Below are 72,089 nucleotides of genomic sequence, written 5' to 3'. Positions count from 1 at the left end.
TGTGTCAGACTAATGACCTCCAGAATTGTAGCACAATACATTTGTGTTTGTTTTTAAAATTATTTTATTGGGGGTTCAAACAACTCTTATCACAATCCACACATCCATCCGTTGTGTCAAGCACATTTGTACATTTGTTGCCATCATTATTTTCAAAATATTTTCTTTCTACTTGAGCCCTTGGTATCAGCTTCTCATTTTTACCTGACCCCCCCCCCTTCCTCCCTCATGAACCCATGCTAATTTATACATTTATTTTTCATGTCTTACACTGACTTATATCTCCCCTCATCCACTTTGCTTGTGTTTTTTAAGCTATTACATTTGTGGCAATATATTATAAGAGCAATAGAAAAATAATACAGTGACAAACTAACGAAAACTGTAAATATTTTATATTTTTGGGTCTATGTTTTCTTTCTTTTTTTTTCATTTTCGTTGTTTTTTTTTCACTGTGTGCCAAGTGCCCTTTTAATTTACTGTCTTTCCCCCAAGACTGTTAGGGTCTCGTCCAGCGAGACCCTCACACGGTGACTCGGAGGGGCAACGAACCTGGATGGGAAAAAGAAACAGAGACATGGGGCAAGACAAGTGCTGATCAAGCCCGTTTATTTTGCCAAAACTCTGGATATATATTCACAATAGAGAAGGAAGTGGGAGGCACATAATCCAATGAAGCACACTGTGTAACAACCGCACACTGTACAACAACCAATCAGCCACATGTTCCCAATAAGGTACAAAGGGTGCGCAATAGTACTCAAAGAAGTCGTGGTGACGTACGGGTGAACTTATCACTATGTTCCTAATATGGTATATCTGCATTTCAATGGGTGCTCAGTACTTTGACTAATGGCAACAAGGTCAGTTATCGCAACTGCCCATGCTACAGTAGCTTTGAATGTGGGGGCGAAGTTGGGCAGGAAACAAAGCCTTGCTGTTACAAAGCGGCCAAGTTTTTGCTACGTGTCTGAGACCAGGGTCTTAATGGCTATCGGCTCCCAACACCCGACCAGGAGCTCAGTACAGGCCAAGGAGGGGCCTGTTCCTTCCTGAGCCCTTGCTTCACACCTGGAGTATGGGAGCACTTGGAAAACACTTACTCTACCATGCGACCAGAACTATATGGTGCTCAGTCGCCATACAGAAAAATTCTGGTCAACATGGAGGGATCTATGTTTTCTTATGTGTATATAATTAAGCTGGTCTTGTATGTTTATGCTTAGATCCCAGACAATATATTACATAAATACCATTAATAAGGACATTGCTCTCCAAAGGCATTAAGTCAGTCATATATATGTATATTTCATAATGACAATGATATTCTCTTTTATAGAAATAATCAGTTATGGCATGAAATTATTCTAGATTCACAGACAAGGTTAGCTCACAGTAGTTTCTAAATTCACTTAAGTACCTATTAGCTATTATAATAATATAATAAGGGGTTATGGTATAAATGGATTTCTTATGTAAGAAGCTATTATTTCTACCTGATTACCAAACAAATTTGTAATCATCACTGCTTCGTCATCAAGATTTAGTGCAATGCCATGATTATATTATTTTAAAAGGTAGTAAAAATATTTTGGACTTTAGTGTCAAAAACCTAAATAAATCATATAATCCTTAATTAGAAATATTTTGTCTGTTCTTTATGAAGGCTTTCTCTTTTGAATATTTTATAATTTAAAGGTTAGTGAAATAAACGAGTTTTCCTGAAATTTCTGTCTAGTCAAGTATGAGAGAATAAAAATTTTAAATTTTCATTGTTTCTCACGTTCTCTTTTTAACCTTTCTTATGATTCACTTTCAAAAAATAAATTTAGAAGAAGAAATTATTGCTCAATGGGTGAGTTTATTTTTAGCTGCTAAGATCCAATTAATGCGTAAGACTTTGATAAATGCTTTGTTGATTATTAAGTCAAAGTATATGCTTAGGCCTTTTGTCATTTTGGTTGATGAAGAATTCCACCTGTGGTGTCAAGTTGATAAGATGAAAACTAATTGATTTAAAATATGATACATGCTTTGAGTTTCCCATGTTCAGAAATGAGTGGCTCATATAGTTTATACATTATTATTTATATCGGGTATATAATTATGGTGACATTATCACTGGAAGGAATTTTATAAATCATGTATTTCATAAGCTTCATTGTAAATGAGGATTTGGCAGTATCAAAGTGGTTCAAAAATTTGAATACAAAAGTTTGGCATTTCTTCAAAGCCTATAATGGGTTCTGAAGGATTGGACTAGAGGTGACCCTAAGGCCACAATGGTTCAGGGATCTAATGGTTTTTGGTAGCTGGAAGGGCCTATTATAAATTGTAGAGTCTACGAGTGCAAACTGGAGAAACTCTTGGATGAGCACTAGGTTGTAGGGACTGCCAAAAAATCTCATGTTATTTGATAGTAGGATTTATAAGAAGTAATGTTGGCACACACTGGGACAACAGAAGTAATTTCTCTTTCCCCCACTCCGTAATTGTAGCAAGGTGATATTAAGACCATGTATCAGTCAAGAAAAAATATAAATTTCTATTTCCAGCCCTGGAAATAGGAGTAATCTTGAAAAGTTCACTTGGCAGCCTTGACATAATATACCAGTGAGAGTTTTTCCCCCTTACAATAAATCATATGTATTTTCAACACTAAAAAAATCATAACTTCTCAGCTAGCTGGCTGCTTGTTTTCTTCAAGCCTTTAAGACTCCAGACGCCATCTCTTTTGATAGCTGGGCACCAGTAGCATTCTTCACCACATTTACTTATGCTCCCATTTTGTATTCAGAGATTGTGTCAGGGAAGGTGGACATCACAGTGTGCCATGTTAGTAGAACAATTGTTCTTGCATTAAAGGAGTACTTGAGTTGAGGACAAATGTTAATCTGCTGCCATAATATTTTATAAAAGTATATATGTACATAGATCTATTCCACTATCATTATATATGAATGCATTTACATATATGCATGCCTATATTTAGCCCTCTATAAATGTCCTTTGCCTCCCAGTTCTTTCCTCTATTTCCTTTTACTTTCCTCCTGTCCCATTATCATGTCTGGCCTTCATTCAGGTTTTGATAATTCCTCTTGGATACATTGCCCTTGATTGAACCCCTCCACCCCCACCCCTTCACCGGCCCAAGCATCCTATGCCCTCCTCGCCATAAATTTTACATCACTTATTCTTCCCTTGTCCCTGGGTTTGTAGGCACCCCTGTCATTCCCCCCCTCTTGTGTCCCCCTCGAGCTGTTGGTCCCATTGTTCTCTCCTCCATATTGTTCATACCACCTATCTTGTCCAGATAGACATGCATAGACAATAATATGTGCAAAAAACAAAGCAAAAACATGACAAAAATAAATCAACAGCAGCTAATACAACAAAAGGGGAGCAGCAATACTAGGAGAGTAAGGGAAGAGGGGGAATAAGGGGGAACCGATCACAATAATCCATGTATGCCCCCCCCTCAGGGGGATGGACAGTAGAAAGTGAGTGAAAGGAGACAGCAGTTTGTGTGAGGCATGAAAGAAAAAAAAGTAAAATTTATAAATTATCAAGGGGACATGGGGGAGGGAGGGAAAAATGAGGAGCTGATACCCAGGGCTGAAGCAGAAAGAAAATGTTTTGAAAAAAGTGATGACTACATATGTACAGATGTGTATGACACAATGGATATATACATGGATTGTGATAAGAGCTGTAAGAGCTCCCCCCACAAAAAAATCATGCCCAGGGAAGCATATAAGGAGCCCACTCAAAAGCAATTTCAGAATTCCACTTTCTTTTAATTTTGTGTAACAGCTGTGATAACCTCTCAAAATGTGAAGTATTACTAAGAAGCTAGATAATGGCAATGACTTATGTTCATTCCACAGCTTGCAAAGATAGAAAAGCACACCCATCTGACAGATTTGAAGATTGTTTCCTTAGCTCTATCATTATTATTAATATTCAGATGTGACAATCACTTTGAACAGATAAGGTTAGCTCTTAAGCAAAAATATCCTCCCCCCAAACCTTCACTGAAAATAAATGAAGGAGTCAGTATTTCTAGTTGGTTAATAGATAGTTAGAAGCATACTATCATGTAGAACAATTTTCATCTTTTTTTATCTTAACGTTGCAATTTTAATATTATGACATGGCATGAGAAATTTTTTGTACTTGATTACATGGGAAGCAAAAGTTATTCCAGAATGTTTTATTTCATCACTGGCTAGAGGGTAAACACGTGTTAACTTAGGTGAAAGAAAGACAATATACAATAAAAGGGAGATAGGCAAATAATCATGGAGGCAGGGGAAGACATTGAGAGGAGTATAATAATTAAAAGCAACAGAGGTGAATAATGATAAATACACAATCCTGCAAGAGCAGTAATATATGACGCTGCATGGATATGGAAGTGGGAGTATATTCACAAACATATTTGACAAAGGTATTTACTTTTCCTGCATGATATCCATGAATGTCGTGGAGCATACAGGGGCAAAGTTATAAAAGATTCTTAGAAATAACTGGGGATGGACAGTGAAAGGGGGTAGGGGGAGACATCGGACAGGGCAAGATATGACAAAATAATAATTTATAAATTATCTAGGGCTCATGCGGGAGGGGGAAGCAGGGAGGGAGTGGAAAAAAATGAGGACCTGATGCCAAGGGCTTAAGTGGAGGGCAAATACTTTGAAAATGATGAGAGCAAAGAATGTACAGATGTGCTTTACACAATTGATGTATGTGTGGATTGTGATAAGAGTTGTAGGAGCCCCTAATAAAATGTTTTTAAAAAGAAAAATAATAACTAAACACCTAGTGGTAGTTAGATTTTATGCCAACTTGATGGTACCTGTGTGGAGGTAGGATTGGAATCCAAACTGTCAATCAGTTGTAGCCTGGTGATGCTACCTTGGGGAGCGTGGCCTTTTTATAACAGAAACAGTGAGCACTTTTCTTGTTGTTCCCCTTAGCCTTCCTCCTTGCTTGGATTCGGTGGCTGCCTCCAAAGCCAGCTTCAGGCGGACCGCTGGCTATCAGTTTCCTCCCATGTTCCCAGCAAACTTGCATCTACAGGACTCTGCACTTACCATCCTGTAATCTCCCTGCTTCCTGATGAACTTTTCTGTGCCATATGCCTGAATTATGAGACTCTGAAGAGGGCTCCTTCTAGCACCAGATACGTGGTTTTGAGTTGTACAGGGCTAGGATGTCCTCTTGAAATCAAGTTCTTTCTTTCTTTTTTTTTTAAGTTCTTTCTTATAGATATATGAGTGTCATTGTTTTTCTTTCTCTAGATACCACAACCTAAAACACACCCATTCCAATTATGATTTCCCTGACTATGACTCTTTTGGGGTAATCATCTTTTAAATAATCAACTATGAATCTTTTAGGTAATAATCTAAAATGTTTCATTTTCTTGCTAGGATTAGCCTTTCTTTTATTGAATCATTTTATTGGGGGCTCGTACAACTCTTATCAAAATCCATACATACATCCATTGTGTCAAGAACATATGTATATTTGTTGCCATCATCATTTTCAAAACATTTGCCTTCTACTTGAGCCCTTAATATCTGCTGCTCATTTTCCCCCTCCCTCCCCACTCCCCCACCCTGTGAACCCTTCATCATTCATATATTATTATTATTTTGTCATATATTACACTGTCTGATGTCTCCCCCCTGTCCTCTTCTCTGCTGTCCCTCCCCCAGGGAGGAGGCTATATGTAGATTCCTGTAATCAGTTCCCTTTTTCTACCCCACATTTTCTCCACCCTCCAGGCATCACCACTCTCATCACTGGTTCTGCAGGAGTCATCTGTCCTGGATTCCCTGTGTTTCCAGTTGCTATCTGTACCAATGTACATCCTCTGATCTAGCCAGATTTGCAAGGTAGTATTGGGATCATGATTGGGGGGAGGGGAGGAAGCATTCAAGAACTAGAGGAAAGTTATATGTTTCATCGTTGCTACCCTGCACCCTGCCTGGTTCATCTCCTCCCCACAACCCCTCATCAAGGGGTGTCTGATTCGCTACCCTTGGGCTTTGAGTCTCCAATCTGCACTCATCCACATTTTCAGCGATATGATTTTATGTTCCTTGATGCTTGATACCTGATCCCTTCGACAGCTCGCGGTCACACAGGCTGGTGTGTTTCTTCCATGTGGGCTTTGTTGCTTCTGAGCTATGTGGCCACTTGTTTATCTTCGAGCCTTTAAGACTCCAGACGCTATATCTTTTGATATCTGGGCACCATCTTCTTTCTTCACCACATTTGCTTATGCACACGTTTGGCTTCATTGATCGTATCAGGGAGGTGGGCACCCACCGATATGGCTTTTAGCTCTTTGATGTCTGATAACTGGTCCCTTCTGCACCTTGTGGTCAGACAGGCTCGTTTGCTTCTTCCTTGTGAGTTTTGATGCTTCTCAGCTACATGGCCATAGCATTATTCTTTATAAATGACAGTCATTTAGACTAGTGTGGACCAGGATATGAAGACAAAAAAGGCACAGAACCATTAAATGTAAGAAAGGAAGTAAAATCATTGAAAATTCTGAGAGATTATGGGTCATATCACATACTTTATTGTACTTGAAAAGCAACCAGTATGTAGACAGCATTATTGTAATATTTAATTTTCTTGATTGCCCTATGAGGTCATAATTTCATTTGCTCATGTTGCTGTTGTTAGGTGCCATTGAGTCAGTTCAGACACATAGCAATCATAGCACAACAGGACTAAACACTGACTGAGCCTGGGCCATCCCCACAATTGTTCTTGAGCTGGAGTGCATTATTGCAGTCATTGTGTCAATCCACCTCTTTGAGGGCTTCTCTCTTTTTCACTGTCCCTTTATCAAGCATGATGTCTTTCTCCAAGGACTAGTCTCTCCTGACAACGTGTATAAAGCATGTAGGATGACGTTTCAACATCCTTGCCTGTAAGGAGTACTTTGGCCATACTTCTTCCAAGACAGATTTGTTTGTCCTTTTAGCAGTCCATTGTAATTTCAATATTCTTCTCCTGAACCACAATTCAAACTCATCAATTCTTCTATGGTCTTCCTTATTTAATGTCCAACTCTCCCATGCATTAAGACAATGGAAAATTCCATGACTTGGTTCAGAGGCACCATAGTCCTCAAAGTAACATCTTGCTGTTTAACTCTCCAAGGAGGTCTTGTGCAGCAAATTTACCCAAATAAGACATGTCTTTTGATCCCTTGACTGCGCTTCCATAAGCAATGATTGTGGAGCCAAAACAAGACAAAAATCCTTGACAACTTCAACTTGTCCATTTATTGACATGTTACCCACTAATCCAGTTGTGAGGAGTTTGGTCTTCTTTATATTGAATTGTAAGCCATACTGAAGAGTCCAATCCTTGATTTTCATTAGCAAGTGCTTCAATTATTCCTCTCTTCCAGTCCATTGGCCAAGTGACTGTCTTCCAAATTTTCTGCCATGGACGACTGAGTACTTCCAGGACCCAGTGTTTCATTAGCTTGTCAAACCATTTCAACTGGCATTTCATCAATTCCTGGAGCCTTGTTTTCACCACATGCTTTCAGTGCAGCTTGAACTTCTTCCTTTTGTTGCTTTGGTTCTTGCTCACATGCTCCCTCTTGAAATGGTGGAGTGTTGACTAGTTCTTTTTGGCGCAGTGACTCTGTATTCTTTCCACCTTCTTTTGGTGCTCCCTGAATCATTCAATATTTTGCCCTTAGAATCCTTTAATATTTCAACTTCAGGCTTGGAGTTTTTTGAGTTATTTCAGTTTAAGACATGCTGTGTGTGAAATTAGAAACCCTCTTTGGTTTTCTACTTCTAAGTCTTTGCATAGTTCATTATAATATTTGGCTTTGTCTCCTCAAGCTGCACTTTGAAATTTTCTCTTCAGTCCTTTGACTTCAGCATTTCTTCCACTTGCCTTAGCTACTCTGATTAAGAACAAGTTCAAGAGCCTCGTCTTTGATGTTTTCTTTGTTTCCTTTCCTTTTAATGACCCTTTGCTATCTTTGTGAATAACATTCTAATATCCTCCCACAGCTTATCAAGTCTTGTGCCATGATTGCTGAATGCGTCAAATCTGTTCTTGAGATGTTCTAAAAATTCAGCTGGGATAGACTCATGGTCATATTTTGACTTTTGTTGACTTGATTTCTTTATCTTCAGCTTCATAGGAGATATCGATGGTCTGTTCCACAGTCAAACACTGCCCTGGTTTTAGTTACTGATATTGAACTTCTCCGTTGTGTCTTCCCACATATATAGTCAATCTGATTTCTATGTATTCCATCTAGAGAGGTCCATATGTATAGTCATCCTTTGTGTTCTTGAAAAAGGGTATTTGCTATGAACAAACCTTTGGTCTTTAGTCATGTGATATTCCACTTCTTTTCTATCACCAAGACCATATTTTCCAACTACTGTTCCATCCTCTTTTTTTCCCACTTTTTCACTACAGTTGTCAATAGTTATCAATGTATGGTGATTGCATGTTTGATCACTTTGTGACTGAAGTCATTGGTAGAATTATTCAATTTCTTAAAAAATTTTTTTAATTCTTCAATTTCTCCATCATTAGTTTACATGGTTTGTGTATAAATTTGGATAATAACTGTATTGATTGGGTTTTCTTGAAAAAGAGAGATATAACCTTATTACAGAGGATATTTTACTTCAAGAGAGGAAAGATGAGACAGTCTGTTCTTGTAAAGAGTCATAGTTTCAGAAACCAAAAAGATTAGTTCTGCTTTGACCTATGAATTGGAATTGACTCAATAGCAATGGGGTTTGGGTTTAAGGAAAGTCACAGTTAAACTATGCTCAGAACCCAAGAAAACTTTAAAATTATTATTTTTGAAATCAAAACAAACATTCTATTAGGATATAATCCAGACATCATGTAATTCAATAGTTCAGTCATGTAAAGCATTGTACCATCTCTCTCACAATCAGTTTAAAACATTTTCTTTCTTATTGTACTCTTTTATTAGTGCCTCATTACCCACCACCAACCTCTGCCACACTCCTCCCCCACCCCCAAGAACTCTTTATCTAGTCATTGTCTCTATAGAGTCACTTATCCTTTATTTCGTTTACTGAAAAATATAGAAAACACATAACACATAATGCATAACCATAACAAAATACAACAGAGATTAACCCCAGTTTGAAAGAAAATATTAAAAACTAGAGCAGTTCAAAATGTGCCAAAATGGAGATCAAATGATAATGCTTTAACCTTTCAAATCAGATATTTCATTTAATATACTATATTCTTCTCTACAGTACTCTCTGTCCAATAACTAGGCTATTCCAATCATTGATTAAGGTCAGAGGGAATTCATCAGAGGCTCATTCTATATATATATTCTACAATTTTTTTTGGGCTTCCACTGTCATCTATAGTCTTTTGCAAACCAGAAGTTCACACTTTAAGCTCTGATACCATTCCCTCCTTCAGATTCGGATCATGTTATTTAAAATCCTTGGATCACACAGGCTGCTGCTGTGCTTCTTCTGCATGGGCTTCGTTGAAGTCTCACTTGGATGGGTGCTTGCTTCAAAACAATTCTTTAAGAACTCAGATATTATTCTTTCTGATAGCTGGGAGCTATCTAGTTTATTCACCACACTTTGTTGTAGTACCTGTATCTTCTGTGTTCTCTTCATGAGGGTGCATATTGAGTAGGGGCATGTTGTAAAAACTAATTGTTCTTAGATTGGAGCAACGATTAATTGTGAGTCCAAAATCCATCCCTATATCTATGTTTTCTAAACGCCTCTGGTTCGCTTTAGAGGCATTTTTGTTATTTTATGTTAGAGAACATTATCAATCAACTCCCTGGAGTATAAGGTACTTCTGTTTATAGTGTCATTGATTTAGCCCATGGTAGTGAATTTAATACGCAATTGAGGAAAGGGAATTAAACAAGTGTAGGGTGTCCCAAAATGGCAATACATGGATTATTGACTTTTATAGATCAAATCCTTATATGACTGGATATTATTAATGCAAACAGTGGGAGTTGATGATCAGGAAAAACGTAAAATAATATTCAATGACAATGGCAGACCCAGATCTACATTTTTAATGAAGCAAGTAGGATATTGAAGTAGTAAGTATATGGTAGTCTCCTATCAACAATTCAATACTCTTGGTAAATATAAATGGTGTAGCTCTCTTCTGCTTCTTCACACATCATGTAATTTCAGCCATAAATTCTCAGGCTATGGGTGCATTTGAGGTAGAGCCCATTTCACCAAGTGGGGTTTTCATATCATGTACTTCTGGTGTGACTATTTTTTTTTTGCTTACTTTCGTTCAGACAAAGCATGACTTCTGTACAAAATGATATATTTCTCCAGTGACTAGTCTCTCTTGATAACATAGCAAAAGTCTGACCATATATTATGTTCTTAAAGAAGACAATTACTTTGATCATGAGGGTGATAATTTAGAAGAGAAAACTTAATTTGTATTTAGCTGTAGATATAGAAAAGTAGTTTTTGAAATTGGCCTTGAAGTAGGATTGCCACAAGGAAATGTTAGACACAGCTTGTAGTAAAAAAAATGATTGTCTAAAATGTGCTCAAAATACATCAGTTTAGGAAAGAAATGCTGATGATGATAGTTTGAAAGATCTGCCATGTCCAGGTATTGTTTTAAAACATAAAGAACATAAAAAAAAATTCTGAGCAGAAAAGAAAGATGATTGAAGATCAAGTATTAGAATAAATAGCCCACGTTTGGAACAAAGTATAGTGGATGCAAACAGAGGTGCAATCAAAACTTTAATAGAATGTGTTGTTTTGGCAAAAGAAGTATGGTTATTAAAATAGCAGAAAACCACCAAACCAGTTTTAAATTTAAGAAACAAAGACCTTGTTGGCACTCATTCATAGGAAAACATTTTTAAGGTTCAAAAATACTGTGGTAATTACATAATCTGTTTTCAATTAGAGACGTAAGAGTGGAGGCGTGGAGTCTAGCCTGTCAATCAGATCTCAGCTTGATGACCTCATTTGGAGGCACTTAGGAGATAAATAGCTCCCTGGAGGCAGTATACGGGTACCCTCACGCCCTGTGAGACATTGCTGTTGACAAGTCTGATGGATCTGTGCTGATGCAATTAGAGTCCTGGAGCTGGAGGAGCCATGTGGAGACCCCTGTCGGTCTGAGATGCTTACACTGCCACTGGATCCACAAGACTTTCCACCAAATGGCCTGTGATCTTCCTTCATTCAACGTCATTGCATGTGTTTTGTGAATCTGAAGATGACTTTATAGATTGGTAGCAGTTATATGGGCTAATATCAGAAATATGGACTCCATCTGGACAGGACAGGGATGTTTTCTCAATATTCAATTGTTCTTGCATATGAATCTCTTTCTTATATACATATGAGTCTCATTGGATTTGTTTCTCTAGTCAACGCAGAGTAACACAACTACACTGTGAGGTATTATCCTTTTTTGTCATAGATGAGGAAACTGATGCTCTGAGATTGCTAAAATAAACAAGAACATATATTTAACAGGAGGCACTTTCCCAAGAAAATTTGACAGATAAAAATGAAATTGGTCTGCGGTCTCCTTGCCCAGAGTGTATCCTAAAATTTTAGGAGAGAATATATGGACGTTATCAATCAAATAACTGATCAACTAGTTGTCACCTGGCGAAAAGAAAAAAAAAGAAAGTGTGAAAGTAAAATAACTGTAAGGATAGAAAGGAAATTTGAAAGCTGTAATGTATTTCAGCAAAGCAGAAGTCATAAAAGAATAAGAAGTCTAATGTGGTATAAATATGTAAAATATGAAATGTATCAGCTCCATTAGATTCTGCTTCACTGTATTAAATCTGAGACATATCATTTCAATTCTTCCACTCAAAGGTGCTTTCTGGTTTCTTGATAGCCAAGAGACAATTACAAAAAGAGTACCAGTGCCTAACATAACTTGCTCCTTGTTCTTCTGATCAGAGCCTAAACGTGGAAAGTAGCTTTTATTAGACAGAATACAGAGCACATTACAACCCCCTGCAAAAAGGCTTTCTGGATAGAGATGGTAAACTTCCATGAACACCCACTTTGTGTCATGGATGAGGGCCTTAAGTGGAATGATTATTTAACATGCTTATCCCACTGCTTCTAGAAACTGTCCCCATGGATATAAATAACTCTCTCACACAAAACTTTCCCCTGGCATCATGGCTGAAGGGTACAATGGATGTTCATTATCTGCTAGTCTCCTCATAGCCAGGTAGGTCCACTTAGATGAGCCATACGCATCATGATATGCGTGCATCACTAATGTCATAGCTGAAGAGATGGAGAAAAAGCCACCCCACAGCTAACCCATACCTCAGCCAATGTGTCTATTACACAGAGAATTTTCCCACCTGACTAGGAGAGGAGGGAGTATTCAGATATCTTGGCATTTTCCCCAGACATTTAGGCTATTAGGCCATGAGAAAGGAGCCCAGGTGGCCTTGGCAGGTTATCCCAAGTTTGGCAATTCAAACCCACCAGCTACTCTGTGAGAGAAATATGAGGATATCTGTGCCTATAAAAACGTACAACCTCAGGAACCCAATAAAAAAGTCACTTTGAGTTGGAACTGACACAATGGCAATGAGTTCAGTTTGGGTTTATTAGGCTTTTTTTTTGGGGGGGGGGGCAGTGTAGATGTGTTGTTTTGTCCCTAATGCTATCAGGTCCATCTGAATGATTGTCTCCACACAGGTGAGGTTGGCTAATTTGAAGCAAATAGAGAAGGCATAAAACAACCACAATAGAGAAGACCATAGGATTTTGCTAAAAGATACTTAAATTGACTTGGTGATTAGCAGGAAATGATAGCTGGGATAAGAGCATCAAATCAGCATGATTTTGCAAACTTTTCAGCAAAGATGAGTGCCTGAGAAGAGTGGATGGTAAGCATCATCCAAATCTGGAAGTTAGAAAGTGTTGAAGCAACTACTGGTGGTCCTCAATATCTACTCTATCCTTTTATTATATTATTGCTTGATTATTAAATTGACAAATAACTCAACCAAAATAAATACTACATTTCCTAGTGTTCCTTTGCTATGAACTGAATTGTGTCCCTCCCAAAAGGCCAACCCCCAAGGAACCCTGGTGGTACTGTGAGTTAGGCACTGTTCATAACCAAAACATCACATGTTTGAATCTACCAGCCACTCTGGGGGATAAAGATGAGGTTGTCTGTACCTTCAAAGATTACAGTCTCAGAAGCCCTATAAAGGGTCACTTTGAATCAGAATGAACTCCATGGTAATGGGTTGTATTTTTGTTTTTAAAGCCAATCCCTATGCATTCAAAGCTACTAGTATACATCATGATCTTTGTGATTTCTTGTATTAGGATGGCAATCTCTGTTTTAAGTTATCTTTTTATGGAGCCTTGGTGGTAGGGTGAGCTATTAGTTGGGCTGCTAGCTACAAGGTCAGTTGCGTGAACCTACCAGGCACCCATTGAGATAGATAAGTCTGTCTGCTCCCATAATAAAACCCTAGGGAGCAATTCTACCCTGTCCTATAGGGTCACTATGAATCGGAATCATCTTGATGACAGTGGATATTAACTTTTACAGCTTGAGCAATGGTTAATGTAGTAGATAAAAGGTTACATTAGCATAGTAAAAATCATGCTCTTGGGAGGAGATTTAGTATGATAATGAAATATGCTTTTGAGAAGACATTGTAGCCTTTTGCAACTATGCATGATTACAGCATTTTTGTATGTGTAATATGTATCTAAACCTGTTATAATACCACTCTCTTGGCTCAACGACCTAGCAAATCAGCAAACCTTTCCCAGAAGACAAACCAAATCTGAGGCTGGATATGTCTTTGTCTCCTTTGGTACAATAAATTAAACAATATAACTCTCGTTCCTTCACCTTGGGTTGGTTCCTGATTTGTAAGATTAACACTGGGCACTGGACTACTTTAGATAATAGCCAAATGCATGTTATAAATATGAACTTATATGCCAGGGTTATATGAATAAGAGTGTGGTGCTAGGATTGGAGTAGGCTTGTTAACAGCCTGTGGCATGCAGGTAACACAACCTTGCTTGCTGAAAAACAGGAGGCATTGAAGCACTTGGTGATGGAGGTTAAGGGTTTTAGCCTGTAGTATAGATTACCATCTAATGTAAGGCAGACCAAAATCCTCACCACTGGACCACTAGGCAACATCATGATAACTGGAGAACAGGTTGAAGTTCTCAAAGATTTTGTCTTATTGTGATCTACAATCAATGCTCAAGGAAGCAGCAGTTAAGAGATCAAAGGACATATTGCATTAGATAAACCTGCTGCACAAGACCTTTCTATAGTTTTGAAATGAAAGGATGTTACTTGCTCCTTACCCAAGCCATGATATTCTTATTCTCCATTGCATCATGTGAAAGTTGGACATTGAATAAGGAAGACCATAGAAGAATAGATGTATTTGAATTGTGGTACTGGAGAAGAATATTGAAAGTACCATGGATTGATTAAAAAAATAAGCAGTTCTGTGTTGGGCGAAGTAAAGCCAGAGTGCTCCATAGAGGCAAGGACAGCAAGACTTCCTCTTAAATACTTTGGACATATTGTCAGGAGAGACCAGTCCCCGAAGAAGGATATCATGTTTGATAAAGTGGTAAGGAAGTGAAAAAAGGAAGGCCCTTCATAGATGGATTGATACAGTGGCTACATCAATGGGCTCAGGTATAGGAATAATTGTGAGGATGGCACAGAACAATGCAGTGTTTCATTCTATTGTGTATAGGGTGGGTATGGGTCAGAGCCAATTTTATAGCACCTAACACCAAAAACATGACTAAAGTTATAATGCCATTTGGGAATCAGTGTGTTAATAAGTTAGGATTCGTGTTTGGTGTGTTTTGACAAGCAACTGAGAAAACAAAGATGAGACAAAGATTAAAAAAGATAAAGATTATTACCACAGAGTCAAAGAATAAGGACCTACCCCGAGAACTAACAGAGAGGAAGTCTTCCCCTAGTTCCAGCACCCTTGATCCAGACTTCCAGTTTCCTAAATGGTGACAAAATGAATTTTTATTGTTAAACGCACACATTTGTGGTATTTGTTATAGCAACTCTAGATAACTAAGTCAGAATTTGGTGCTGAAAACCTAGAGTGCTTCACTAACTCAAAAGCAATAAACCCCAAACTGGAGTAGATGCCACCATCGAGTAGATGATGACTCATAGTGACCCTAGAGGACAGGGCACAACTGTCCTCGAGGGCTTCAGAGACTGTAACTGTTTGGGGGAGTAGAAATCTCTGTCTTTCTCTCGAGGTGGTTTTGAACTATTGATCTTGTAGTTTGCAACCCAACACATAACCACTACTCCACATGGGTTCCATTGCTACAGATACCTAAACAGTGCCGAACTGTATTGGAACTGGTTAATGGATAGAGGCTGTGATGCAGACTAGCAAAAGAAACTCCAGTTTTGCAAGCTGTTACATAACTTGCCTATTCCTCCCTCCCATCTCAGAAAGTTGGCAGTTAGTTGACTTGCCCATTCTCCCTCCCCTTGTGGGTAAATCTCTGCTGGTGATTGATTTTAGAATGTATTCCCATGTTCCCAGGTTCTGGGCACTACAATTAGTTTTGATTATTCTTCAGAATATCATTTGTTCTGATTCAATATTGTGCCCTTGGATGTTGTAATCTGAATGGTGTAGTTAATTTTGTTATGGTAACTAGGATGCTATAATCAATTTTGGTATTGTTTCTTATAAGAAATGCACCTTGTAATGCATGCTTACTCTTCTTGAAGTTACAGTTAATCCATTAATTTTACTTATTGCTTCTCTTTATGCTTGCTTAAGCCCTTGGCAGGTGATAAATGAATTTTTCGGCCTTAAAGATGGACTGAGATGTGGACTTGGGATGGCCATCAAAGAATCGCTTTTAGAGTCTAGTAGTCCTGTTATAACCAGATAAAGATTCTTCTAAATTATCAAGACATTATAGTGGCTGTCATTTATTCGAATCCGCAATAGCTGTAAGAACTTTAAGGGTGCTAATTGTAAAAGCCTTGAGGAGACTTGGTAGAATTATGAACATCCAAAAAATTCTGGTGAGGACTCAAAAATAAGCAAGGAGAACTATAGAGGGATTCTCTATCACCGTAGAGAATGCATAGTGCCAGCAATATAATGGTGCCCAAAATGCAAACATTAAATATGTTTCTGGTGAGGATTTAAAGGAAAGCATGTGATTGGACAATGGAGGAAGGGTGATGCTTTCTATGCTGTGGCAAACAACTTGTCTGACTTGTGTTGAAATGCTTGCTAAAAGATAGAATTAATTGGTCATGGATTTGTATATCTGGTTGAGGAAATGTCTAATCAAGATCATAAAGGAGCTGTGTGGGTCTCCTTGCTGCTTATTGTGAAATGTGAGAAGGAAGAGATGAACTTAAAATTGAACTGTGAAAAATGAAGACAGAATATAAAGAATTGGAAAATCAAGTTGTGTAAAGTAAGGACTTATGTTCTAGCACATTCATCAAGGATGTGGCTACACAATATTAAACCTATGATTGAAGGACCTAACTAATTAGCATGGCAGAAAACATATCAGCTTAAATTGAGAGGAATAGAGAAAAAAATGAAAGGAAAGAATGATCTCTGCCTCTTTACAGGAAAGAAATAGACTAAAGGTGTTAACATCTGTTGTTCAAGTAAAGAAATTAACCACCGTAGAGCAGCTCGGATAGCATCATAACTGATTCAAGGAGCGGAGCACAAGAAGCAGAGTTGCCTTGGTTTCAATGGGTGGGGCCATAACCTCTGGAATATCCAAGGGTAGCTCCATAGTCTCATAGTTTTCAAGAAGTCATATCTTTAACTGAAATCCAGAGTGTGGAGCTGTCATTAAAAGTAGCCAAGACAATGAATTGATGCCAAAATCTGAGGGGATTGGGATGCCATGTCCAAGAGGCAGAAGAATGGGACTTGCTGGGGCTGAAGGTATGGGGTTGCAACTCAGATGGACTATGAGAATTGTGTCATCTAAAGCCAAGGGAGCAGAGTCTTAAAGGCTTGTCTTCAAACAAGCTGCCGTCTAAATAAGGTATCTACATGGAAGAAGCACACCAGTCTGTGTGATCCAAAGATTGTAAATAATAAAATCCAAATCTGAAAGAGGGAATGATATCAGACCTTAAATCACGAACGCCTGCTTTACAGAAGCTATGGGTGACAGTGGAAGCCCAAATCCACTTGTAGGGTCTCTGTATGGACGAAACCTCTGGTGAATACCTTCTGGTCATATTCTAAGGATGTGAATAACCTTTTCATCAGACAGAGAGCACTATAAAGTCTATTATGACAGATGTAATTAGGTTAAAATATAATATCTCAACTAATCTCCATTTTGACCCATTTAAAAATTGTTTCAGTTAAAAAAAGTGAAGATGAAATACATATTAAGTCCCTTCTGAATCTTCTATGACCATAAACCAGAGATATGAAGAGCCTTGCTATTAAGCAGAGTTCATGGGAAAATGGATTTTTGCATATGCAGTTATTTTAAAATTTAATCCATTCTAATTTGATCTCCCTTTTGACCTATGTAAAATTTGTTCCAGTTTTTAATATTTTCTGCTTTCTTCTTTATTGAGGTTTTTCTCTGTTACTGCTGTTGGTTTTTTGGGTCTGTTTTTCTGTATGTGAAATCCAGGAGAAGTAAATGCATAACGACAATAACTGTAGTAGTGGTTTCTTACAGGTGTAGCAGAGGAGGTTGGGGGGAAATGGGGAGTTAATAACAATAAATACAAAAAAAGAAAATGTTTTAAAATTAATCGTGGTGACGATTGTACAACTCTGATTTTTTAAACAGTTTTACTGGCACTTCATCCACATATAATATAATTCAATAGTTCAATCATTTCAAGAACAACTCTTCTTAATATTATTGAATTGTAAGATCTGTGAATTATATGCCAATAAAACTGTTTTACTTGCACACGGGAGCAGATGAAGGGGGAGGAGGAGAAAGTGGAGCACATCCTGAGGACAATGTTTCTGATTAGAGCAGCTAGTCCACAGAAAGGACCACATGGCTGGCCCCACTATGAGACATGACGTCCCTCATTGACCCATAGCCCTATAGGGAACAGCACTGGAGACACAGTGTGGGAGTTGCACCCGATCTGATCCTGCCACACCGAGGCAAAACACTAAGGGGGTAAAACAGAACAGCAAGGGAACAGAGTGGCAAGGTCCCCAGGGAATGCTCAAGGTGAACTTTTGGACCAGGGCATAGTGCCCCAACAGACTGGAATGGAAAACACTCCTAAAGATCAAAAAACAGTCCTTGAACTAACTACAAGCTTTTCTTTTCTTTCTTGTTGTGTTTATTTCATTTTTGTCATAGGTTCGTTGTTGTTTTGTTGTATATTGTTGCTTGGTTTTGCTCTGTCTTGTTTTTGTGCATGTTATTATCTCCACAGGTCTGTCTAAATCAGATCGGCTAGATGAAAAATCTGTAGGAGAAAACAAAGGAACTGACAGTCCCAGGGGGACATGGGAGAGGGGAACATGGGTGGGGAAGGTAGTCGTGCTAACAAACCCAGGGACAAGGGAACAACAAGTGATCAAAATCGATTGTGAGGAGGGTGTGGGAGGCCTGGTAGGGGATGATCAAGGGTAATGTAACTAAGAGGAATCGCTAAAACCATGGTGGGGACTGAGCATGATAGCGGGACAGGAGGAAAGTCAAAGGAAATAGAGGAAAGAGCTGGGAAGCAAAGGGCCTTTATAGAGGTCTAGATAAAGACATGCACATATGCAAATATACTTATATAAGGGCATGGGGAAATATATCTATGTGCATATATTTATAGGTTTAGTATTAAGGTAGCAGAAGGACATTGGGCCTCCACTCAAGTATCCCCACAATGCAAGAATACTTTCTTCTATTAAATTGGCATTCTATGATGCTCACCTTCCTGACACAACCGCTGAAGAAAAAGCGGGCGAATAAGCAAATGTGGGCGAAGAAAGCTGATGGTGCCCTGCTATCAAAAGATATAGCATCTGGGGTCTTAAAGGCTTGAAGGTAAACAAGTGGCCACCTAGCTCAGGAGCAACAAAGTCCACTTGGAAGAAGCACACCAGCCTGTGTGATCACGAGGTGTCCAAGGGATCAGGTATCAGGCATCATCAGAACCCAAAATCTTACCATAGTGAATGAGGAGGGGAGTGTGGTGTGGAGACCCAAAGCCCATTTGTAGGCCGCTTGACATCCCCTTACAGAAGGGTCTCGGGGATGAAACGAGCCAGTCAACGTGCGATGTAGCAATGATGAAACATACAGCTTTCTTCTGGTTCCAAAATGCTTCATCCTCCCCCACAATCATAATCCCTTGCAAGTCTGGATAGACCAGAGGATGTACACTGGTACAGATAGGAACTGGAAACACAGGGAATCCAGGGTGGATGATCCCTTAATGGTCAGTGGTGTCATTGGTGATACTTGGAGGGTAGAGGAAGGGTGAGTTGGAAAGGGGGAACCGATTACATGGATCTACATGTGACCTCCTACCTGGGGGACGGACAACAGAAAAGTGGGTGAAGTGAAACTTTGGCAGGGCAAGATATGACAAAATAATAATTTATAAATTATCAAGGGTTCATGAGGTAGGGGGAGCGGGGAGGGAGGGGAAAATGAGTAGCTGATGCCAGGGACTTAGGTGGAGAGCAAATGTTTTGAGAATGATGAGGATAATGAATGTACAAATGTGCTTTACACAATTGATGTATGTATGGATTGTGAAAAGAGCTGTATGATTTTTAAAAACATGTTTTTCTTAAGAGCTCAGGGGAATGCACTGAGAGATTTGAAAGAGTTAAAGGTAGTAGACACAAATATTGTTGTATACATAATGTTGCAAAAGTGGTGGTTTATGAGTAGGTACTTGGATAGACATGCAAGTTTAACAGGTGTGAGAGGAAGAATGGGAATATACCTGTGTGGTAGTTACATTATCTGCACCAACTTGAGATTATTAAGAGTGAAGGGGTGGAGTTTAGCCTGTCAATCAGGTTGCAGCTTGATGACCTCATTTGGAGGTTCTGCAGAGATAAATAGCTCACACTTGACATTTATGTTGACAAGCCACATGGAGCTACGCTGATGGAACCAGAACCCTGAAGCTGGAGGAGCCACATGGATACCCCTGACGGTGCTAAGATGCTTCCACCACCACAGGATGCACAAGACTTTCCACCCACTGGCCTGTGATCTTCCTGCATTTAGCATCATTGCATATGTTGCATGAGACTAAAGAGGAATTTATAGACTGGTATCAGACATATGGGCTAATATCAGACTTGATTTGAACTGGGCTGGGATGTTTTATAAATATACAATTGCTCTTTATATAACACTCTTTCTTGTACACATATAAATAAATGTTTATGAATTTGTTTCTCTAGTCTACCGAGACTAACACAACCTACAAATATATACAGGTTTGATAGAGGATATTTGTATAAGTGTGTGTACTTTTATGGAACACATATACATGAATGTGGTGGAGCATAGAGGAGACAAAGTTATGAAAACTTCTTCGACATAACCAAACATCACAAAGGAATGAGTCAGTGGCTCTGGGGGCTAAAGGCCATTATCTCAGGGAACAATAAGGCCAATTGACATGACATAGTTCACAAAGACAATGTGATTCATCCTACATTGGTCAGTAGACTCTGGGGTTATTAAAAGCTCATGAGCAGTCATCTAAGGTGTAACCATTGGTCCTTCCTTGTACAGAGGAAAGAACAGCGATGAAAATTGGAGTATACATGAAAGCAATTAGTCCAAACACGAGACTGGAGGAACTAGGTGGTTACCTGAAACTACCAATTGCTCTAAAACGGATCACATTAGAAGACCCTGGACAGACTTTAAGAAAAATGTGGAACAGAACTGAAAATCATAAAAGAGATGAGGGTTATTGTTGGAACTGCTCAGATTTTTTAAAAATCGTTGTATTAGGAGCCACCATTCAGAACTGGCACCGAATTCTTCCTTCCTGCCATGTTAGCATATTCAGCCCATTGGGATTAAAAGGGCAGCATTTAACCAAGGACAGAGGGTAAGGAAAGGGGTAAAGGAAACAGAAAACACAGGAAGTGGCATAAGTAATGGTGCAATGAGGGGATAGAAATCGATGAATTGAGACAAAATGTACATAAATTGTTGATGCAAAATGATTTGTTTTGTAAACTTTCACCTAAAATCCACTGCCATTGAGTTGATTCAAACTCCCAGTGACCCTATATAGAGTTTCTGAAATTGTAAATCTTTACAATAGCAGACAGTCTCATTTCTTTCCCGCAGAGTGGATTATGGGTTTGAACCACCGACCATGTGGTTAGTAGCCCAATCTTCCATTATATTTCCACTTGGACTTAAAACCTTTATGTAACTCACAATAAAAAAGGCACAAAAATTGAGCTAGGTTCATTATTGTTTCAAAGATTTTATGTGAAGTTACTGGCACTCATTCTTTTAACTTCTGGTGCTGGAATTTCTCCATGATGATTTTTCCCCCACTAATACCAATTTCTTACACTACTGGTCTGTTGACTGTCTGCTTACACAATAAAATTTTCAGTGTAATATTTATTCAGTGTGTAATTTTTGAAGATACATTAAATGGCAGTTAAATTCCATATGTTTAAGTACACAAAATGCTCATACAGTTGACCCTTAAACAATGGATTTGAACTGCTCAGGTTTATTTATACACAGATTTTAAAAAAAACATGTGATGTGATTATCTCTGCATGAACAGTTCTTTTCTCCAGTAAATTTCATATCATGGTAAAAGGTGACCTCTCAAGATTCGGTTGTATTTTTAATCATGTGTAATACAATATCTAAAACCTTGAATAACACCATGGTGCTCATAAGGACTGCCACTAGTGGTGCCGGATATGCTCCCAAGAAGCACAGAAAAATTTCTGCCCCTCCCAAAAAAGTGGAATTATTTGATAGGTACTGATCATTGAAATTTGCAGCTGTGGTTGCCTGACATTGCAAGATAAATGAATCTAGTATAATGACCACTGTAAAATAGGAAAGGAGAATTCATAGAGTGGTTGCAGCTATACCAGCAGGTGCCAAAACTTTGCACTTCTGGTGAAGTGCCTTTTTAGGTCATATTTAAAATATAGCTTTTTTTAAATTGGGATTTAATGTACATCGTCCCGTGTTTCAATCACATCAAGTAGAATTGTACAATTGCTACCATAAACAGTTGCCAACCTTTTTTTGTGTGTGTGGTTTCAGTATATAATATGTGCTCATCTACTGTTTATACAAAGGGGCACCCCCCCAAAAAAGGAAAAAGCTCCACTGGGCGGAGCTTTAATAGTATGCATTCCTCCCCACTCCCCGCCCTCCCTCGCTAAGCAAGCATCCAGCAACTCATTCTGAGTTAGTGCACCCAGTGACATCACCTGGGGAAGTTCTCTCTGGACACAGTGAATTATTTTCTTTTTTTTCTTGAAAGCAGTTTTGTGCGAACCTCTGTCTAATTTAAGAGAACTACATGCGACTGTGAAATTTTCTTTTCTGCTCAGGAAAAATGCAGCAGAAACTATTGTGATGTTGAACACAGCTTACATGGACAGCACTATGGGAAAAACTCAAGTGTACATGTGGTTTTCTTGTTTCAAAAAAGGTGAAATGCCAATTGATAACAGACCTCATTTTGGACATCCATCCATTTCCCAAAGGGACAAAGTGACTCATAGTGCAGTTGAACTTCGTTCTACCAGGTCAAACTGTTAATGTTAATCAAGCTTTCTATTTAGAGGGTCTGAAAAGATAGCATAACAGTGTACAACCAAAAAAATGCCTGATTTGTGGCAGACAGGGGGCTGCTTTTGCCACTACAACAATGCACCTGCTCATGCAGCCATCTCAGTTCATCAGTTTTTGGCAAAAAATAGCATACTTCTCTTACCCCACACACCTTACTCACATGACCTTGCTCCGTGGGACTTCTTTTTGTGCCCGTGAATGAAGAGGGACATGAAAGGACAGTGATTTGACAACATAGAAGAGGTGAAGAAATAAAAATGAATCACAGATTTGACAAATGTATTAAGTGGAATGGAGGGTACTTTGAAGGTGATACGGTTATTTTGTCAAAAAATTAAGTACATAGATTTCTTTTAAAAAAATCTGTTTTTAGGGGGAGTACCCCCCATATTATCAGTAAGGCATCCAGTCAACTCTAGGCTATAATGGTGATGCTATTTGATGTTGCTGTTGTTTGGTGATATTGAGTTGATTCTAACTCATAGTGACCCAATGTAAAATAGAACAGAATGCTGTCTGGTCCTGCATTATCCTCAGAATCTTCACTATGTTGGAGTCCTTTGCTATGGCAACTGTGTCAGTACATCTCCTTGAGAGTCTTCCTGTATTTTGCTGATTCTCTGCTTTACCACACAAGATACACTTCCAAGATGATCCCTCCATACAACATGCACAAAATATGTAAGATAAAGTCTTGCCATCCTCCTTTCTAAGGAGTGTTCTGACTATACTCCCTCCTAGACAAATCTGTTTCTTCTTGAAGTCCATGGTACTTTCAATAATCTTCATTACCTCAATTCAAATGCATCAGTTCTCATTTCAGTATCCCTCTTTCACATGCATATGAGGGGATTGAAAATGCTGTGATTTAGGTAAGGCTCACCTTAGTCATCAAAGTGGTATCTTTGCGCTCTAACCCATTAAATGCTTCTTATGTAGCAGTAGTTTTTCCCAATGCAATATGTCCTTTAATTTCTTGATATCTGCTTCCATGAGCCAAGTAAAATGGATCCAAGTAAAATGAAATCCTTGGCAAGTTAAATATTTCCCCTGTTTACTATAATGTCTGTAAATTCAGTTGTGAATATTTTTATTTTCTTTAAATTGAGATGTAATCAATATCTAAATCAGCAATTTTAGGTATTTATCAGCAAGAGCCTCAAGTTCTTCTTGCTTACAGCAAGTGTGTCATCTGCATATGAAAGAATGCTAACGTGTCTTCTATTAATCTTGAGGCTATGTTCTTCATACATTCAAGCTTCTCAACATACAGACGGAATAAGTATGGTGCAAGGATACAAGTCTGATGCACACCGTTCCTGATTTTAACGTATTCAGTTCAAGCATTGTTGTTTTGTTCAAATACTTGTCTCTTGGTCTATATACAGCTTCCACAACAGCACAATGAAATGTTCTCGAATACCCATTTTTTGCATAATTAATTATGATCTATGTATTTTAATGCCTGTACATAGTTAAATACGTTTAGGGACATCAACATTTGTAAATGGATTTTCAACTGTGCAGATCAGCACCTTTAATTCTCCTCCTTGTTAAAAGGTCAACTGTAGTGAAATTGATGTGTTGGAATTATGAGGAGCTATAACCACGTAATCACATATGTTTCCAAGATCCTCTGGTCCAGAAATTCTGCCCGAGACCCAGGATGAGAGAGCCACTCTTAGTTTAGATAGCAATGGCACTAATCTGTCTGATAAGATTGACAATACTGTCCTTGATGGCGACAAAAGATATTAACTCAGTGAGCCTAAGAAGAAGAGAAAGCTCATTAATTTGTTACCATAAATTCATTTCTAATCCTTTCTCTCTTACCACTTCCTATTACAGAGGCTGAAAAGCCAAACTATAATCCCCTATGCACTCTTGCAGCAAGCGGTGATGGTGTGACTTAGTTTTGGTTGGAGACATTTAGCATTAGTTTGTTGGCACTATCCCTTTCTCTCTCTCTCTCACTCACTTTTTATTGTGAATTAGGTGAAACTTTACAGAGCAGATAATCAATTTTACATTAATACATATTTTGTTTCGACTCATACGTTACAATACCCTTAATGTACCACCAGTTAGCCCATATCCTCCCTATGCTTCTTGTTTCCATTTTTTCTTCTTTCCTAAGACTCTGAACTTTGCTCTTGTGCTCTTTCAGTTTTCACAGAAGTATTTGTTAAAGAGGCTATCTCTCCTCCTATTTAATATATGTTTGCCCTTTGCCAATGATCAATTGTCTTTAAGTAGATGGATTTACCCCTGGGTTTTCAATTCTGTTCCATTGGCCTATCTCTCTATCATTGTATCAGTATCAGGCTATTTTGACAGCTGTGGCTTTATAGTAGGTTTGAGATTCAGAAGTGAAAAGCTATGCTTACCCAGGGTCTCTTTCCTATTTACATAAAATAGCTGATTTGTTTATTCCTTCCCCTTAAAGAATGATAGTAGAGTCTAGATTAAGATTGCATTATATCTGTGAATTGCTTTGAGAACTATTGACAGTTACACAAAATTAAGTATTCCTGTCCATGTGTATGGTACAGTCTTCCATTTTTGTAAGTTCCTTTTGATTTCTTTTTTTTAACAATTTATTGGGGTTCATACAATTCTTATCACAGTTCATACATATACATACATCAATTGTATAAAGCACATCTGTACAGTCTTTGCCCTAATAATTTTTTCTCCTCTTTTCTTTTTTTACATTTTATTAGGGACTCATACAACTCTTATCACCATCCATACATATACATACATCAATTGTATAAAGCACATCCATACATTCCCTGCCCCAATCATTCTCAAGGCATTTGCTCTCCACTTAAGCCCCTTGCATCAGGTCCTCTTTTTTTTCCCCTCCCTCCCCTTTCCCCCCTCCCTCATGTGCCCTTGGTAATTTATACATCGTTATTTTGTCATATCTTGCCCTATCCGGAGTCTCCCTTCCCCCCTTCTCTGCTGTCCCTCTCCCAGGGAAGAGGTCACATGTGGATCCTTGTAATCAGTTCCCCCTTTCCAACCCACTCACCCTCCACTCTCCCAGCATCGTCCCTCACACCCTTGGTCCTGAAGGTATCATCCACCCTGGATTCCCTGTACCTCCAGCCCTCATATGCACCAGTGTACAGCCTCTGTCCTATCCAGCCCTGCAAGGTAGAATTTGGATCATGGTAGTTGGGGGGAGGAAGCATCCAGGATCTGGGGGAAAGCTGTGTTCTTCATCGGTACTACCTCACACTCTAATTAACCCATCTCCTCTCCTAAACCCCTCTATGAGGGGATCTCCATTGGCCGACACTTGGGCCTTGGGTCTCCACTCTGCACTTCCCCCTTCATTTAATATGGTATATATATATATATATATATATATATATATATATATATATATATATATATATATACATATACATATATACATATACACACATATACACATACATACACACACTTATATCTTTTTTTGCATGATGCCTTATACCTGGTCCCTTGGCACCTCGTGATCGCACTGGCCAGTGTGCTTCTTCCATGTGGGCTTTTTTTGCTTCTGAGCTAGATGGCCGCTTGTTCACCTTCAAGCCTTTAAGACCCCAGACACTATCTCTTTTGATAGCCGGGCACCATCTGCTTTCTTCACCACATTTGCTTATGCACCCATTTGTCTTCAGCGATCCTATCATGGAGGTGTGCAGTCAATGATATGATTTTTGGTTCTTTGATGCCTGGTAACTGATCCCTTTGGGACCACTCGATCACACAGGCTGGTGTGTTCTTCCATGTGGACTTTGTTGCTTCTGAGCTAGATGGCCGCTTGTTTATCTTCAAGCCTTTAAGACCCCAGTCACTATCTCTTTTGATGGCCGGGCACCATCAGCTTTCTTCACCACATTTACTTGTTCACCCACTTTGCCTCCAGCCGTTGTGTCGGGAGAGTGAGCATCATGGAGTTCCAATTTAATAAAAGAAGGTATTCATGCATTGAGGGAGTGTTTGAGTAGAGGCCCAAGGTCCTTCTGCCACCTTAATACTTGACCTATAAATATAGACACATAGATCTATTTCCCCATCCTCCTAAATATATTTGCATGTACATCCTTTTGATTTCTTATAGTGTTTTGTCATTTTCTTTTTATAGGCCTTTTGTTTCTCTGCTTAGATTTATTTCTAAGTATTTCATTTTTTTGGTATGCCTATAGTATATATTAATTATTGTTATTCAGATTTCTTTTTTTTTCTTGTCTAACTTTTGGGATTTTCTATGTATAGCATCATCATTCACAGAAAACAAATTCATTGCTATTCAGTTGATTCTGACCTTGTGGTTTTCCACAATTGTAAATCTATACAGGAGCAGAAAGTCTCATTTTTCTCCTAAGGAATGACTGGCTGGTGGGTTCAAACTGTAGACCTTGAGGTAACAGCCCAACATGTAACCCACTAGATCACCAAGGCTCATTCATGTAGAGGATCATTCCCTTTTTTACTTGATAGTTCTGGCTAAGACATCTAGCACAATATTACATCAGAGTGGTCATAAAAGGCCACTGTTCCTGTATGGTTCCTGTTCACAAAAGGATACTTTCTATTTTAATCCAAAGGCTGGGATTTGGCTCTTGGTTTTGGGTTTTACCTACATGCCCTTCACTATGTTGAGAACATTCCCCTCTATTCCTATATTGTTTCATGGGGTTTTTTTTTGTTGTTGTTTTTCAGGAATAGGTGGATTTTGTCAAATGCCTTTTGCATCCATTGATAGGATCATGCAGTTAATTAAACTTTATTTTATTTATTATTGTATTACACTAATCAACTTTCTAATGCTGACCTCTACTTTCATAACTAGTATGACTCCCACTTGGTCATGGTTTTGGGGGTTTTAACATTTAAATATATATATATATATATATATATATATATATATATATATATATATATATATATATATTGTTGAATTCTATTAGCAAGGATTTTGTTGACATTTTTACGTCTATGCTCATGAGAGATGTTGGTCAATAATTTCTGTTTTAAGTGATGTCTGTGCCTTGTTTAGTATTAGAAATATGCCACTTCATAAATTGTATTCAGAAGTCTTCTGCTTTTTTCCAATATTTTGGAATAGTTTGAGTATAATTGGTGTAAGTTCTTTTCTGAATGATTGGTAATTCACCAGTGAAGCTGTCTCTTTAAAAAAAAAAAAACTAAAACTAAACAAAACCTCACTGTCATTGAGTCAATGCTGACTCATAGGTTTCTGAGGCTGTAACTGTTTATGGGAGTAGAAAACCCAGTCTTTCTCCCGTGGAGCTGCTGGTTATTTAGAACTGCCGACCTTGTGGAGTGCAGCCCAATGACTAACCATTATACCACCATCGATTTCTTCTGTTTTATGGGTCTGTTCAGATTTTCTTTTTCAGTCCCTGTTCATGTCAGTAAGTAGTGTGTGTCTAGAGTCTTGTCTATTTGTTCTATATTTTAATTTTGTAGTACAATTCTTCATAGTATTCTGTTGTTATCCTTTTTGTTTCCATTAGATTAATTGTGATGTCACCCATTTAATTTCTTACTCCCATTATTTACAACTTCTCCTTTTCTTTTGTTAGATTTGCCACGGTTAGACAACTGTGTTAATCCTTTCAAAGAATCAACTTCTTATTGTGATGATTCTCTTTCTGTTTCACTGTTTTCAACTCATTTATTTATATATTAAACATTATTATTTCTTTCATTTTGGTGGCTGTAGGCTTATTTTTATGTTCTTTTTATAATTGCTGGAAATGTGGGGTTAAGGTTTTGATTTTCATTCCTTTGCTTTTGATGTGTGCATTTACTGCTATAAATTGGCCTCTGAGTACTGCTTTTGCAGGATCAAAAAAAAATCTGATATGCTGGGTTTTTATTCTCATTTGATTCAATGAATTTTTACTTCATTTTTACTTATAATATTGCCCAATAGTCTAACTAATTAATTTTGGTTTGAAATCATTTTGTTTATCACTAAAATCTCCAAATGCATTTCATTTTTTACTTTTCCTCCTTTTTTCAAGCCACTTAGACTAATATTAAGATTTGAGAGATAAGAAACCTGGAGTGCTTTTTAAAATAATTTTTTGTTGTTTTTAAGAACTCAAAATGGATAAAGGATATAAATGTAAATGATCTTTCACAATTATCAAGTATACAACTGGAACAAGCTTAAGGACCCTATTGCAGGGCTACCAAATATAATAATGGGAGAGCACACAATGGAAGACAAAATAGATGACTGGGGGGTGCTGAAATTAAATCACTTATGCACATAAAAAAGACTTATTCAAAAGAATAAAACGAGAGCCCGCAGATTGTGGAAAAGAACTTTTATCAACAACACATCAGAAAGGGTTTAATAATCAAAATCTACAGTACTTTACAACAACTCAACAAGAAAATAACAAACGACCCAAATAAGACCTAGAAAAAAGACATGAACAGGCAGTTCACCAAAAATGAAGTACAAATGGCAAAGAAACCCTTGGAAAAAATAATCATGATCATGAGCTGGCAGGGAGGTGAAAATTAAAACCACAATGAATGTCACCTTATACCCACAATGATAGCCCAATTCAAGAAAACAGAAAACAATCAATATTGGAGAGAATAAAACTCATTGGAGAGGATAAACAAATGTGAAGAGAATAAAATTCACATACATTGTTAGTAGACTTGTAACTACATACAACCAATGTGGAAAACGATATGACAATACTTAAAACAAGTGGAAATTTAAATCCCATGAGATCCAGCAATACCACTTTAAGCACATACCCCAAAGAAATAAGAGACACAAAACGAGTGGACGCATGTTCTTCCATGTTCATAGTTGGACAGTTCACAATAGAAAGAAACGAAGTATCCCAAAAATTCAACAGTGGAAGAATGGATAAAGAAACTATGGTACATACACACAATGGAATATTGTTCATCCCTAAAAAACAGTAACGAAGCCTGAAACACCACACGACATGGAAGGACCTGGAAATCATTATGCTGAGTAAAGTTAGTCAATTACAAAAGGCCAAATGTTGTATGAGTCCATTATTATAAGGAGAAGAAACAATGAAACTTAAGAGGCCAATTCAAAAACAAAAGGGTGGAAAATTTGTCTACCAGCTATTAACCATACATTAACTCCCTTATATACACTTCATAAGAACCACATTGACAAAGGAGACCTCACATGTGCTTGATCCACTTTTTCTGGAGTGGGGGAAAGGAAAAAGATTAGTCATTTGATGCCATACAGTATTGAGAGAAGGCTGTGACAAGTCAACAGCCCCTCCAAAGGAATGAGAGAAGAACCTTCATGGAAAATCAAGTTAAAGCCAATGGAGGGGAGCATCTACATTTCAGATGAGGCACTTATAATTCTGTTGATGAGTTTGGTGGGGAAATGAGGAGGAGCAAACTTACATCAGGATGGGATGCTATATAATAATTGTTGGGAACCTAAGAGGAGAATAAACTCAGTTGTATATATATGACAATGAATTCAGCTATTCAAAGTATCTACCCAACCTTTGGTGAACCATTACATTGATTAAACACTATGATGACCTTAGATATGGCTTTACAGGGACCATGGCATTCCCCAAGGGCCACACTGGAAGGACTGTAAGTAGAAACCTGACAAATTAAGCCACACCTCAAAACTACTTCTAGGATTTGGACTTAGACCTGAAGTTCCCTGGTGGGAGAGGATGCAAAAGATAGCCACCCCAAGTCTGTGACAAAAAATAGCCACCCCTCATCTGTGGAAATGGCAATCATTGAACCTTGAGTGGTAATCCTGGTTTAATGGGAATCCAATTAAATGGAACCCAGGACTACCATATATTTAGCATATCAATGCTCATCTTGCATTAACATTATGCAAATTGATATTCTGGAGGAGAAAACAACTGACTGACAGTTTCAGGGGGACAGGAGAGAGGGGGATGGGGTTGGGGGAAGTAGTGGTGTTAACAAACCCAGGGACAAGGGAACAAAAAGTGCTCCAAATCGGTGGTGAGGAGGGTGTGGGAGGCCTGGTAGGGCATGATCAAGGGTAATGTAATGCTGAAACCCCGGTGGGGACTGAGCATGATAGTGGGACCGGAAGAAAGTCAAGGGAAATAGACAAAAGAACTGGGAGGCAAAGGGCTTTTATAGAGATCTAGATAAAGACATGTACACATGCAAATATATTTCTATATGAGGATCGGGAAATAGATCTATGTGCATATATTTATAGGTTTAGTATGAAAGTAGCAGATGGACATTGAGCCTCCATTCAAGTACTCCCTCAATGCAAGAATACTTTCTTCTATTAAATTTGCATTCTATGATGTTCACCTTTCCGACACAACCACCGAGGACAAAGCAGGTAAATAAGCAAATGCGGTGAAGAAAGTTGATGGTGCCCGGCTATCAAAAGATATAGTGTCTGGGTTCTTAAAGGCTTGAAGGTAAACAAGCGGCCACCTAGCTCAGAAGCAACAAAGCCCACTTGGAAGAAGCACACCAGCCTGTGCGATCACGAGGTGTCAAAGGGATCAGGTATCAGGCATCATCAGAACCTAAAATCTTACCATAGTGAATGAGGGGGGGAGTGCAGAGTAGAGACCCAAAGCCCATTTGTAGGCCACTGGATATCCCTTTACAGAAGGGTCTCGGGGAGGAGCTGACCCAGTCAGGATGTGATGTAGCAATGATGAAACATGCAACTTTCTTCTAGTTCCTAAATGCTTTCTCCCCAACCCACCCCACTATCATGATCCCAATTCTTCCTTGCATGTCATGCTAGACCAGATGATGTACACTGGTACAGGTAGGAACTGGAAACACAGGGAAGCCAGGGAGGATGATCCCTTAAGGGCCAGTGTTGTGAGCGGTGATACTTACAGGGTAGAGGCAGGGTGGGTTGGAAAGGGGGAACCAATTACAAGGATCTATATGTGACCTCCTCCCTGGGGGACAGACAACAGAAAAGTGGGTAAAGGGAAACGTTGTACAGGGCAAGGTATGACAAAATAATAATTTATAGATTATCAATGGTTCATGAGGGAGGCGGCATGGGGAGGGAGGGGAAAATGAGGAGCTGATGCCAGGGGCTTAAGTGGAGAGCAAATGTTTTGAGAATGATGAGGGCAATGAAAGTACAAATGTGCTTTACACAATTGATGTATTTATGGATTGTGATAAGAGTTTTATCAGCCCCTTATAAAAATATTTAAAAAAAAAGAAAATTAATCTGATGGGCGAGATTTTGCCTTTGTATGGAATGTTACAGGACATTTTCCCCTAGCATCAACTCCCATGCTCATTATAAACAGAGCTCAATCAATTAAGAAATCCATCTGTACAAAGCAACAACTCTTGGTTTGAAGTTACAGTTGGACTATACTAGCATAAACTCATATCAACAGTGCCTTAAATTCTATGTCATTGAATAAATTATTCATGTTATCACTGCAATTGCCTTATACCCTAGCGGGATGAATGCCAATGTTTTTCTTTTTTGTTTCTTTTGCTTATGTTGTTTGTTTGTTTTTGTTGTTGTTGGATTTTGTTTTTGTCATAATGTGACTGCTAAAATAAATCAGAGTCATTTATAACCATTGGACAAGCAGATCGATTCTGGGGTCCCACTTAATTCTAGCCCCAATCCAAGAACAGTTAATTCTGATAACATGACCCAGCTTTTGATACTCATCTTAATGAAGAGAGTCACTGAAGATAAAACAGAAGTGTGGTGAGATAAACAGGTGGTGCCTGGCTATCAATTGGAATAGTGTCTGGGGTCTTAAAGGCTTATATTCAAACAAGCAGCCATCTAAGTGAGGCATTAACTAAATCCACATGAAAGAAGCACACCAACCTGTGTGATCCAAAGGTGACAATAACAAAATCCAAATATGATGAAGGGGAAAACATCAGAGTTTAAATTATGAATACCCAATTTTTGGAAAGCTATGGAGGACAGTGGAAACCCAAAATCCATGTGCAGACTATGTAGTCAGATTAAGCCTCTGGCAGATCCCCTCTAGCCACAGCTAAGGGACTCATTGAAATCTCTACTGTCAGACAGAGATTATTATAAACTTGATTATGGTGGACAGAACTATGTCAATTGACCTACCTCTTGACCCAACCAGAATTTGTTCTAGGCTTAAATATTTCTTGCTTGTTCCATGACAGAATTTTCTTCTTTGTCTTTTTAAATATTGTTGGTGATCTTTTCATTCTTAATCTTTATTTTTATTGTTATCTTTATATTATTATTATTTTCCTTTTGATGTTTCACTTTGTTTTTGGTTTTTAATATTTCTGTTAGGCTTCCCAGTTCATGAAGTGCAGAAGTGTGGATCCATAGAGACAATAACTGATGCAATGGTTTATCAGGGTGAGGTATGGGGAGGGTGAGGGGAAAGGGGAAGCAAACAATGAATCCAGGAGGGGGGCAGGAGCACTAGAACTGATTGTGATGATGTATACACAACTATTTTTAAAAGTGAACTGACTATGGAAGTTTATGATATGTGAATATTATATCAAGAAAACTACCAAGAAAATACTAAGCCAAAATTGACCAATTGTTTCCATGGGTGAAGAAAAAAGAGATTTTGCTTAGGAGCATTGAGTTAATGGTGGTGGAAATATTTGGAAAAGAATATCAATAATGGTTGTACAACAGCAAAAGTATACTCAATAGCAATGAATTATACATGTAGAAGTTGTTGGATTGGAGAATGTTTTGTTGTGCACATTTTTGCCACAATTAAAAATATTACACTAATAAAAATGAGTACAAGGAAGAAGAAAATGTTTTAAAATTGATTATGGTCGTGATTATACAACTTTTGTCGAAAAATAGATGAAGTGTCAATAAAACTGTTTAAAAGAATAATAATTTTGTGTTTTTAAATAAGCATACTGTATATATTTACAGAGCCCATATCAAGAAATGAAATTAACAATATCCTATTAAACTTTCAGTATCCAGTAGTTTTTAAAAACAAGGGCTTATTTAATATATATGTGTTTTTTCCTTGGTCTTCTTATTTTGGGTTCTAATTTTAGTGTTGTGATGTGAGAAAATTCTGTGTAATAGCTCAGTATTTTAAAATTTATTGATCCTTGCCTTTTGGGCTTTTTTTCCTCTGCTCCTCCATGACTTGAATGTAAATGTGATATCTGAAGCTCCCACAGCTCTCTTATTACATTAAGGCAATAAATATGAACAAATAAACCATTAATTGCTTATACCCTACTCATTAGTTTTTCTGTAACTTGCATCTTAAATACCAGCAGTTTCTACTGTGTGGTAAAAGGTTCTACTCTTCCCAGTCCCAAATAGTCACAGGAAATTCAGAAATACGTGGTGAGGAAAAGCTGGTCTGAAGTTTCTGCTTTCTGAAGGAATAATTATGGATATTCATTAGTGATTCTCTAAGGAAATGTAGGAAAGCATTATGTTCATCTGTGTTACTTGAAAACACCAGCAGTTCTGCATAATGAAATAAGATAAATATGGGCCTTATTTGAAAGCAGTAAAGCAATTGCAATTTGTATGGCATTTCTTCTGAAATGGGGCCTTCGATAATACCCTCGACATGCTTTCACAACTAAAAATACCTGCGATTTGGCAAATGTTTTCATTTTTAACTCTCAGGACTAATTTATTGTTTCAGGAATATGTTAATTATATGGTGTACTGATTTGCATTTACAATTCAACAAATGTGCCAGCAGTCTTATTTCCTAGCCAGCTTTTAAAATACAGCTTGTAACATATCTCTGAAACTGAGGAGCCCTGCTGAGCCAGGTTAGTTTCTCCCAACTATTGCCTACAGGGACAGGAGAATGATTTTAATGACATTTTGCAACATGCCATTACAAAGGGAAAAAATTATTTTGTGTCTCTGGACAAAGTTCTCCCTTTAACTAACTTAAATTTGGCAGAATAGTATTCCATTAGAGACCACAATGCAGGATTATTTTCCAAATAACGTTTATATTGGAGGAGCATTAAGACAATGATATAAAAGTCTAAAGATGCTATGGTTGTAATTCACTCTAGAGCTCCAGAATACCAAACAGTTAAAATATTAAATAAAACAAAAGTAGAGTATTTTACTCTTGCAAGGAAGTACGTTCTAGAATTCCTAGTAAATTAACATCACCATCATTCTTCATTTATATATTGAATTTAAGGAACCAAGTCTCAATAGTATAAGATATGGCCAAATACATTACATAAGCAGAAATCTCTTCACATTTTAATGTGTGTAGGAGCACATCTACTTAACATGATATTCAAACAAGACAGTCAGTAGAATGTGTCTGTTGTTTTTGTTTTTAGTTGTTATTGGGTCAACTCTGACTCTTATGATGTTATGTATAACAGAACAAAACATTTTGTGGTCCTGCACTATTTTCCTGATGATTGATATATGTGAGTCCATGTCTAATGTATAAAAAAGTCAACCCCAACCCGATCGCTGAAGACAAAATGGGTGCATAAGCAAATGTAGTGAAGAAAGCTGATGGTGCCCAACTATAAAAAGATGTAGTATCTGGGGTCTTAAAGGCTTGAAGATAAACAAGTGGCCATCTAGTTGTGAAGCATCAAAGCCCACATGGAAAAAGTACACCAGCCTGTGTGATCATAAAGTCTCGATGGGATCAGGTGTCAGGCATCTAAGACACAGAACAATATCATACCCAGTGTGAATGGGGGTGTGGGCGTGGAGTGCAGACCCAAAGCCCATCTGTAGACAATTGGACATCCTGTCATAGAAGGATCACAAGGAAGAGATGAGCCAGTCAGGGTGCAGTGTAGCACTGATGAAGCACACGACTTTCTTCTAGTTCCTTCATGCTTCCTTCCTCCCACTATCAGGACCTCAATTCTACCTTACAATTCGGATTATACCAGAACATACCCACAATGAGAGTAGAGATACCAGGAGGATGAGGGGAAGGTGGGGGGAAAAGGGGAATTCGATCACAAGAATCAATGTATAACCCCATCCCAGGGGGACAAACAACATAAAAGTGAAGGAAGGACAACAGAGGACGATGTAAAATATTAAAATAATAATCTATTACTTATCAAGGGTTCATGAGGGAGGGCAGGCAGAGCAGGGAGGGGGAAAATGAGGAGCTGATGTCAAGGGCTCAAGTAGAAAGAAAATGCTTTGAAAATGATGATGGCAGCATACGTACAAATGTGCTTGACACGATGGATGAATGTATGGATTGTGATAAGAGATGTAAGAGCCCCCAATAAAATGATTTAATTAAAAAATAAAAAGTCAACCTGCTTACTGATAGAACTGACTTTAGTGAGATATTACTAAATTTCCAGCTTTATTTTTGCACTTCTGCCAGTATCTGGTATGTCTTTTGCACTTATGACACTATCCAATATATCATTATTCAATATATTTTTCAATGTTTGTAATATGTGTATTTTCAATTTGTCTATACAAACCATCTCATGAATGTCTTTGATAAAAAGAATCATTATCTATAATAAAGAAGATGATGTTGGTGGGTGTTATAGTTAAGGTTTATTGTGCCAACCTGGCCAATGAGCACATGTGGGATTAATTGAAGGGTGGAAAGATAAATGGCTCGGCAAGCCTTGCCTTTCTGGTCTCTTGTTCTCTAATGGTCGGATCAGGGTGCAACTGCCTTAGCTAGTTCCCTGCTTCAGCTGACAAGGCTCACTTCCTGCAACACATTCCTAAGGAGAAGCAACATGGCCCTACCCTGATGCAGCCCTGGGTGCTAGAGAAGTCGCATGGAGACCCCTGCCAGTGCTGAGATGCTTACATGCTCACTGATTCAGCTTTCCTCCTGCATTCGGCGTCATTGCGTGTGTTTTGTAAGTTTGAGGAGGACTTTGTAGATCCGTGTAGGACATATGGACTAATGTCAGACTTACCATCTTGGCCTGGACTGGGTTGGGATGCTTTCTTAATGTACAGCTACCCTTCATAAAAAAACTCTATCTTATAAAATGAGTGTCTATGAATTTTGTTTATCTAGTCTAACCAACTAACTCCGTGGATAACAGAAGATAACAAAATAATTCAGGAGCTATCTTCAAAGAGGTACAGCTGAAAATAAACACATACTTACCAAACCATCTTTGAAAAGGTGACTTGTAACATACTTCTGAAACTGATAAAATAATTAAATAGCTCCATATGTAAATTTAAGGGGCCTGGTGGTATAGTAATGTACACATTGGACTACTAATTACAAAGTTAGTGGTTTGAAGCTACTAGTTGCAATGAGGGAGAAAAATAGGGAGTCTGTCTGTTTATTTAAAGATTTACAGTTTTAGAAACCCAAAGGGACAGTTCTACTCTGTCTTAAGGGTCACTAACAGTTGGAATTGACAATGACAGTGGGTTTGTTATTTGGTGGAATATGTGTGTATGTGTGTGTGTGTGTGTGTAAAATTTTGCTTCAAAGGTAGTCTCAACTATTTCATGTTTGACAATATTGCTATATCTATGGTTAGCAGTTGTCAATTAGGCAAGAAGTTAGTCAGCAAAGTATGCCTTTGTATGTAACTCAAGTCCATTGCATTTAAAGAAAAATGTTGAATACTTACTATAATGCTTATACACTGAATTTGTCCTAGGGCAACTGTTAATTTAGTATTTAATACAGAAAGTTAAAAGAGCATGTGTGTTAGTCTCAGTACATTAGAGAAACAAATCCACAGAAACTCATATGTATAGCAGAGAGTTTTATATAAAGGGTAAGTACACATCAAGAAAATATCCCAACCCACTGCTGCCCAAGCCCACAAGTCCAACATTAACCCATATGTCTGACACCAATCCACAAAGTCCTCCTCCATCCACAAAGCACATGCAATGATCCTAACTGCAGGAGGAAAGCTGAGTCAGTGAATGTGTCAGCATCTCAACGCTGACAGGGGTCTCCACACGGGTGCTTCAGCACCCAGGGCTGCATCAGGGTAGGTCCATGTGGCTTCTCCTCAAGGATGTCTTGTAGGAAATGAACCTTGCCAGCTGAAGCAGGGAACTGGCTAAGGCAGCTGCACCCTGATCCAACCATCACAAAGCAAGAGACCCGAGAACTAGAAAGGCCAGGCTCACCAAGTCATTTATCGCTCCACCCTTCAATTAACCCCACATGTGTTTATTAGTCAGGTTGGCACAATACACTTTAATGGTCTCAGCATGCCAATGCAGTCAGGTAAGTATTATGACTGATATAAACCCTTATCACTGTAGGAGCACAAAAAGAAGTACCTATACCAGTCTGAGAAGTGGATGAGAAGGATTTATGACAGATGAGAAACATGTACTAAATTTTAAAGAAATAGAATCATCCAGGTTATTGTGCAAAACGCTTGGATGGAAATTTTCTTGGCATGTAATTAAAAAAATAGAATGTATGGACATGGAATAACACTTGGGTCAGTGACGATGGAGAAAAACTAGGAGATTAGAAAAGAAAACATGTGCAAAATCATGAAGGTGCTGGAGGCCATACTACGGATCTTGGACTTTATCCTCTGATCATTTTTCTAAGTGAAGATTTTTCAAAGGATATTAATAAATGTTCCATGGCATTATGCATGCATCTTTCTGAGGTATCAGTTTGACTTATAGGATATAATTTGGAATGTTACTCACATAGTAAAATAAACAATTTTCCCTGGTGGCACTGTGGGTTAGGCATTGAGCTGCTGACTGCAAGTGGGGTAGTTAAACTCACAAACACCTTTTTGAGCAAAAGATAAGTCTGTCTGCTCCTCTGAAAAATTATAGCCTCAGGAAACTCTATCTAGAGTCATTATGAGTCAAAATCAACTTGATAGTAATGGCCTTGGGTTTAAAATAACACATTACTGTTTAGAATTCAAAAGTGCTAGTGAACAGCTTTGAGATAAAACACAAGGCTTCAAAGAACTTTAAAACCCGTAGTCATTGTCAACTTTGCCTCCAAGCGACCCTCCACTTATACCTAGTTTTTGCACTTATTAGCCGATTTAATTTTCCACTTCTTTGTGTGAAACTTCATAAGTTTGAGAATAATAGCACTAAGCTATGGGTATCAGTTTAAGAATTTTAAGAGGAGTGACAAGATCAAATTTATATTTTAGATCCTATGGTTGTTTGTAAATGAACTGATTGTGTAGAGGGCTAGAAGGCACCAAAATGATCAACTAGGAAGCTATTACAATGGAGATGAGTAGAAAGAAGTGCTGGTCCTGAAGGAGTTAACAGAGGCTGAGGGCAGTGGACTGTTTCCAGGGACACCAGATATCCCTGGCAAAGGAGGGAGGCTCTGGGCATCTGAGCAGCAAATAGCTTGAATGCAGTTCTTGGAGCAGGACCTGACCTAGGGTCCCTTGTTCCTTCCCAAGGACAAAAACCTTGAGTTTCCTGACAGGCAGTTTTGGTTTGAGAGCCTAGTGCTTAGGCTACTCCCTCATTCCTTGTTAACATTGAGGAAGTACACCCCTGCTTACTAACCCATACCCTAGCCAGCAGAGAGAATAAAAGTCTGTGCAGGGGGCCATAGGCCGGACACACAGCCAGAGGTGTCAGCCCTTCGCTAGTGTTAAACCACAATTCCCGTGTCCGTGTCTTTATTTCTTCATGTTAGACATGTTTAGTTTCATGAGTGGTGCCTTATCCAAATGTGTTACGAGATGTGAAAACATTGATCTATTAGACCCTCAGGATTGCTGAGCTTTCCCTGGAACAATGAAGTACCCACCTGGTTATCTCAGGCTACACACAACTTATCCATTAACCCAAAATACTGTATAATTATTTCAATTTTCTCCACATGCCATACCATAAATATTTTAGGAACCTCCAGTCTAGGTTATGGTGTCCAGTTTACTGCTGATATAAATAAAAGTGTAAAGTTCAAAAGGGCAATCAGTGATGAAGACAGAGATAATATATTTGGGCACTATCAACACACAGTATAAAACCAAGGATATTTGATGATGAGATACACAAGAAAGACTCTCTTCACAGGAAAGACAACTTTGAAAATTGAGAGGGAGTGAAATCAGGGTATTTCTGTGATGACAATAACATTGTGCTGGGTATTTTGCATTTATTAACTAATTTAATTCTCACAACAATCCTATGACTTAGGTGTTATTCCTATCCCTATTTTACAGGATAGGGAAATGAAGTACTGAATGGTTAAGTGACTTGCCAGTCCCATAACTAAGAAGTAGAAAGCCAGAACTTGATATCACAAACCAGTCAAATTATGATTGTTCTGGTTGTTATTTGATTTTCCATGTAAATTACTAGAAAAGGATAGGTTGGTTAGAGGACGCGCGAGTGTACCGTATATACTCGAGTATAAGTCAACCAGATTATCTACTGAGGCACCTAATTTTACCACAAAAACTGCATTAAAATGTGTTGAAAAACTTGGCTTACACTCGACAATATAGGTCGTTCTTTGACTATTATAATTGTTACTTATTAGGCTGCTGGCCCCAAGGATCAACAGTTCAAAACCACCAGTCTCTCCATGGAAGAAAGATGAGACTTTATACTCCCATAAAGAGTAACAGTCTCAGAAATCCACAAGTACAGTTCTACCTCTAAGTACAGGGCAGTTCTACCCTATTAAGGTTGCTAGGAGTCAGAATTGACACAATAGCAGTGAGTTTGGTTTTGAATTTTATTCTCATTTAGATAGTAGTATATGGTGAAGTTGGTGAGCGTAAGTAAGATTTTTGGAGAATAATAATGTAAATATCTGATATGCAGGATGTACTTTCATTGTTACAAATTGAACAAAATTAAAGCATAGTGATTAATCACAAAAACAATATGTAAGTGTAATTCATGAAGTGACATTTTACTTCAAGTACTGCTGCTTTCAACACAGTAGCTGTTTTTAACAGAGTTGCTTTCAACACAGCAGCTTCTTTCTACACAGTAGCTGCTCTCTACATAGCAGCTGCTCTCTACACATGTGTGACTGGTCTGCGTAAGTACATTATGGCACCAACCCTGTCACATACACCTGCATTTGTACAGGGTGTATGTGATGGGGTTGGTGCGATGATGTCATCACACCGGGTGCTGTTATATTGGCATATCTGCATGTGGGTGGATTCATCTGGAGTCGGATAGAGGAGCGGTGTCTTGGTTCCTAAGACCATCAGAAATATGTGTTTTCTGATGGTCTTAGGTGACCTCTGTGAAAGGGACATTTGACTCCCAAAGGGGTCGCAAACTACAGGATGAGAACTGCTGGTTTAGCACTAAGTAATGCTAGAAACATTGCATTTGGCTCAGTATGTGTTTGCACATGCCGTTTGCACTTTCCTTTTAACATCTGTACATCAAGCCAATGGATTGGAAGACTAAGGTCCCAAGTCAAAGAAAGGTAAATCACAATTGAAGATTCCAAGAAAATTCCTTGGTTGGCTATCTCAGAGTTATTTTTCCTTTAATTAGAGAATGATGAGTGTAACTTTCTTCTGTCAATGCCAGGAAACCCAATGCTCTTGCTATTATATACTTTCATAAGTAAATACACTTTTAAGTAATCAAGAATCAAGGACAAAATACCAAGCAAGAGGCTAAAAATCATGAAGAAGAATAAAGAAATATTTTATGTGATTTTGTATACTGTGCATAGATATTGTCAGCTGGACAAGATATTTAAAGTCTCCACACTCAATTTCCTCACCTGTCGAACCAGGGTGATGGTAATTACTTTCACAGACTGGGTTTAAATGAAATAATTTGTGTATAAGCATTTTGCACAGTACCTGACATGTATCAGACAATCCATAATAAGCAGATTTTATTCAAATATTGAGTATGTATGTACACATATAATATGTTCAGAGCCTACCTCTGGAAATGTAAGTAATCTTACTGTTAACAACACATAGTCCAGACTTTTTAGAGGTATTTAGAACAATGTTTCCAGGGGTTTTTTAATCTTAGTATTTTCTTTAAAATGTTTTATAGCCATTGCTTAGTAAATCGCTACCTGGTGACTTTTGTGCCAGTTGTTTCCACAAACATTTTAATTGGTGGCATCATCAGTTCTTAAAGCAACTATGCCATACCAAGTTACAATTTATTTTCCTTTCTCAATTTTCATATCCCTTTAAGTTCAAGCCTGCCTGATACTGCCATCTTCTGGAAATGTCTGGTGTTGAACATCTTGATTTAGTGATGTTCTGCTAATCGATAACTTACTATCATAGATTGGTAGATCAATGTTCCGATTAAGGCTTTTATCTTCTCAATGTCTTTTAAGTTACACTTCAAGGAATCACTGGGAATAATCATGTCTAGGTTTTCTAGTGTTTCATGACCTATATATTCTTAGGACTGTCTCAGCACATACTGGAAAGGAAGATGTTCAATAATTTAAATATATATATAGAGCAATTTCAGCTGGCTATAGAATAAGTGAGGTAAACATAATTTATAGATTGTCAAACAAAATTTAGCTAAAATCTGTTTTGTAATTTCCTTAGAGAATATTAAGACAAAAACTCTTCATGAAAATGGTAAATTAAAAATGAAAATGCAAAACTCTTCATGAAAATGATAAATTAAATATTAAATTAGTCTTGTTTTCAGTGTGACAAAGTAAAAATATGCAAAGACTGGGAGTCAGGAGACTGTGATTCTAGCTCTTATATTAATAACCAAAAACCAAACTCACTGCCATCATGTCTATGCTGACTCATGGTGACCCTTGTAGGACAAAGTAGAACTAACCCCTGAGGTTTTCTGAGACAGTAACTGCTTATGCAAGTAGAAAACCTGTCTTTGTCTTGCAGAGTGGCTGGCTGGTGGTTTCAAACTGCTGACCTTGTGGATCACAGTCAAATGTGTAATCACTATGCCACTTTTATATTAATAGCTATATTAATTGGCCCCATACAAAGCAAGTCTTCTCTCTCGGCCTCAGTTTTCACATATGTAATAACGGGAGTGGACCTACTTGATCTGTGAGGTCACTATAGTCCCTCACATTCAATTGCTCTTTGGGAGGACAAGATGATGGTGTCATTGAACAAACAAGTGTAAGTAAAAGGGATTACTGAAATAGGGTTGCTAAACTTGATAGAGATGGGTGAAACAGCATACAGGGGTGTCTGTGATTATTATTGAATAAAAATGATATATATATTAATGGGCATTTGTATAACACTTGACTTGTGTCTTATATTAAATATAAGGTTTTTGTGTTGATTTTCTTCTCTTTGGATGTTGATAACTTTTTTTTTAAATTATGGCATTCTGGCATCAAGGACTCTAAAGCTATCCAAACACAAATCATCTTATTTATTAGTGGTCAATAGTTAAATAGGAGGCAAGATCTGAGGCTCATAGATCTAAAATATGTGTCCCCTGATATCTATTTGTAGCAGTCACCTTTGGGTTGAGAAATCATTGGTCACAGATCAGGCTTGCTAGCATGGAATTAAGCCTTTATTAATAACTAAAGCTTAATTTAAGATCACTTTATCAGTTCCCTATGAAAACAGAGTTCTAAGGGAATTAATACATTGAATTATAGGACTGAGAGCAAGCAGGAATACGAAAGTCTAAGACATTCTGCCTTATAAAGATGTGTGTGGGGCATGGGTGTGGGGGAATGTCCATAATGTTCTAGTTGCAGAGGTAAAAGAGTGATTAAATAGGAGGTGAGCCAATCAAGATAGTAAGTAAAATTATTATTTTGTGAAGTTGTAGTATGAAATGAAAGAGAAAGAGTTCAGAGTAACAGGGCAATGAAGAATGTTCCATTTGAGGAAATTACCAGGCTCTAGTACTTTTAAAGCCATGCAACCACTAAAATTCAATGGGCAGCAGATCAGTTAGTATGTACAAGAATGTCCCAATGGAATCCAGAGCCACTGGAGGTTAAACCCAGGAAGACATCTTTTGCACATTAATGAGTTGTTCTATATCCTAGTCAGATCCGAGCTTGAGTGAATCCATTAGGCAACATAGCCACAGCAGTTGGACACTACGGGCCATTCAAAGAATTTAACACAGTTCTAGGAATTCTGTATGATCTTACATCAGACAACCTCCAATAAAAGGCCATTTGCAAAAGAAGCATGTCTGCTTTAGCTCTCAGTTCTTCAGTGTTCGTAGAGCGTACTCTGTATCTACAGTTCATCTCTGATTTGCCCACAGTTCTTCATCATATCTGCTGACATACACAAATACGCTCACAATCACCTCCCACCCCCACCCCACATGGTGGTAGATGCCCTTACAAATATCAGGCTTCATGCCCTCACTGATTCCTGATCTGCATCATCCAACACCATTATACTTCTCAACACCATTGCTGCCTACATAATCTGATCACAGGTCCCCAAGACACACCTTCACCCCCAAAGTTTGTACTCCACTTCTGGAAGCCACTGCCCAAGGCCTTAAAGTCCAAATATCCATGATAACTATTTACAAACACAGACCTTTTCCCAAGCAGAGTGTATCAAGTCAGGATTTGAGGACTACACCCTATGCATCAACTTCTACAGGAAACAATGCTGGTATCCCTCTCTACAGAAAAATGCAATGCTAAAATTTACCTATATTTCTTTATTGAAATCATACATTACTACAAAAACTAGTTTTCACTCCCACGACTTTTTCCATATTACTGACAACATTTACTTCCAGGCAGTTCATCAGTACTTGGGCAGGCTATCATTGCTCATTGAATAATATTTACTCTACAAAGAACCATGAACTATTAAAAGGACAAACAAATCTGCCTCGAAGTAAGTACAGCCAGAGTGCTTCTTGGAGGCAAGGATGGCAAGACTTCACCTTACACACTTTGGTCATGCTGTCAAGAGAGACCAGTCACTAGAGAAGGACATCATCTTTGGGGAAGTGGAGGGGCAGTGAAAAAGGGAAAGGCCCTCAAAGAGCTGGATGGACACAGTGCCTGCAACAATGGACTCATGCATAGGAAAAATTGTGAGGATGGCACAGGACCAGGCAGTGTTTTATTCTGTTGTTCATAGGGTCGCTAGGTCAGAACCACCAATGGCATCTAACAACATAGTTCTTGAGCAATTCAGAATAACTTTTTAGATACTCCCATATGGTTGCAAGTATTTTCATGAAAAAACAATACCATATCTGGCACACACAGTCAAAATTCAACAAATTTTCTTGAATTTTAAGCTATTATTGTCTCTCTACGTTCATATTAAGAATGAGAACCATCCTTTGACAACCATCCTATTTTACTGTATCCCTTCTATTTTCTCCTTGTTTCTATCATTCTCAAACTTCCAGGTCATGAAGAAATGGTTGCTCTATAAAATTCTTTCATGTGGTCTCCACTATTGTTTCTGTCAGCAGGACTCTATTTTCCAACAGTTTATACATCTTCTTTGTTTCCAACATTTGCATTCCAAACACCATAATTATCAAATGTATTCTGAATATGTTTGATCAATTTCAGAAAAAATGGCACTCTTCTTTAAAAATATAATTTTATTTATTTAAAATTCACATATACACACTGCTATAGTAAAGTATCTTTTAAAAATAGTTGTATCTACGTCATCACAATCAGTTCTAGCGCACTCTCCCCACTCCTGCATTCATTATTTATTCCTCAATGCCCCTTCCTCCCTTATAAACCATTGAAATAGTTATTGTCCCTATGCACCCACTCCTTCTGTGCTTCATAAACTGAGAAACTTCACAGAAACAATTAAAAATGAAACAAATAAAATAATAATAAAAGACACAGAATAAAGAGTAAGAATGGAAAGACACCAGCAATATTAAAATTATCGAGATTGTTTCAAAGAACGACATTGATTCTGCAGCCCCGGGAGAGGGACGTATCTGATCAGAGCACACAGGAGCAGATGAAGGGGGAGGAGAAGAGAGTGGAACACAGCCTGGCCCACCAGGCCATGAGGATGATGTTCTTGATTAGAGCAGCCAGTCCACAGAGAGAAAAACATGGCTGGCCCCACTATGAGACATGATGCCCCCCAGTGACCAAGGGTGTTACAGAGGACAGCACCGGAGACACAGTGTGGGAATTTCACCTGACCTGATCCCACCACACTGAGGCAAAGCACTGGGGGAGTGCAGCGGAACAGCGAGGGAATGGAGTGGCAAGGTCCCCAGGGAATGCTGAAAGTGGACTTTGGGGCCAGGGCGTGGTGCCCCAACAGACTGGAAAACACTCCTAAAGGCCAAAAATGATCCTTGAACTAAAAAAAAAAATTATCGAGATAGAAAAATTCTGTCATAGAGCAAGTGAGAAATATTTAAACCTAGATCAAATTCAGGTTGAGTCAAGAATGAGGACAACTGACCAAGTATAATATTATACTGTTGTCCCATCCCGCATAATCAAGTTTTCAATAATCTCTGTCTGACAGCAAAGTTCACGTCCTTTGATTATGGCCAGAGGTGATCTGCCAGAGGCTTTATCCAACTAGGTACTCAATGGAAGGATTTTTGACTCCTACTGTCCTCCATAAAGAGCCCTGGTGTTGTAGTGGTTACGTGTTGGCCTATGATCCGAACTGTTGCCTGTTCGAAACCACCCAGCAACTCCACCAGAGAAAGACTGGGCTTTTGTTTTCTCCCATAAACAGAGGCTCAGGACTCCACAGGGGGTCGCTATGAGCCTGGGCAATGAGTTTGTTGGCTTTTGTTTGTATTGTTTTTGTTGTCCTCCATGGCCTTCTGCAAATTGGGTGTTCATAATTTGCTCTGATACTTTTCCTGTCATCATATTTGAATTTCGTTACTGTCGTTTTGGGATCACACAGGCTGGTGTGGCACATTTCAATTGTTTCACCTTATCGTGATAGAAAAAATGAAATGTAGGATTCTTCAGAAAATGTTGACAGTCTGGCTAACATCATGAAAATTCAGCTCAAACCTTACATTCTCATGAATGGTTTATCTGTTCATGTATTCTCACTAAAGTGCCATTTTGACATTTTTCTCATAGAGCTTTTTGTTTCCCTTTGACAGTATTTATCATACTTTCCAACTTTAATTTATCTGCCTCACCCAGTGAGGCTGTGATTTTCTTGAAGATGAAGGTTTTGTTTTTCTTCATAGCTCCAACACATAGACCTCTTTTTAATATATAATAGCTAAAAGCCTTACTGTGATTGAGTTTATACAGACGTGTACAGGCCTGCAAACCTTTATGGAAGCAGATAGCCTTATATTTTCCCCACAGAGTGACTGGTGGGTTTGAGCAGTCAACAATCACACAATAATGCCACCCAGACTCCTTATAACATGCTTAATAAGTTTGAGTACATGAATTATTTTTTTAATGTGGCATGTATGCTTACACCTTTAAAATTTTAGGAGTTTCACCTCTGGAGCACTTTTTTGGATCCAGATTCTTTCATTCTACATATTAGCTTTCATCTCAAGTTTACTGTAATCTGTAAAGTATTGCTATAAAAATTAAACCAGAACATGTCTATCAGGGCAAAAAATTATTTGAATCCCTCATTAAGTGTAGCTGCTGCTGTCTTCTAAGGTGTGTGTGGAGGGGAAGCAGAGGTGTTAGCGGCATAAATTTCTGCCAGGAGAAAATTGGTCTTTATTCTATTTACATTTCTATTAGTTGTTTATATCTGGTGTAGCAAATTAGCACAAATGTGGATAATTAAACAGCACACTCCTATTCTCTTACAGTTCTAGAAGTCCAAACTTTAAATTAAATTTTCCCGGCTGTAATCAAAGTGGTAGCAGATGTGCACTCTTTCCAGAGGCTCTAGGGAGAATCCATTCCTCGCCTTTTCTGCATCACAGCAACCTTGAAATCTCTCTGTTTCATTTCCACATTACTTGTGTTCCTCTGCTTATATAAAATATTCTGCCTCTCTCTTTTTAGGGCACTTGTGATTGCATTTAAGGACTTCCCAAACAATCCAAGATAATCTTCCCATCTCAAGATTCCTAACTGACCAGTAATCACGAGTACAAAGACCCTTTAAACAAATAAGTTAACATATAAAGATTCCTGGTATTAGGTCCCTGATATCATTGGGGGTGGGTGTTATTTAGCCTAGTCTACCATATATTTCTAGAAACTATTGAGAAAGAATCACATAGGTGACCCCCAAATCTCAAAGCATACCCTATGTCATAGGAGGCAGCATTCTATGAGCCCTGGTGATGTAGTGATTATGCATTGGACTGCGATCCACTTGGTCAGCAGTTTGAAACCTCCTCGTGAGTAAGACTGGACTCTCCACTTCCATAAACAGTGACAGTCTCAGAAAATCACAAGCAGGTCCTTGAGTCAGCATGGACTCAATGGTAGTGTGTTCTGTGTGTATGTGTGTGTGTGTGTGTGTGTGTGTGTGTGTGTGTTTTATGCCATAGGTTCTTCTGCAATTGTGAGTTCCCAGCATATGCGGCCATAAGTTTTAGCAAAATGCATTAATGAATTTTTGGATTAAAATATAGAGCTTAGCTCTTCCTAGGCCAGTGCTAGGTAAGAAAAAGCCATGTTCAATTCAAGCATGAAGATTGTGAAGGCCAATGGCAAAAAGCCGGATGAACTCGAGTCTGGCAATTCGCAGGCTCTTCTTGAGCTGGAGATGAACTCAGACCTAAAGGCTTAGTTAAGGAAGTTGAATATAAGGGCAGCCAAGGAAATCTAAATTGGTGGTGGGTGGAAAACTATTATAATCTTTGTTCCTCTTCCTCAACTGAAATCGTTCCAGAAAATCCAAGTCCGGCTAGTATGGTAATTGGAGAAAAATTCAGTGTCTTTATTGCTTAGAGGAGAATTCTGCCTATGAGTCCGCTGAGGTAAGAATTAAAAAAAAATTTTTTTTAAAGCAAAAGTGGCATAGGGAAAAAAGCTACGGTATACAAACATTTTAGGGGTGAAGACGGTGTAGTATGGAAGAGACCAGACCAAAACCAGGGATGTACATGTTAGACAATGGTGGAGGAGGTGGGGAAAGGAAAACAAAAGGATGAATACAAGGAAGAAAAGGGTAGTGGGGTCATGGGGCATTAATCCACCCAAGGGGAGGGTATTGTTTATATCTCCACAGGGAAAGTGGGACCAGACTTCAACCCAGTGTCGCAAGGTGTGAATGCAATATCCCGGCGTGGAGGAGGGAACCGGTGGAGAGGTCTGGGAGGCTGGCCCCAGCACCATAAATTAAGTGGATTCCTGCCCTTCCCCGAAAAGAATTTGTTCCAAAGGACATTGACTCTGCAGCTCCGGGAGATGGACATATCTGATCAGAGCACACGGGAGCAGATGAAGGGGCAGGAGAGAGTGGAGCACAGCCTGACCCACCAGGCCGTGATGATGATGTTCCTGAGTAGAGCAGCCAGTCCACAGAGAGAACAACATGGCTGGCCCTACTATGAGACATGATGCCCCTCAGTGACTAAGGGCGATACAGGGGACAGCACCGGAGACACAGTGTGGGAATTGCACCTGACCAGATCCCACCACACCGAGGCAAATCACTGGGGGAGTGCAGCGGAACAGCAAGGGAATGGAGTGGCAAGGTCCCCAGGGAATGCTGAAAGTGGACTTTGGGGCCAGGGCGTGGTGCCCCAACAGACTGGACTGGAAAACGCTCCTAAGGGCCAGCAAACGATCCCTGAACTAACTACAAGCTTTTCTCTTGTGAACTGTTTTGTTCTTTTCTTTGTCAGTGGTTTGTTTTTGTTGTTTTGTTGTCTGGTTGTATACTGTTGCTTTGTTTTCCTCTGTCTTGTTTTCGTGCATGTTAGTGACTCCACAGGTCTGTCTGAATAGGACAGGCTGGATGAACTATCTGGAGGAAAAACAACGGGACCGACAGTTCCGGGGGGACTTGGGGTGGGGGGGTAGGGGGGGTAAAGAAGTGGTGTTAACAAACCCAGGGACAAGGGAAAAACATGGGACCCCAAATGGTAGAGAAGGGGGAGTGGCAGGCATGGTGGGAAATGATCAAGGGTAAGGTTGCTTAGAGAAGAGGTATACTCTAGCCCAGGTGGCAATGAAGCATGGTAGTAGGGCAGGAGGAAAGTCAAGGGAGATGGAGGAAAGAGCTAGGAGTCAAAGGGCATTCATGGAGGTCTAGACAAAGACATGTACATGCAAATATATGTAGGAGGATGGGGAAATAGATCTATGTGTCTATATTTATAGGTCAAGTATTAAGGTGGTGGAAGGACCTTGGGCCTCTACTCAAACGCTCCCTCAATGCATGAATACCTTCTTTTATTAAATTGGAACTCCATGATGCTCACTCTCCCGACACAACGGCTGGAGCCAAAGTGGGTGAACAAGTAAATGTGGTGAAGAAAGCTGATGGTGCCCGGCTATCAAAAGAGATAGTGACTGGGGTCTTAAAGGCTTGAAGATAAACAAGCGGCCATCTAGCTCAGAAGCAACAAAGTCCACATGGACGTGATCGAGTGGTCCCAGGGGGATCAGTTACCAGGCATCAAAGAACAAAAAATCATATCATTGACTGCACACCTCCATGATAGGATCGCTGAAGACAAATGGGTGCATAAGCAAATGTGGTGAAGAAAGCTGATGGTGCCCGGCTATCAAAAGAGATAGTGTCTGGGGTCTTAAAGGCTTGAAGGTGAACAAGCGGCCATCTAGCTCAGAAGCAAAAAAGCCCACATGGAAGAAGCACACCGGCCAGTGCGATCACGAGGTGCCAAGGGACCAGGTATAAGGCATCATGCAAAAAAAACAACAACGATATAAGTGTGTGTATATATGTGTATATGTATATGTATATATATACCATATTAAATGAAGGGGGAAGTGCAGAGTGGAGACCCAAGGCCCAAGTGTCGGCCAATGGAGAGCCCCTCATAGAGGCGTTTAGGAGAGGAGATGGGTTAATTAGGGTGCGAGGTAGTACCGATGGGGAACACTGCTTTCCCCCAGAACCTGGATGCTTCCTCCCCCCAACTACCATGATCCGAATTCTACCTTGCAGGCCTGGATAGGACAGAGGCTGTACACTGGTACAAAGTTCACTGGAAGCAAGAAATGAAAACCAGATTTGATTATGAAAACACACCTACCCATGTCCACTGAGTTGATTCCAACTCATAGTGACCCCATAGGACAGAATAGAGTTCCACCATTTTCAGTCTTAAAATCTTTATGGGAGCAGAAAGCTTCATCTTTTTCCAGAACAAAACAGAAGTCCCTGAAAATTCAAAGATATCACCAGGACAGTATTTGAATTCTCCATAGGATGTGCTAGAGAAATTTGGCCAAAATTACATAAATCTCCAAACAAAGGCTAAAATAAGCAGCTGAGTATCATGCAAATTTCCTAGTATTCTGTCTGATGCTTAATAACTACCCAGAAATGATGGTTTATTTTTCACTTCTTTAACTGCTTACTATTGGTGAAAATGGTTGGCAGTGTCTGAGGTTTGAAATTAACCAAGAAGGCTTGGATATAAAAGTTATATGTGCCACAAGTGGTGGTGATTGTATTGAAGAATTTGTTGTGAGTAAGGAGTGGCTCAATCATTTTACAGTGAGGCTAAATTGACATAATAATAAAAAGAATTTGGAACTGAAATAACACTACCCTGATGAAAGATGGTGGTCAACTCTGCTACTTTGAATATTTGTGACTTTCCAAAGCTCTGTGAAAAATTAAATGCAAAGGGCTCAAGTAGAAAGAAAATGTTTTGAAAATGATGGCAACAAATGTACAAATGTGCTTGACACGATGGATGGATGGATGGATTGTGAGAAGAGCTATATGAGCCCCCATTAAAATGATTTAAAAAACAGAAGAAGAAAGAATGAAAATTTGAATGTAATGGAAAGGAAATTATGCCTCTTTCAAGTCTCTGGTTTCAGGACTTTGGGCCATAATTTTTCTCATTGCGAATACTTTGAGTAATCATCCAAACTGTAAAAATGCAGGTGTGTTTCTATTTCTCTTTGCTGGCTGGGACAATACCAGTTCAAATTGGTCTGAAACCTTTTTAAAGGTAAAGTAAGGCCCGGTGGTTGCATAGGAGGCTGCACATTGGGCTACCAACCACAGGCTCCGCAGTTTAACCCCATCAGCTGCTCACGCAGAGAAATATGGGGTTTTCTGCTCCTATAAATATTTAAAGTCCCCAAACCCACAGAGGCAGCTCTGCTCTGCCATGAAGAATCGTTAGGGGTTGGAAAGGATTTGATGGAAGTAAAGGCTTTTTTTCCCCCAAGGACCTGTTCATAAATCAGATATTTTTAAACCAGGGGACTGTCTGTATAGAGTATAACATTCTAGTACTCAGAAAGAAAAGGGGGGGTGTATTATATTCTAAAATAGTGTAGAAAAAGATCCCCACAAAATCAGCGTGCAAGCTTAGCAGACAAACTTTGTAGATTTTAGGCAAACAAGCCTTTATTTTTGGCATGATAATTAGCAAACTCAAATTTAGACATGACCCCAATGTCCTGAAATGAAGGTTTGTCACTGGAAATTTTTATAGGATTTCTGATTTTAGTAACACAATCATAAAAACACTGGGGAAGAAGTAGGGATATTGTTACCAAATTTGGAAAAACTTGAAGCATCTTCCACGTTATGTAAATTAGTTGTATGCATCTGTCGTCTTTGAAGTTTAGCAGCCATGAGAGCACTACAGTTACAAGCTATAGACATTAATAGCATATTTTAGAAATGTAAGGACTTCCTTAGAATTATTTTGAATGGAAAACACTGGCAATACTTCATATAAAGAATGATAGTTCAGAATTTGTGGAATGTTTCTCTAGAAAAATCGTAGGGAATCATAACTGGCATGCCCAGAACTGAAAGAAATGTCAGTACAGGTAATTCACTCAACAAGAGCCCACATCCCCTTTGGGCAGCAACTAGGATGCTATACAGCACTTCTACCATTTCAAGGATTCTGCATTCTTTTTCCCATCTCCAACAAAAGTGGAAATCCTTCTAGCTATTCCAGAGTGAATCTTAATTTCAGAGCAGGAAATTATGATGAGCACCTACAACAAAGCTACGGATGAGAAAGATGTTTCTTAACTGAGTCATTTCCCCCTGAAGGGGTGGAGAAAATTCTGTTTCTATTTTAATACTGCTGAGGACAACAGAAACAAGACCACTTGCATTGGTGAACTCACACTTAGATTATCCATTTGACCAAAGTCAGTTCTATGGTGTCCTCTAATTAAATAGCATAATAGACTGACTGCTGATATTACAGCTGGCAGAAGACTGAAGTTTGCAGCAGGCATTAGGAAATGATTTATCCCAATTGAAATGTATTAGAAAGTAACTTTTAAAAAAGCAATTTAAAAATGCTTAAAACTCAGTGATTTTGAAAAAAAAAATTCAAGATATAAATGCAGAAATGCTTTAGAATATATTTGCTTGTTCAACATACACACACACGCACACACACCTACACATACATACCTGCACACATACATAGAATCTAGAAGTACATATATCAAATTGCTAACAAATTGGTTAAGTAATTATACTTGTGACTTATGATGGTTAGAGTTTATATCAACTAGATATACCTACAGGTGGGGCCCAAACTATCAATCTGGTCAGAGCTTGGTTAAACCTCCTTGGGAATAAGAGAGAGGCCCTAAGCAGAGTCAAACACACTTTTACCTCTTTGCCTTCTGCTGTATATGGATCCTGCATCTGGTTTGTTGATCTCCTATTGTACTGCTTGCCAATCCTAGGAGCTGTCAGTAGATTGCTGACTTGGATTCATTCAACTGACCTCAGATTCATTCAACTCTGCGTCCACCAGCCTATGGCCCTCCTGTTTCCTCATCTTGCTTCTTGTTTGTCGGCTTCCACGGCTACATGAGTCAGGAGATGCCTCTAGCTTACATCTAACCTACTGACTTGAATCAAACTGAACTTCCCTACTTCTACAATTGTGTAAGTCATTTCTTGATAGAAATCTCTTTCTATATGCACACATACAAGCATCACTGTTTTTGCTTTTCAAGACAAATCAACTGTGGTAGTTACTTAATTTTATGTCAACTTAAAAACATATGAAAGTGAAGGGATGGTATCAAACCTGTCACTCAGGTCATGACTTGATGTTGCTTTCTTGAGGGCATGGCATCTCATAAGGAGGGCTGGGGACACTTCCCTCTCTGTCTTCATACTTGTGCTTGATGGCCACACTGAGCATTGCAAGCTGGAGCCCTGCCATGCTGCCACCCACCTTGGATCCATGCAACTTTGATTTGTGATCTTCCTACATTCTGCATCACTGCACGTGGCTGTGTGAGTGTAGAGAAGGATTTATGGATTAGTACCAGACTTACGAACTTGAACTGGGTTGGGGATATTTTCTTGATGTATAATTACTTCTTGATCTTGGCATTTATTACTTATTGATATAAAGTTATTTCTTTTTTTAATTTAATAAATCATTTTACTGGGGCTCATACAACTCTTATCACAATCCATACATACATCAATTGAGTAAAGCACCCTTATACATTTGTTGCCCTCGTCATTCTCAAAATTCACCTTCCACTTGGGTTCCTGGAATCAGCTCATTTTCCTTTTTTCCCCTCACCCTCCTTCCCTGCTCCCCCCTCCCCCATGAACCCTTAATAGTTTATAAATTATTTTATCTTATCTTACACTGCCTGGTGTCTCCCTTCACCCACCTTCCCGTTGCTCATCCCCCAGAGAGGAGGTTACACGTAGATCCCCGAGATCGGTTCCCTCTTTCTACACCCCCTTCCCTCCCGGTGTCACCACTCTCACCGCTGGCCCTGAGGGGTTCATCCGTCCTAGATTCCCTGTGTTTCCAGATCCCTATACTGCACCGCTGTGCACCCTCTGGTCTAACCAGGTCCGCAAGGCAGAATTGGGATCATGATAATTGGGGGGGGGGGGCAGAGGAAGCGTTCAAGAACTAGAGGACGGTTTTGAGTTTCATTGTTGCTACACTGAACCTTAAGTGACTCATCTCCTCCTCACTACCCCCCTGCAAGGGATGTCCAGCTGTCTACAGATGGGCATTAGGTCCCCATCACGCACTCCCCTTATTCACGGTGATGTGATTCCCCCCCCCCGCCCTGCCTTTGTTGTTTGAAACCTGATCCCCTCGACCCTTCATAATCATATATGTTGGTGTGCTGCTTCCATGTGGGCTTTGTTGCTTCTGGGCTAGATGGCTGCTTGTTTACTTTCAAGCCTTTAAGTCCCCGGATGCTATATCTCTCAATAGCTGGGCACCATCAGCCTTCTTCACCACACTTCCTTATGCACACATTTGCCTTCAACGTTTATGTGATCACACAATGATGGTTTTTGTTCCTTAGTGTCTGCTACCTGGTCTGTTAAACACCTTGTATTCACGTAGACTATGTGCTTCTTCTCTGTGGGCTTTGTTGCTTCCGAGCTAGATGGCCGCGTGTTTGCCTTCAAGCTTTAAGACTCCAGACCCTATATCTTTTTGATAGCCGGGCACCATCAGCTTTCTTCACCACGTTTGCTTATACACACGTCTCTTCCGTGATCATGTCGGGAAGGTGGGTATCATGCAATGACCGTTTAGCTGGGCAAGGTGCTATTGTTTTGAGGAAGTGTGCACGAGGAAGCCCAATGTCCACCTGCTACCCTACTACTGAACCTATAAATATATGTACATAGGTCTATTTCCCCCATAATCATAAATATATTTACATATGTACATGTTTGTATTTAGACTTCTATGTATGCCCTTTGCTTCCTACTCCTTTCCTCTATTTCCTTATGCTTTCCTCCTGTCCCACTACCATATTCAGCCTTCATTCTGGTTTCAGTAATTCCTCTGTTACCATGTCCTTGGTCACTCCCTACCAGTCCTCCCTCCCCCTCCCTGGCACTGGTTTTGACCACTTGCTTTTCCCTTGTCCCTGTGTTGGCCAAGGCCTCCTCCCTTCCCCTACCTCCCATGCTATCAGATTTTTTTGGCTGTCTTTTTGTTTTGTTTTTTCTTTTTTTTATCTTGTAAATTTTGTATGTCTTTTTTGTCTATCTGCGTGTCGGTGTTCCTGCTGTTGAAGCCATGTTCTTATGTGCCACTTGGGTGCTGTCAAAGCCATCTGCATTTGTTTGCACATATTAGTATATGAGCAGGTCGACCTAGATAAGATAGGCTGGACAAACAATGAGAGAAGAAAATAACGGGACCAACGGTCCCGGAGGGACATGAGAGCGTGGGAGGTAAAGTTCTTTCTTATACATATATGAGTGTCACGGGATTTGTTTCTCTTGTCAACACAGTCTAACACATAAACCTAAAACACTTGGTACTGGGATGGTATTAGGGAAACAAAATGCAAAATATGAGTTTTCTAACTTGGTTATCAAGTCTGAGTAAGCTAAAGGCACTGAGAACTATTCCTCTGCCTCTGTAAGTATTCATGTCTATCACTGTTAATCTATGATGTGAAGTGGCCAAGCTAATATTCAAAATAACACCAGTAGATGAAATGTTGATGAAAAATGAGGCTCTGGGTGATAATGTGTTTGATATATTTCAACAATTTTTTCAGGTTGAGATGTATAGGTAAGCTGGTTATTTGGTACTACTTATAAAAGATAAACTGATAGAAGAAGAAGAAGAAAAAGAAGAAGGAGGAGGAGGAGGAGGAGGAGGAGGAGGAGGAGGAGGAGGAGGAGGACTGGTTCAAATGCTGAATAATAAACCCCAAAGCTTCTACTTGTGCCACTAATGAAAGTCTTATCCCATCTAGTAACAGTACTGATATTGCTGAAAACAAATCCAGAGTCTTATCATATGAGTAGATGCATTACAATGTCATCTTAATTCTCAACCTAGATTTATATGTAGGTGTGTATTAAAGTGAGAACACAGATGCTAAAGAAATGGGACCCTTTGACTTGTGAAGGGGATATATAGGCTCACAATCCAGAAAATAGAGACATTGAGTCACAAGAGTCCATTGAATCACACCAGTCACTAAAACCAGCTCTCCTGTCTGAAGAGATTAACCCATTCTCACTAAAGCCATTGTCCACACACACATGAGGAAAGTAGCACTACTATGCATGGTGATATGACACCTGGGGTTGTATCTGGAGTACTGCCTCTGGCAGGTGCCTTATAAGACGTTGCTGCATGTTCTCAGGAAACACATCACTATCTATTATTTCCTCTAGATCTATAACTACACTTAAGTCACAGTTAGTTCCCAAGTCACAATGCATCCCCAAATGTGATGTCCAGGTGGTGACCCAGGAAGTTATGCACTATACTCCCAAAGTCCTACTAAAATTTTCTAATATATACAGACAGGAACCTGGAGAATATGAATATTAATGGTTATTAAAGATGTGGAATGATGGTGCAAGGAACATAGGCTTGGATCTGTCTGAGTTTATCAATATGAACTCATTAAGTAAAAACTCTCTTCATTCAGTGTTTTAGCTCTAGAGGATAGGAGAGGATCTAATAGTATATTTGGCTTGTTGAGAGGTTCATTGAAGCATTGATTTCCAGACAATCTACACAAATTGAAGTACAAGACCTACCTTAGTATACCATAGAAGATAGCATTCAAAGGCTTAGGGAAATTGGCATGTTAGAGTCGATTTATCAGGATAACCCCACAGACTTAGTCAACAAAGGAAGCGCCCCAAGGACATCACTTCATTAAAACAGTTTAAAAACACATTTGTGAAGAGAGCTCTATATCTCTGAAGATTCTTGTAATTCCTATTTATGTCAGCCAAGCCTGAAAGTGGGAACTGCACTAATTGAATTAAGCCATTTGCATGTAATGGGGCTTACTGTGTGGGTGGGGGGAGTCAAGTGGCAGCACTCAATTGACAGATACAAGATAGCCAGGGATACTGTAATGGACAGCAGAGTCAAAGTAATTATCATAGTCTCACTCATAAGGGACCTGTGATGTTGACTACTTAGGCAAAATATCCTGAGAATGAAATAGATGGGAACTCTACCAAATATTTACTTAACCTATACAAGCAGAAAAATTCTAGATTGAGTAAAACATAACTTGAATCACCTGAACAAAGTCAAACCCCCTAAATCAATAACCAGCCTTGTGCCAATTTACAGACCACTAACCTGGAGAGGAGACTGGATTGACTCGAGGAAGGAACCCACTCCACCACTGAAGGCTTATACTGTTAGTCTTCCCCCAAGGGGTCTGTGGTCTTTCACTGGAAAAGAAATGAAATAATCAGCTTTCTCAAGGATTATTGGACACTGACTCTGAATTGAAGGCCCAGCAGTCAGAGTCAGAGTGCATGGAGGTCAAGTTATTAATGGAGTCTTAGCTGAGGTTTGTCTCACAATGGGCTCAGTGCATCCCTGAATCCATCGTGTAGTAACTTCCCCAGTTGAAGACTGCGTTATTCAAATAGAAAGAGTCAGCAACTAGCAGAACTCCAATGTAGGACACCTGAAATGTGGAATAAGGGCTACTATAGTAGTAAAAGCCATGTGGAAGTCATTAGAATTGCCTCCTTCTAGGAAAATAGTAGACCCAAAGCCATAAAACATTCCCGCAGGGATTGCAGAGATGAGTGCCACCATCGAGGACTTGAAGGGTACGAGGTAGTGTTTCTCACCACACTCCCATTTCACATGCCTATTTGACATTTCTGGGGGTAGAAAAGAGGGGAGAAACAGCATCCTGGCCAGAGGGGTGGAAAACTAACAATATTTTTATGGACCCCTAAGGAAGATTAGGCCTGGTATTAGGCTCCGATTAGCACAAATTGGGCCGAGTCTCAGTTTACCTCTTTGGAAACCAGATCAAGGGCCATCGAATACTGGGACATTGAAACCTAGATCTTCAAAGTGCACAACATACTCCAAAGGCCCCATTAGATGAACTGGGCTGTACCTCAAACACACCCGAGGCATTATGTCCCAAATTACATGGGGTGTGAAGAAACAGAGAATAGCTATACTAAGAGTTGATAGAAAACAGAGATCTAGAAATGGATTTGGGGCTTGTACTTAATCCTGGCACCAATCTAGCAACAATTAGTTCTTACAACATGACCCTACTCAATGTGCGTCCTCATGAGGGAAACTTGGAAGAGATCAGTGCTATACAAAATGTGGTGAAGAAATTGGATGGTGCACAACTATCAGAAAGAATAGTGATTGGAGACTTTAAGGCTTGTTCTCAAACAAGCATTCGTGTAACTGAGATGTCATATGGATCCAAGGAGTGGAAAAGAAATAATCCAACTCCAAAGGAAGGAATGGTATAAGAGATTAAATTGTGAAGTTCTGGTTTGCAGAAGGCTATGAATGACACTGGGAGCCCAAAATACATTCAAATGATCTTCACAGGGAATAAACCTCCAGTGTTTCCCCTATGACAATAATTGAGGGATGGGAATAACTTGGTTAGCAGATAGAGAGTATAACAGAGAGGATTATAGTAGATTAAGATGATAATCTTACTTGAATAGTTAAAATCTTGTCATTTGATTTCCCTTTGGATATACTTTGAGCTTGATCTGGTTTTTAATTTCTATTTGTTATTGTTTATATTTGGTCCAGATTGGGGCCTATCTCTTGTTATTGTTATGTAACTTTCTATGTTTTTCAGTGTATGAAGCCCAGGTTGGTTGAATCTATATAGACAAGTAATGGAATAAGGGTTCCTGAGGGGTATGGCATGGAAGGAAGGGGGTAAAGGGGAGCTGATGCCAGGGAGTACAAGACGGAAGAAAATGGGTTTTTTTTAAACATTTTATTAGGGACTCATACAGCTCTTATCACAATCCATGCATATACACACATCAATTGTATATAGCACATCTTTACATTCTTCGCCCTAATCATTTTCTTTTTTCTTTCTTTTCTTTTTTTTACATTTTATTAGGGGTTCATACAACTCTTATCACAATCCACACATATACATACACCAATTTATAAAGCACATCCGTACATTCTTTGCCTTAATCACTGAAAATGTTTTGAAAATGATTGTGCTAGCCATTGTACAACACTGCTTGATATGACTGAATTATTGAATGGTATGATGCCTGGATTATGTCATAGTAGAATGTTTTTTGAGGTGGGGGGCGGGGAAGGACAGACAACACCATGACTTTGATCAGGTGTATCTCATTCTTCCTTTTAAAAATAGTTTTATTTGCTAAATCATTGCAAATAAATATCATATTAAAAAGCTAAATAGTTTTATTGGCATATAAGCCACATACAACTCAATGATTGAATCATATTGATGAGTTGTGTAATAATCACCAAATGAATTTTAGAACATTTTATTCTTTCATGTCATCATTGTTGCTAGCTCCTCATGTCCCCACAACCTCCACTGCCATGCTACGTGTAATTGTTTATCCAATGACTGTTTTATAGATTTACCTATCTTGGATTTCATGTACAGAAAAACATACAAGACAAAACAAGAAACAAGACCATAAAAAGGTACAATAATGAAAAATAAAACCGAGAAACCCCTCAATCAAAAAGAAAGTATAACATATTAAAACTGGAACAAATTTAAAATGCGGCAAAAAAAAATCGACTCAAATTCACAGCAAACCAATAGCACAGCGTAGAATTACCCCGATGTGTTTCTGAAGCTGGAACTCTTTATGGAAATAGAAAGCCAAGTTTCTCCTGAAGATCAACTAGTGATTTCAAATGCTGACCTTGTAGATCTCAGTCCAATTCATAACCACTATATCACCAACGTGCCTGAAATGGGCCAAAGGAAGATCAAATGGAAAGGTGTTATATTTTAACATAACTACATCTGCCATAATCAAGTTTAAAATTATCTCTGTGTGATAGCAAGGTTATTAACATCCTGGGCTATCAGCAAAAGGGTTTTAATGGATGCTTAATCTATGTGGGGAACCTGCAAATGGATTTTGGGTTTCCACAGTTATTTACAAAGTAAAATATTATACTGAAATGTGGACAGCCCTAGAGTTAGAAAACTAAAAAGGAAGAACACATTCAACATATCTTAAACTGAAAGAACTAAAGAAAAAATTCAAGCTTCAAGTTGTAATATGAAGAAATTCTAAGGGCAAAGTGTTGGGTGATGCAAGAAAAACCGAAAGAAGCTTGAAGCTTTTCTCTTGTGAACTGTTTTGTTCTGTTCTTTTTCAGTGGTTTGTTTTGGTTGTTTTGTTGTCTGGTTGTATACTGTTGCTTTGTGTTCCTCTGTCTAGTTTTCGTGCATGTTAGTGACTCCACAGGTCTGTCTGAATAGGACAGGCTGGGTGAACTATCTGGATGAAAAACAACGGGACCGACAGTTCCGGGGGGACTTGGGGTGGGTGGTAGGGGGGGGTAAGGAAGTGGTGTTAACAAACCCAGGGACAAGGGAAAAACATGGGACCCCAAATGGTAGAGAAGGGGGAGTGGCAGGCATGGTGGGAAATGATCAAGGGTAAGGTTGCTTAGAGAAGAGGTATACTCTAGCCCAGGTGGCGATGAAGCATGGTAGTAGGGCAGGAGGAAGGTCAAGGGAGATGGAGGAAAGAGCTAGGAGTCAAAGGGCATTCATGGAGGTCTAGACAAAGACATGTACATGCAAATATATATAGGAGATTGGGGAAATAGATCTTTGTGTCTATATTTATAGGTCAAGTATTAAGGTGGCGGAAGGACCTTGGGCCTCTACTCAAACACTCCCTCTATGCATGAATACCTTCTTTTATTAAATTGAAACTCTATGATGCTCACTCTCCCGACACAACAGCTGGAGCCAAAATGGGTGAACAAGTAAATGTGGTGAAGAAAGCTGATGGTGCCCGGCTATCAAAAGAGATAGTGACTGGGGTCTTAAAGGCTTGAAGATAAACAAGCGGCCATCTAGCTCAGAAGCAACAAAGTCCACATGGAAGAACACACCAGCCTGTGTGATCGAGTGGTCCCAAAGGGATCAGTTATCAGGCATCAAAGAACCAAAAATCATATCATTGACTGCACACCTCCATGATAGGATCGCTGAAGACAAATGGGTGCACAAGCAAATGTGGTGAAGAAAGCTGATGGTGCCTGGCTATCAAAAGAGATAGTGTCTGGGGTCTTAAAGGCTTGAAGGTGAACAAGCGGCCATCTAGCTCAGAAGCAAATAAGCCCACATGGAAGAAGCACACCGGCCAGTACGATCACGAGGTGCCCAAGGGACCAGATATAAGGCATCATGCAAAAAAAAAAGATATAAGTGTGTGTATGTACGTGTATATATGTGTATATGTATATATGTATGTGTATATATATATTATATTAAATGAAGGGGGAAGTGCAGAGTGGAGACCCAAGGCCCAAGTGTCGGCCAATGGAGATCCCCTCATAGAGGGGCTTAGGAGAGGAGATGGGTTAATTAGGGTGTGAGGTAGTATCGATGAAGAACACAGCTTTCCCCCGGATCCTGGATGCTTCCTCCCCCCAACTACCATGATCCGAATTCTACCTTGCAGGGCTGGATAGGACAGAGGCTGTACACTGGTACATATGAGGGTTGGAGTTACAGGGAATCCAGGGTGGATGATACCTTCAGGACCAAGGGTGTGAGGGACGATGCTGGGAGAGTGGAGGGTGAGTGGGTTGGAAAGGGGGAACTGATTACAAGGATCCACATGTGACCTCTTCCCTGGGAGAGGGACAGCAGAGAAGGGGGGAAGGGAGACCCCGGGTAGGGCAAGATATGACAAAATAACGAGGTATAAATTACCAAGGGCATATGAGGGAGGGGGGAAAGGGGAGGGAGGGGGGGAAAAAAAAGAGGACCTGATGCAAGGAGCTTAAGTGGAGAGCAAATCCCCTGAGAATGATTGGGGCAGGGAATGTATGGATGTGCTTTATACAATTGATGTATGTATATGTATGGATTGTAGTAAGAGTTGTTTGAGTCCCTAATAAAATGTAAAAGAAGAAAAGAGAAAAAAATGATTAGGGCAAAGACTGTACAGATGTGCTTTATACAATGGATGTATGTATATGTATGAACTGTGAAAAGAATTGTATCAGCCCCAATAAATTGTTAAAATAAAAAATTTAAAAAAAAAAAGAAGAAGCTTGAAAGAATACACAGCGTCACTGTATTCAAAAGACCTAGTCAACATTCCACCATTTCAGGAGTCAGCACATGATCAAGAAGGCTTTGATCCTTAATCCTCATGCACAAATGTTTCAAGTCCTCCTCACTTTCAGCAAGCGAGCTTGTGTCATGTACATATTATAGGAAAGAAGAAGTTTAAGCTACTCTGAAAGCATTAGAAATAATAAAGATTCCAGGAATTCATGGAATACTGAGTGAACTGTTTTGACAAGCTGATGAAGTACTTGAAGCAAACATGTGTCTATGCAAAGAAATTTGGAAGACAGCTACTTGGACACCTGACTAAAAGAGATCCATATTTGTGCCCACTTCAATGAAAGGTGACCCAACAAAATGCTCAAATTAGAGCACAGTATCATTGATACCACATGCAAGTAATTTTTTTGTGTGAAGATCATCCAACAATGAATACAGCAGTACATTGACAGGGAGCTGCCAGAGGTTCAGGCTAGATTCAGGAGAGAATGTGGAGCAGGGATATCATTGCTGATATCAGATGGATCCTGGCTCAAAGCAGAGAATACCAGAAATATGTTTACTTGTACTTTATTGATGATGCTAAGGCATTTGATTGTGTGGGTCATAACAAACTATTGATAACTTTGAAAAGAATGGAAATTCTGAAACATGATTGTGCACATGTGGAACTTCTACATGGATTGAGACAGTTGGGCTCATAGAACAAGGGGATACTGCATAGTTTAAAAGCAGAAAAAAAGTGGTCATCTGGCAGGTAAGCAACAAAACCCACATGGAAGAAGCACACCAGCCCGTGTGATCATGGGGTGTTGATGGGATCAGGCATCAGTCATCAGAAGATTCAAAGCAAACAATCATTTTGATGTAAATAAGGAGGGTCTGAATGGAGACCCAAAGCCCATCTGTTGACAATTGGATATACCCTCACAGAAGGATCACAAGGAAGGGATGAGCCAGCCAGGGTGCAGTATAACACCAACAAAACACACAACATTCCTCTTGCTCTTTAATGCTTCCTACCCATCCCCCACTATTATGACCCCAGTTCTATCTTACAAATCTGGCTAGACCAAAGCATATACACTGGTGCAGATAAGAGATCTGGACACACAGAATTCAGGACAGATAACTCCCTCAGCACCAATAATGAGATTAGCGAGGCCATGAGGTTTGGGGGAAGGTGGAGGGAGAATGGGGCCAGAAGGGGAAACAGTAGCAATGGTCGATGCATAACTTCCACCCCCCCCCCAGGGGAATGAACAAGAGAAGCATGGGTGAAAGGAGAGAGAGGTTGGTGTAAGATATAAAAATAAAAATATTTGATAAATTATTAAGGTTCAAGAGGGTGGGATGGTGGGGGATGGAGGGGGAAAAAGAGGAGTTAATACAAGGGTTCAAGTAGAAAGAAAAATGTTTAGGAAATGATTATGGCAACATATGTACAAATGTACTTGACGCAATCAATGTATGGATTGTGAATAGAGCTGCATAAACCACCAATAAAATGATTTATTAAGATTAAAAAATAACAAAAAATAAAAGCAGAAAAAATTCAACAGGGTTGTATTCTCACACCATACTTACTCAATCTGTATGCTGAGCAAATAATCAGAAAAAAACACTATATGAAGAAGAATGTGGCATCAGGAGCGGAGGAGACCTTGTTAGAAATATGCAATATGCATTGACACAACCTAGCTTGCTGAAAGTGAGGATTTGAAACACTTGCTGATCAAAATCAAGAATCATAATCTTCAGTATGGATTACAACTCAACTCAAATAGTACCAAATTCCTTGCAACTGAACCATTAGGTAACATCATGATAAATGGAGGACAAAACTGAGATTTTGCATTCAATATCTTTCTCTCCCAGACAGCACCTCATATAACCACTTGTACCTCGCCCCTCACTCCCCTGGGACATTCAATAAAGGTGCCTCAATATACTACCTCTTACTCAGACCCTTCTCAGAGACCATTTCCTCTTGAATGGTGTGCGCCCCAACTCCTCCACAGCAACTCAGCCCTGGACCTGGGAAACTAATCTGCCTCCCAAATGACAAGACCTCCAGTCTCTCAGCTCTTACAGCTCAATTGGACCTCCTTGACTCCAGGTCAGCACTTGCCTAAGCCAGTCTAAGTACCAAAATCATCAGAGCCACTCACCCCTAGATACTGATTGCAACATCCTTCAGGCCCCTAGGGCCTAGACATTCCTGAACTCACTCAGGCCAGAGTTTAAACCACCAACTCTTTTTTTCTTCCTATTTTCCCCTTCTTTAAAAGAAAATCTTGTACTTTTTTTACAATTCCCTTTTAATCACTTTTGATTCTCCTTCATTAAAAATATACCATGCTTACATTCCTTAGGTTAGCAACATCCTTCTCTCCCAGTTAGCCCCTCATGTAGACCACCCTAGTTCCTTCACAGCAATAGCCAACAGCTTGTCCCTGGGACTGCTAGGGGCTGTGCTTAGACCCCCATGCTTAGTCCCTTTCCCACTGGACCATCCCAATAAAGGGTGTTCAGTTCTGGTACCTCCACCCCAGACCTTTCCCAGAGACCACTGCCTCTTGAAAGATGTGAGCTCCACCCCATACACATCCACTCAGCTTCAGACCACCTTGAGAAACTTCTCCATCTCCTACAGCCTTGACTCCCTCACCTCCAGGCCAGTTTCCAGCCTAAACCTATTGTGACCAGCCCAAATATCCAACTGAGTGGATTTACTCGCCTCTAAGCATTGATTGCAGCTACTCAACTGGTCCTTGCCCCCTTGTGATACCAGCACAGATGCTGAAGCCAAACCTTCCCATCCTTTTCCTGGAAACACACCTTTCTCTGGCCAAACTAGCAACAAGACTCCTGGGCAGAACTTAGACCCCAACCAAACATCTCTTACTTTATTTTTCTGCTCTTTTTCCCCTTCTCCTTCTCTTTCTTTTCCCTTTTCTTTAAAATAATTTTTTTCTATAAGAAAACAATAATAGAAGATTTCAATACACTATTCTCAAGGAGAGTCAAGATCACTGTAGACAGAATATCAGAAAAGAAAATAAGAACACAAGAGAGCAACACAACACAATCAAAGAACTTAACCTCTTAGATATATACAGAGCACTCCACCCAACAACAGCACCATATAGATAATGTTCCAGTCCACAAGAAACATTCTCAAGAACAAACCACATGTTAGTACACCAAGCAAATCATAAAAAATTAAAGAATTTTGAGATGCTACAATCCATTTTCTCAAATTACCACACTATGTCACAGGAAATGAACAACAGAAAGAGCAGAAACATAAAGACAAACACATAGAGACTGAACAACATACTACTTACAGATGACTGGATAGTAAATGAAAGATAAGGAATGAAATTAAGAAATTTCTTGAAACATGTGAAAATGATATCAACATACTAAAAGCCTCTGGAAACAGAAAAAATAGTTAACAGAGAGAAATTTATAGAAATCAACACACACATGATAAAAGAGGAGAAATAAAAAATCAACACCTTAACACACTCCTCCAACAACTGGAACAAGTGCAACAATATGAAACCTCTAACAAAAGAACAAAATAAATCATAAATATCAGAGCAGATATAAACAAACTGGAAATCAGAAAAACAACGGAAATAACAACAAAACAAAATGTTGTTTCTTTGAAAGGATTAACAACATTGACAGACCTCTGGAAAACTTTAAAAGGGGAAATAAAAATAAGATTCAAATATCTAGAATTAGAGATGTAATAAATTCAAATGAAATAAAAACATAATAACACACTAGATGAAAGCATATACTCCATAACCTAGAAGAAATAGACAAATATCTAGAAATACATCATCCACTAAAATTAGTGCAAATAGAGGTAGAAAATCTCAACAGATCCATAACAAAAAATGGAATAGAGAAGGCTATCAAGAAAGTTCCAACCAACAGGACACTAACAGACCCAAGTGGGGGGAGTATTATTTATATCTTCACAGAGAAAGAAGGACCAGACTTCAACTCGGTGTTCAAAGATGTGACTGCAACATATAAGCATGAAGCAGGGAATCAATAGAGAGGTCTGAGGGGTCATCCCCAATCCCAACTACATGGACAGCTGCTCCTCCCCCCGCAGAATAATTTATTTCAGAGGATATCACTGAAGCTACAGCTCAGGGAGAGGGACATGTCTGATAAGATCACACAGGAGTAAATGAAGGAGGAGGAAGAGAGAGTGGAACACATCCTGGCCCACAAAGCCTTGAGGATGATATTCCTGCTCAGAGCAGCCAATACACAGAGAGGACCATATGGTCAGCCCCACTATGAGACACAACATCCCTCACTGACCCATAGCCCTACGGGAGAGAGACAACACTGGAGACACAGTGTGGGAATTGCGCCCGATCTGACCCCCCACACAGAGGCAAAACACTAAGGGCATGCAACAGAACAGCAAGGGGAGCAGAGCAAGGAAGTCCTGATGGAATACCAAAAATAGACTTTGGGGACCAGGGCATGGCACTCCATCAGACTCAACCAGAAAACACTGCTAAAGGTCAACAAACAGACATTAAACTATTTACAGGTTTTTCTCTTTTTTTGTCATTGTTGTCTTGTTTTCTTTTCCTTTGTTGCTTTGTTTTGCTCTGTCTTGTTTTTGTGCATATTATTATCTCAGCAGGACTATCTAGATAAGATAGGCTGGATAAACAATCTGGAGGAGAAAACAACAGGACTGACAGTTCTGGGAGAACCTGGGAGGGTGGGAAGTGGGGGGAAGGAAGTAGATATTAACAAACTCAGGGACAAGAAAACAACAAGTGATCCAAAATTGATGGCAAGGAGGGTGTAGGAGGCCTGGTAGGGCTTGATCAAGGGCAATGTAACCAAGAAAGTTTACTGAAACCCAAATGGAGGCTGAGCATGATAGTGGAACAAGAGGAAATTAAAGGGAAACAGAGGAAAGAAGTAGGAGGCAAAGGGCATTTATATAGGTCTAAATACAGGCATGAACATATGTAAATATATTTATAGATGATGATGGGGAAATAGATCTATGTGCATATATGTATAGCTTTTGTATTAAGGTAGCAGATAGACATTGGGCCTCCACTCAAGTACTCCCTCAATGCAAGAACACTTTGTTCTATTAAACTGGCATTCCATGATGCTCACCTTCCCAACACCATTGCTGAAGACAAAGTGGGTGCATAAGCGAATGTGGTGAAGAAAGCTGATGGTGCTTGGTTTTCAAGAGATATAGCATCTGGGGTCGTAGAGACTTGAAGGTAAGCAAGCAGCCATCTAGCTCAGAAGCAACAAAGCCCACATGGAAGAAGCACACCAGTCTGTGTGATCACGAGGTGTTGATGGGATCAGGTAGCAGGCACCAAAGAACAGAAAATCACATCATTGTGAATGAGGGGGAGTGCAGAGTGGAGACCCTAAGCCCATCTGTAGGCAACTGGACATCCCCTTATGGAAGAGTCACTGGGAGGAGATGAGCCAGTCAGGATACAGTGAAGCAACAGTGAAACATACAACTACCCTCTAGTTCTTTAATGCTTCCTACCCTGCCACTGATCCCAGTTCTACCTTACAAATCCGGCTAAATCAGATAGACATTGATTGGTACAGATAGGAACTGGAAACAGGGAATCCAAGACAGATGAACCTCCCAGGACAGTGTTGAGAGTGACAATACCGGGAGAGTGGAGGGAAGGGCGGGTAGAAAGGGGGACCCGATCACAAGGATCTACATATAACCCCCTCCTTGAGGGATGAACAACAGAAAAGTGGGTGAAGGGAGACATCAGTGTAAGACATGTCAAAATAATATAATTTATAAATTGAGAATGATGATGGCAACAAATGTATAAATGTGCTTGAACCAATGGCTATATGTACGAACTGTGATAAGAGTTGTGAGAGCCCCCAATAAAATAATTTTTAAATATTTAAAAAGAACCATAGATTTTTTAAAATAATTTTTAAAAAAGAGAGAGAATGTGCTTGCATATAGGAAAAATACTGAATTACTTAGTGGATAATGGTATTCATATCTTCAAATTACTTAAAAATATTTCAGAAATATAATATGTACATGTATGCACACACATATGCCTAAGCCTAAAGTAATAATATTGCATGTATACACAAATTGATAAAGTAAATATGGTAAAGTTAACAATTGAGGGATTTGGGCAAAGGGCATATGGAAATTCTTTGTACTATTTTTGTAACATTTTTGTTAAGTCTAGGTAGATTCTTAATAAAATTTCTCGGTGTAAAAATCCCATTCTGTGCCTATTGAAGTAAATCTTTATTTTGAGAAGTCAAGAACCTGAAACTTCCTCCAATAATATTTCTGGTGAGCCAGCCAAGAGAAAAAAATGGGAGTGCTAGAGTTCAGTGCTGTTCATCATAGTTGTGAATCTGACTGCAATCTTACCAGGAAAGGTGGTGAAAGTGGCCCTTGTGATTCTGCAACATCTAATGCTCTGATAAGATTCAGCCATCTTCCAGAGGTCAGTGAATCTGCTTAGAAAAATGCAGCTCTCTCTTTTGGGTTAGGGGTATATTTCTCTGTTGTATCAGATTTAAAATTTCCCTTAGCCAGCCTCAGTAAGCTCTAGTTAAGATGAACCTTGTTTCGTGTGTGAGAGTGGCAGAGAGAAAGATTGGCTTTCCATGTCTGTCCCGATCTTGTACATTCTCTATTCTCTTAAACTGTTTTGAAGTTTCTCTGTCCTTTTGTCGCATATTAAAAATGCTGGAAGTATGAAATGGAGAGAAGGACATTGAATATGAATTCTTTCAAATGAGTTGGTCTCACTACTTTCATTGGTGTAGATACACCGGGAGGCTGTCCCCAGTGTATCCTGACTTTATTGTTCAATAAACTGTCTCTTCCCACCTGCTTGTTTGGTCTGGTGGTGCCAGAATCCACCCAGAAAAAGGGTTACCAAACCCTAATAACCTCGGGGCTCCTTTGGACAGAATAAATTGGCAACAGTATCCTCCAGGTAACATAGAGACCCCTTTTTCTCTCTGTCTCTCCCTCCTTTTGGCCCGCTGGACTTCTCAAACCCATTAGGAAAGTGTAGATTATGGGCCTGTGCCTGCCCGGTGGTGAGATGGGTTCGTGTGGGTTTATAACAGTATGCCAGTTACCAAGAGTGATTGAGACCCTCTCCGAGATGCCAACAGGCTGCCAAAATTTACCTTGAGATGAAACCAGTCTGGTGAGTTTCCTCTGTGATTTTGTGACCGTCCAGGGTCTGAGGCCAACTTTAGCAGAGATTCCTGAGATATAGTCTAGGTACACACAAGGGGGAAACCCTTCACACAAGTCAGACCTCTTGGTCGACAAATTTTAAGCAGCACACAACAGCCAAACTATTGCCTCTTCTCTGAAAGTCCAGGAGAAATGAGAAGGACAACTTCTTTTGCTTCATGGGCAGCCGTCAGGCCTTTGCCCATCCCTGAGGCTCATCTTTTTTTTTTTTTTTTACTGCTTAGAACAGTCGTTCTTTTTTTTTTTTAATTTTAACAATTTATTGGGGCTCATACAATTCTTTTCACAGTTCATGCATATACATACATCAATTGTATAAAGCACATCTGTACAGTCTTTGCCCTAATCATTTTTTCTCTTTTCTTCTTTTACATTTTATTAGGGACTCATACAACTCTTACCACAATCCATACATATACATACATCAATTGTATAAAGCACATCCATACATTCCCTGCCCCAATCATTCTCAAGGCATTTGCTCTCCACTTAAGCCCCTTGCATCAGGTCCTCTTTTTTTTCCCCCCCTCCCTCCCCATTCCCCCCTCCCTCATATGCCCTTGGTAATTTATACATCGTTGTTTTGTCATATCTTGCCCTATCCGGAGTCTCCCTTCCCCCTTCTCTGCTGTCCCTCTCCCAGGGAAGAGGTCACATGTGGATCCTTGTAATCAGTTCCCCCTTTCCAACCCACTCACCCTCCACTCTCCCAGCATCGTCCCTCACACCCTTGGTCCTGAAGGTATCATCCACTCTGGATTCCCTGTACCTCCAACCCTCATATGCACCAGTGTACAGCCTCTGTCCTATCCAGCCCTGCAAGGTAGAATTCGGATCATGGTAGTTGGGGGGAGGAAGCATCCAGGATCCGGGGGAAAGCTGTGTTCTTCATCGATACTACCTCACACCCTAATTAACCCATCTCCTCTCCTAAACCCCTCTATGAGGGGATCTCCATTGGTCGACACTTGGGCCTTGGGTCTCCACTCTGCACTTCCCCCTTCATTTAATATGATATATATATATACATATATATACATACATATATACATATACACATATATACACATGCATACACACACTTATATCTTTTTTTTTTTGCATGATGCCTTATACCTGGTCCCTTGGGCACCGCGTGATCGCACTGGCCGGTGTGCTTCTTCCATGTGGGCTTATTTGCTTCTGAGCTAGATGGCCGCTTGTTCACCTTCAAGCCTTTAAGACCCCAGACACTATCTCTTTTGATAGCCGGGCACCATCAGCTTTCTTCACCACATTTGCTTATGCACCCATTTGTCTTCAGCGATCCTATCATGGAGGTGTGCAGTCAATGATATGATTTTTGGTTCTTTGATGCCTGGTAACTGATCCCTTTGGGACCACTCGATCACACAGGCTGGTGTGTTCTTCCATGTGGACTTTGTTGCTTCTGAGCTAGATGGCCGCTTGTTTATCTTCAAGCCTTTAAGACCCCAGTCACTATCTCTTTTGATAGCCGGGCACCATCAGCTTTCTTCACCACATTTACTTGTTCACCCACTTTGGCTCCAGCTGTTGTGTCGGGAGAGTGAGCATCATAGAGTTCCAATTTAATAAAAGAAGGTATTCATGCATTGAGGGAGTGTTTGAGTAGAGGCCCAAGGTCCTTCCGCCACCTTAATACTTGACCTATAAATATAGACACATAGATCTATTTCCCCATCCTCCTATATATATTTGCAT

This window comes from Tenrec ecaudatus, chromosome X (assembly GCF_050624435.1).
Source record: "Tenrec ecaudatus isolate mTenEca1 chromosome X, mTenEca1.hap1, whole genome shotgun sequence".
NCBI classification, from domain to species: domain Eukaryota; kingdom Metazoa; phylum Chordata; class Mammalia; order Afrosoricida; family Tenrecidae; genus Tenrec; species Tenrec ecaudatus.
This window is presented reverse-complemented; position numbering follows the sequence as displayed.